The 72,089-nt window shown below is 34.7% G+C and overlaps 3 protein-coding genes and 1 pseudogene across 5 annotated transcripts; 2 read left to right on the top strand and 2 right to left on the bottom strand.

The window, feature by feature from the left end:
* Window positions 1-514: 514 nt before the first annotated feature.
* On the top strand, window positions 515-3,754 carry LOC104905842 (uncharacterized; annotated as a pseudogene).
* Window positions 3,755-19,484: 15,730 nt separating this feature from the next.
* Window positions 19,485-28,674, top strand: LOC104886722 (U-box domain-containing protein 52). Its single transcript, XM_057392610.1, is given in 12 exon segments — window positions 19,485-19,683; window positions 19,785-19,852; window positions 20,440-20,564; window positions 22,354-22,550; window positions 22,679-22,739; window positions 24,195-24,522; window positions 24,795-24,896; window positions 25,461-25,892; window positions 26,620-26,932; window positions 26,935-27,021; window positions 27,267-27,643; window positions 28,242-28,674. Coding segments are annotated over 12 exon segments (2,352 nt in total). The 3' UTR covers window positions 28,305-28,674.
* Window positions 28,675-29,403: 729 nt separating this feature from the next.
* LOC104886724 (uncharacterized) lies at window positions 29,404-41,484 on the bottom strand. Of its 2 annotated transcripts, XM_010671206.4 has the most exons (9): window positions 41,192-41,484; window positions 38,882-39,691; window positions 38,319-38,800; window positions 36,283-38,019; window positions 34,864-34,975; window positions 34,659-34,748; window positions 32,304-32,369; window positions 32,096-32,191; window positions 29,404-29,955 (listed from the first exon to the last, which is right to left on the bottom strand). In XM_010671206.4, exons 1-9 carry the CDS (start codon window positions 41,285-41,287, stop codon window positions 29,833-29,835), a joined length of 3,612 nt encoding a protein of 1,203 aa, XP_010669508.2. In that variant the 5' UTR covers window positions 41,288-41,484; the 3' UTR covers window positions 29,404-29,832. The 2 variants fall into 2 exon arrangements, with proteins under 2 accessions (XP_010669508.2, XP_010669509.3); XM_010671207.4 differs by lacking the exon at window positions 41,192-41,484 and having other exon boundaries at window positions 38,319-38,795; window positions 38,882-39,243.
* An 8,878-nt stretch (window positions 41,485-50,362) lies between these two features.
* Window positions 50,363-52,006, bottom strand: LOC104886725 (protein RADIALIS-like 4). Of its 2 annotated transcripts, none has more exons than XR_007271291.2 (2): window positions 51,329-52,006; window positions 50,363-50,626 (listed from the first exon to the last, which is right to left on the bottom strand). XR_007271291.2 is itself a non-coding variant. In XM_048639028.2 (2 exons), the coding sequence occupies exon 1, from the start codon at window positions 51,661-51,663 to the stop codon at window positions 51,427-51,429; it is 237 nt and encodes a 78-aa protein (XP_048494985.1). In that variant the 5' UTR covers window positions 51,664-52,004; the 3' UTR covers window positions 50,363-50,626; window positions 51,398-51,426. The 2 variants fall into 2 exon arrangements, 1 of the variants encoding a protein (XP_048494985.1); XM_048639028.2 differs by having other exon boundaries at window positions 51,398-52,004.
* Window positions 52,007-72,089: the final 20,083 nt, after the last annotated feature.

The raw sequence follows: 72,089 nt of genomic DNA, 5'->3' as shown, positions 1-72,089 counted from the left end.
GAAGATGGATATCGAGTAGATGTTATGCATAGAGACAAGACCGCATCAAGTAGTTCTACGAATAAAAGAGAACGACTTACTATGCGGAGATGGTTTGCATACAGAATGCAAGATCGTGAACATGAAGCCGATACTTTGTTATTATGTCGTCGGTTGTATCAACAATTTTTGGTTGACGGTTACACTATGATTGAGGCGAGAGGCTTCCTTTCTAAAGAATAACCAACAAAGTTTAAGATCAGATAATGTGAAGAATTTAAGAGGGGCTGTGGAAAGAGGTGATACAGAGGGATCTTCCAATGGAGTCGCGTTGTTATACCACCGTCATTCACAGGTGGCATAGCTACATGAGAGAGAACTATCAGGATGCAATGGCCATTTGTAGATGGTATGGTTATCCAGATTTGTTCATAACCTTTACTGTAATGCTAAATGGCCAGAAATAAGCAGATTCGTTCAAAAAAGGGGACTTAGACCCGAGGACAGACCGGATATCATCTGTCGAGTCTTTAAAATGAAGCTCGACCAATTGGTTAAAGACCTAAAGGAGAATGAGATATTTGGCCGAGTTAAAGCTGGTACGTATAAATAAATCCGGTATAATATGTTGATTTCTACAGCTTTTTATTCTTTAATATATATATAGATTGAATTAATTGAATTTCATACTATTTACAAAACATTTACACAGTCAAGATTAGTTGGTCTACTTATAAAGTTGTTCAAATAATGATGCATACATATCTTCTTTTTTCTCCAGTTGTTTATACAGTTGAGTTTCAAAAGCGTGGCCTTCCCATGCTCATATACTTCTTTTCCTGCACCCTGCTGACAAATATCCACAGGCAAGCGATATTGACAAGATTATATGCGCTGAGTTACCAGATCCAATTGAGGATCCGGATTTGTATGAGAGTTACAGAAATGATGCTACATGGTCCATGTGGTCCCTCAAACACTAATGCACCTTGCATGGATCAAAATAAGTGACAAAGCATTTTCCTAAAAGATTTATTGACGAAACAAAGGTTGATGAGGAAGGATATCCAGTTTATAGAAGAAGAGATAACGGAATCTCGGTTGAGAAGAACGGAGTGCATCTTGATAATAGGTTTGTTGTTCCTTATAATCCACAACTGCTTCGTAAGTATCGTGCTCATATAAACGTTGAATGGTGCAATCAATCCAGATCGATAAAGTATTTGTTCAAGTACATAAATAAGGGTTACGATAGAGTAACTGCTGCTGCTTATCAGAACAAAAATAGCTGCGATGATCCACAAAAGATTGATGAGATTAAAATGTATTATGACTGCCGTTACATATCTGCTTGTGAGGCAGTGTGGAGGATATATGGATTTCCTATTCACTATCGAACCCCTCTGTTGAGAGATTGAGTTTCCATCTACCTGGGGAGCAAACGGTCGTCTACACTGACCAGATGGACGTGGGAGATGTACTTGATAGACCTAATGTTGATACACAAAGTTTTTATCGTGGATGGAATGCAACCAAAAGTATGAAGAAGCAAGACAGTTGAGTTATGTAGATTCCCCACGAAATTTGTTTGGAAACAACCTACGCGAGAATGGACACCTAGGTCGAAAGGGTTCGCACTTGGCAGGGTATACCATGTCGCTCCAGGTTCTGGTGAGAAATACTATCTAAGAACGCTCCTTAATTTTGTAAAAGGCCGACGTGCTACGAGGATATAAGAACGGTTGATGGTTAGTGTATCCAACTTTCAAAGAAGCTTGCTACGCAAGGGGGCTGCTTGATGACGACAAGGAATACATAGACGCCATAACAGAGGCAAGCTTTAGAGAAACGGGGCATTATCTGCGAAATCTATTTTGCATGTTACTTATGTCTGGTAGCTTATCTAAACCAGAAGACATATGGGAAAAAGACATGGCACCTACTATCTGATGACATTCTATATAAACAACGTCGTATTCATAAAAACAAAGGTAAAGTCGCAGTATTTGCATACTTACTTTTTTTTCGCTTCACTTGATGTTTAATAATTGTGCAACGAAAAAAGGATCGTATGACATAAATGAAGGCATCTAATATTAAATCTTCCTATGCATTGCAGATTTAACTCTAACGGATGAACAAATTCAAGCTTTTGCACTGGCAGATATTGAAGCTAAACTGCAAAGTAATGGAAGTAGCCTTCGAAAATTCAGTGAGATGCCTTTTCCAGATGAATTGTCGTGTTTGAAGGTCAAAAAAGCTAATAGCGGATGAGCTTTCATATGACATACCCTCATTAATTCAGAATATAACAATCTGTTTCCATGTCTAACCGAAGAACAACTAATGGTTTTCAACGAAATAATGCACTCTGTTAATGGCCAATCAGGAGGTGTGTTTTTTGTATACGGATATGGAGGCACGGGTAAAACATACATTTGGAGGACATTGTGTGCTGCAATTAGGAAGATGGGTGAAATTGTTTTGCCAGTAGCATCAAGTGGAATTGCGTCCCTACTTCTTCCAAAAGGTCGAACCGCCCATTCAAGGTTCGGGCTTCCACTCAATGTTTGTGAAAACTCACGTGTGTAGCTATTAGGCCTGGTTCTGACTTAGCTGCATTGCTCATGAGAACAAAGCTAATTATCTGGGATGAAGCACCAATGATGCACAAATATTGCTTTGAAGCACTTGATAGGAGTTTAAAGGATATTATGCAAGCTGTTGATCGAGATAATTTGCATCGACCATTTGGAGGTAAAGTTGTTGTCTTGGTGGTGATTTACGACAGATTCTGCCTGTTATACCCAAGGGTACAAGGCAAGATATAGTATTTGCGACTTAAACTCTTCGTTTCTATGGGATTCATGTAAGGTTTTGAAGCTTACACGCAATATGAGACTTCAATCATGTTCTTCTTCGTCTACCGCTAATGAAATAGGGACTTCTCAGAATGGATACTGAGCGTTGGTGATGGCAGAGCTGGAGGGCCCAATGATGGAGAAGTCGATATTGAAATCACTGAAGATATTCTTATAGACGGTGGAGATGACCCCATATCATCAATTGTCGACAGCACATACCCTTCACTCACTGATCACCTTTGGGAAGCCAAATACTTCCAAGAAAGAGCAATTCTAGCTCCAACTAATGAAATAGTTGAGAAGGTAAATGATCATGTGTTGTCCACAATTCCAGGTGAAGAGAAAATTTACTTGAGTTGTGATGCAATTAGTAAAGATGAAGGGAACTTAGGGGCTCATGATATATATTCACTGAATTCTTAAACACAATAAAGTGCTCGGGCCTGCCAAATCATAGTATTAAGTTAAAAGTTGGTGCGCCTATCATGTTGCTTCGTAATATTGATCAGACATCTGGATTGTGTAATGGCACGAGGCTGGTAGTGAAGCATTTAGGCAATCGAGTGATTGAAGCTACTGTCATTTCAGGGAGCAATGTTGGTGACAAGGTATTCATCCCACGAATGACACTAACACCGTCTGACTCAACAAAAAATTTTATCAGATTTCAAAGACGGCAATTTCCTTTGACTGTGTGTTTTGCCATGACAATAAATAAAAGTCAAGGACAATCATTGTCGCACGTCGGGCTGTATTTACCGAGGCCTGTTTTCAGTCATGGTCAGCTATATGTCGCTATTTCCCGAGTCACGAGCAAAAAAGGACTTAAAATTCTGATTTGTGATAAAGAGAATAATGTGTGCAAAACAACCACAAATGTTGTTTACAAGGAAGTGTTCCAAAATGTATAACTTCATACACATTTTTGTAATGTTTGTTAATATAACTTTTACTTATTCTTTCATTACAAAATTCGTTGTTTGCTATTGGTTTCATTGAAAAGTCTGTCTTATTAAGCAAATCACTTCCCGTGCATTTTTGCACGGGTCCCAAAACTAGTTATAATAATGTACAAAGACGCATGATTTGCCAAATTTGCCAAACGTTTTTTTTGTATTAAGAGTACGTTTTCTTTGTATTGTAATTATGTAATGTTTAACGGCTATTATCAATAATAAAAATATATTTCATTTAGTCTAAAACCTTGCTATTGTTTTTCTATTATTTTGTCCCTTGCTTACTCAACTTTGTTCTCAGCTTACGTTTTCCTAATTTTCAATTCTTATTGGCAACTAAAAAATGCAATATACTCCAAAAAAACTGGAATGTTAAATTGCAATTTAATTCCAAATTACCGTTCTATGATTAATTACAATTATATGATAGCGCATAAAAAAGGAAAAAAATTGAAGACTTTTTAAATTTCATAATTGATACAATAATTTTAGGGATCATGTGATATCATGGTTAACAGAAAGCATTAAGTAAACTAAATCTTTCTAAAATAATATGTAATACCTAATGACAATTATATTTTAATCTATTATTTTAAGAATTAAATAATTGTTTACAGAATCATCATTGGTATGTCCGATTTTTTTAAAGAATCATATTTGTTCTTCAATAACATAATAATGTACATGCATTTTTTTTCTCTTTATACGCATTTAAAAACATACGATGGAAATAGAATGATCATTGGTATGTCCGAATTTAACATGTAAATCAGAGCAAGTACTTATAATTTGTTACTGATTTTCGACATTATGTGAGTTTTTTTTCACGACCTAAGCTTCATTCCTAATATAATTGGGTACTTAATGAAATTTTTTGTTGAAATTTAGACATCAATTGGTTCTATATCTAAGTTTACCTAATATACCTGATATACCTTACTTAATCTCTATTATATAAGGGAAGAGGAAGCTATAGTGTTCCTCAATAAATTTACTTATTTACCCCTTAGTAAATCAATTAATCTACCAAAACAATATGAAAGAAAATCAAACTCAAATATAATTTTAAAGATATTAACAAAGAAAATGATATCAATCAAATATTTGATCAATCAATACACAATCAAGTAGTAAATCAAAAAGGAAAATACAATCAATTAACAAAGTGAAATGATTTAATTAAAACAAAATACTTTGTTGAAAAAAATATAAGAAATCCTTAATAATAAGGAAAAATTGTCAAGAATAAGTCAACCTTTGCGTTGACCGCTTTTAACAAGTCAAGCTTCATTTATTCCAGTAGCAAGTAAACCTTGTACATGAATTAGCTTTTAACAAGTTTTTTTAAATGGTAACCTGCAATAGTAGGTTCCAACAGGTAATTAAAGATCCGTTAGGTTTATTGCAATTAATCTTTAAATTTTTTCCCATCTGTTATAAAACTCACCCAACTGCTTCTTTTTCCCTCTTTGATACTCTGCTTCTTCTTCCCTTCTTTCTCCTTTTCTTTTTCATTGGTCGGTTCATTGTCAAAATAAGAAATTAAACTAAAGTAGAAGGAGATCTAAAAGTTTATGTTATGTGATTCATTTTAGTCACTTTAATTTAAAGCTATGGAAATTTGAAATTTATAGCTGAAAATATTTCTGAAATTAGGGTTTCGATTTTCGATTTTCGATTCTTTTGGAGAGAGAAAATATGTCGGAAAGAAGATGTTGGCTGACGATGGATCTCATGAGATCAGAAGAAATGAAGTTGGTGCAATTGATTATTCCGATTGAATCTGGTCATCGTACCATTTCTAAATTAGGCGATCTCTCCCTTTTTCAATTTAGAGATGTATGTTTTTTCTCTTTTTTTATATAATTCTGTTTATTTATGAGATTGCTAAGAGTTCGAATAATGTTGTGCTTTTGATTCGGTTTTTAGAGTTGTAAGGAGTTGGTAGATTGCGGATCATGTGGTGCATTTTCATTGTTGATGAATGATTTTAAATCAAGTATAATGTGGCATATTTCGTGGAGTTTCTGATTAGGTTTATATTGATTTTGGTTTACGACATTTGGTTTATCATATTGTATTGTGGAATGTTTGCTCGGATTTTACAAGGTTAATTATGACTGATCAGGGGGTGCATTTGTTGTTTTAGTTTTTCTGGACGGATTGTTAGATTAGAGGATCCTATGAATTGAATTGGCTTAAACTTTGTCGGAAGGAGAATATGAAAGTTTACATTGGATGAAAAGGTTACATTTACTTCAGTTTTTTTTGGCCTGGACAAACAGAGTTTATTGAATTAGAGCGTAAAATAGTTTTCGTTGATCATAGCTGACTTTATATGTTGGGTGAGCCGTTATGTTTTCCTCCTTATTTGAGAAGTTGTTCGCGTACTGAAGAGAAGGCTGTGGGAATGACATGGGTCAATGAACAAGCAATTACTTGTTTCAGCCAAGAGCCCAAGAGTTTCGAATAATAAAATGGAAAAATTCCAGAAAATTCTGGTGTGAAAAACAAAATAAAAGAAAATACGAACTTACCTCTGCTGCAAAGATTCGAACTTTGATTTGCTTGAGCTTTAATGCCTGACTTGGAGATGAAGAACAGGAGAGAGAGAGTGTGTGTTATACGAACAGTTAGGGGAAACGAAATGTGGAGGGAATTTTTTTTGCCAGAGTCAATAAGTCAAAGGGAATGGTAAATTTAAAATGAAAGTTTACAGGTTGTTCAGGTCATAAGTAAAAAAAAACTTGTTAAAAGCTAATTCATGTACAAGGTTTACTTGCTACTGGAATAAATGAAGCTTGACTTGTTAAAAGCTTATTCTTGACAATTTTTCCTAATAAATTTGCGTAACATTCTTTTATCGCTCATCAGTTTTAATTTTAAAAATCTTAAAGACAACATAAATAAAAAAATAGTAAAAGATGGCTTTGGTAAAATGATATAGGCTTAATCGACAAAATTAGCTAGCCCAAAATACATGTCTAATGTTCAAATTTTAACTTTGTTTATGCTTAAAAAAGTTATAAATTATGTTCTAAAAAAGTGAGGCATGCATCGCGTGCATAAATTGCTAGTATATGTATATTACATTTTAACTTTACATGTTTAAATTAGGTTAGTTTTTAATTATATGCATTTTTCATCCAACTAATTATGGCGGGTTTTTCTAAAATTTTGCAAATAAAACGATTTAACCTAAACTATAAAACCCAAATTGTACCTTATGAAATCACACACATATACATTTTGTCACACAATTGCTTTGGAAAAATACATCAATCATGGAAAAAGTTCAAGATAATCAAACCATGAATAAATAAGGTGTATACGAAGAAAAAATTCATTTGATTAACTCCCTAATGAGATACTCCCTCGGTTTCCTAAAAATCTTCCCTCTTTCCGTTTAAGTGCGTTTTTAAAAGATCTTTCCTCTTTTACTTTATTCCTTATTTGGAAATTTTTTTCCCCCTTTTACCCTCTCATGTCCCTGTCATATGTCCACCATTACATTATTAATTCAATTTTACTCTCTTTCTCTCTCCTACTTTAACCCTTTTTTATTTGTTTATTTATCTTAACCCTTTCTCTCTCCTACTTTACCTACCCCGCACAAATGGATCATCCTTAGTATCTATAGGAACTGTGACAAGGAAGATTTTTATGAAATGGAGGGAGTAATAATGAATATACTCGACAATGTAGCTTCTCAATGTCCATTTAATTTATTCAACCACAAACTAAGGTATTGTTTTATATATTTAGTCATTGAGTTTCATATTAATTTTGTACAATTTTCATTATATTTTTCTTTTGTTTTAATTCTTAATTAGTTGCAAGCTTCTCAAAGAAATTTCAAATGAAGACTATGTTATGCATAGGGTGGTCATTGAGAACTTGATTGTATGTAATGCGAAAATCTTCTTTGGACATTGTCTTCAATGCAGGAATCCGGTCGCACTCCTTTGTTTTGGAATGGTAAGTATCATATCTATATGAATTAATTAATTATATATTGCGAATTAAATTTGTTGAATACAATATTTAATACTTAATGAACTACTCAATTTATTTATTGTAACTTTCGTCCTAATATACAAAATACTCATTAATTATTTTGTTTCATATATATGTTTTTTATAGACGAGAGATTTTAATGCATAACATGTTATTTTATTTGTGATTATTTATCATGAATATGTAAAATATATATTATGTTAAGTTGGATTGGTTGTTTGTTAACGATTATTCAATTTTGTTAGATTATTAATTTTTAAGTATTTTATCCACATCACATATAACGACTTGTTCACTTGAAATTAGTTTATATATTTTTTTCAAAATCTAATTTTTGCCCATGACAACTATTATTCTAGAATGAAGCCACAACTATTTGACATACAATGTCAACTATTTGTTGAAGCCAATACGTGTCACTCTCAAGCTACGGAACAGAATAAGAGGATTTAGTTTATTTTCATTATAAACCGTTACAGAGATTGTACTCAATACATTTATTGATATAATTTCTTTGTTACTTTGTTTATTGTCTAATATATTTTGACTCAAAATTTGTATATACAAATTTTGGCACGCTCGTATGGAAAAAGGTTTGAAAGAAAATGGACTCAAAATTGTCAAAGGTCTAATTAGTTTAGTTGCTTTAGAATGTATAATTCGATGTAGGTGGAGGCATAAATAGCTATTAAATAACATATGGGTAAAAAACTAAAATGAGAATAGTAACAAACCCACCAACTTTTTGTTCTTTTTAGCAAAAGCATAACATAAATTTGAGAAGGTGAGATGTTGATGATTACTATTCATTTTCGAACCATTCTGACAAAGTAGAATGTGATTTGCATGTGTGATCGTGAAGTTCTCTTCTTTTTGTCTCTTATGAATTAGAATTCCAATGCATATTTTGTTATTTGTTCTAAAATAATTTTAGGTTTTTTTGTTACATGAATAATATAATTTCCCATGTAATAGATAAAATTATGTTGCTTCTATGCGAATAAGCTTATGGTTTTTTTCATCAATTTCATATGTACATTTGTCTTTTTATATCAACAAACATGCATTTTTTTGATTTGTTACTTTAGACTTGATAATTAAATGCAAAGCTATTATGTAAAAAAACACATTTAATCATTTATATATCGCCTATTTTTGTTCTAAAAAAATCACCATTACTTAACCTAATGATTTGAGTTATGCAAAAAAATAATAAAAAAAATTACGTGTTATTTCTATTGATATTAAATACGCTATCAGAACAATCTAATAAATAAGAATCATAAATTTTTAGCATACACTTTGTACCTCACACTTTTAATTTTCATGTACTGACCAATTTATCAAACATTATGGACCTTCATGTTTTTCCCATCAAAAAATTGTTTCACATGCATGTTTTATCTTTTAGTCAAATGTCTGTTCAATCAGCCCAAATTCTATAGTCCAACCTTCCAATTCATTACAATACACCAATTGCAACTATCCTAAATGTAACACGCTAATAATTAATGTTTAATGACTCTACCTACAAAACTCATTTTTAATAATTTTGTTAAAGGTGCAACATGTTATGAAAAAATACGTGATGTGGACGGTATAATTCATCCCACCTTTAAAGAAGCATATTATTCTAGAGGTCTTTTATATGATGACAAAGAGTATGTTGATGTGATTATAGAAGCGAGCTTCAGAGAACCAGAGTATATCTGCGCAATCTTTTTTGCATGTTACTCTTATCTTGCAGACTTCAAAACCCGAGACATTCTGCAAAAGGACTTGGCATCTTCTGTCTGATGATATACTTCACAAACAACGCATACTTATACGTGATGAAGGTAAGCACTATTATTTTGTAAAATTCGTTTCTCATAATACCTTTATCTTTCAATTCATTTGATGTTTGAACATGTGAACAAACAATTACTTTTAACAGCGTTGGTATTAAGTGATGAACAACTGCAAAATTATGCGTTGGCTAAAATTGAGGCAAAACTACAAAGTATTGGCAGCACACTACGCAGATTTAGTGACATGCCTTTTCCAGATAATTCGATGATCATGGAAGGTCAAACCAAGTTAATAATGGACGAACAGTCTTTTGATAGAGAACAACTACAACAAGAGTTCACTTAACTGTATTCAGGCTTGAATGTTGATCAGAAGAAAGTTTTTCATGACATAATGGATGTTGTCTCAAGAAGTAAAGGATGTGTCTTCTCCGTACATGGTCATGGAGGAATTAGGGAAACATACCTTTGAAGAACTTTGTGCGATGCAATACAGTGTGTGGGTGAGATCGTCTTACTTGTTGCGATTGCCTCTTTACTTCTCCCACACAGAAAAGTGCTCATTTCAGATTTGGAATTCTATTAAATATTAACGAGAACTCGACATGCATAGGTATTTAAGCCAGGATTAGATGTGGTAACAATACTTATCAAGACAAAGTTGATTATATGAGATGAAGCCCCCATCATGCATAAATATTGCTTTGAAGCCCTTGACAAAAGTATGATGGACATCATACATACAACATATTAATCCTGCCAACTTGCATTACCTTTTTGGTGAGAAGGTTATGGTATTCACTAGCGATTTAAGATAAATATTGTCGGTTATCCGAAAGAAAGCATACAAGATATTGTATCCCTGCGATCAATAGTTCTTACATGTGGGAAATCTATCATGTGCTTTGACTTATGCAAGATATACGACTTACCACAGGATCTTTTACTTCACATTTGGATGAGGTTAGAAAATTTTCTAAATGGATATTGAATATTGGAGATGGCAAAGAGAGAGAACCAAATGATATGGAGGTCGTTGTAGAAATTCCAAATGAAACTTTACTTGAAGGAGGTGATGATCCCATTGTTGCTATTGTTGATAGCACATATCCTGACCTAATATTTCATCTATGGGAAGCAGCGCATTTCCAAGATAGAGCTATTCTTTTGCACCGACAAATGATATTGTGGATACAATTAATGACCATGTCTTGTTGCAATTGCTAGGTAAAGAAAGAACATACTTGAGTTCGGATGCAATTTCAAATGATGAAGCCAACTTTGGCATCCGTGAGCTTTATTCTACTGAATTCTTAAATACCATTACATGCTTCAGATTACCGAACCATAGAATAAGATTAAAGGTCGGTGCACTGGTTATGCTTCTAAGGAACATTGACCAAACACGCGGTTTGTGCAATGGTACAAGGTTGGTTGTTAAGCACCTAGGCAATCGCATTGTTGAAGCTAAGGTCGTATTTGTAAATAATGTGGGCCAAAAAGTTTTTATTTCGCGGATGGCACTCACCCCCATCAGATTCAACAAGGTCTCCAATTCAAATTCCAAAGAAGGCAATTCCGTCTGATGTTCTAAGTCTTGACAATAAACAAAAGTCAAGTACACTCTTTGTCTCTCTCATATAGGGTTGTATTTGCCTCGGCCAATTTTTATCCATGTATAATTTATGTGGCCATATCAAGAGTTAAAAGTAAAAAGGAACTGTAAATATTAGTTTGTGATAAAGATACAAGAACGTCAAATACAACAACTAATGTAGTGTTTCAGAATGTGTAATCATTTCCCATGTTGTGATCTATGTTTTCAGTTTTATAATTATTTAATTACGTATAAGAATGTTAATGTTGAATAGACTTATAATTAGGGTGTATTGGCATTTTAATTTTATGTTTTTACGTATTTTAAACCTTCATAATTTATGTAACTTGATGTGTTTAATAAAAGTTCCAAAAATTGGATCATTAAAACTTCACGTGCATTATGCATGGGTGGAAGAACTAGTAATAATATAAAATCTAAAATAATTCCAACTTTACGCACTATTGAAATTTATTGTCGAGCATATCATTAATTTCACATTAGCTTTATTTTTGGTTTTGACCAATATTACTAATTGGTTTCTATAGATGAAAATCATTAATTTAATTAGCGGCTTCGATAGGTTGTGTAAATCTCAAAAAAAAAATTGAAACAACTAAGGCCTAGTTTGGTTCAAGTAGTGGAATGGAAACGGAATGAAAACAAATAAAGGAGTGGAATGAAAACAAGAATCACTGATTATTTAACTTGTTTGGTTTAGCCAATAAATGGAATAGAATCATAAAAATAAAAATGTCAAAGAAAAACAAACCCCACCTCTCTTTCACCAGAACCTCTCACTTTCCTTCGCAATCTTCTGATTCTTTTGATAATTTTCAGTATTTATATCAACTTGGCCCAAGAGGGGCTAATTAGTATAATAAAGGCTTTCAGACTATTTGACTCTAAGTCTCAAATAAGAGAAGAGCCTCAAAGTCTCATAAAGCAGGAAAATAAAAGGAGTATTACATCCATGAGTATGTTTTTCTCAGCTAACATTGAGACCTTGAGAGATCAGCTTATGCTGTTATGAGATATGACTACTTGCAATTTTCTTGTTGAAGCTGATCTTATAAAATTCAGGATGAAGGTTAGATTATGAGGACCCCCATATTGCTGAGAGCACCATTTAACTGCAGCGCTTGAGTTTATTTCAATTTTTGGAAGGTGAGAGTTGAAAGTAGGATTATTGATTGAGATCTGAATAACTCTGTGAATAGCTAAAACTCTGGCTTCATTACTATCCATGAGAGGAATGGGGCAAGAGAAACAACAACGACATTCTCCTTGATCTGACTTGAGAATTCCACCTGTATGAGGGTTGTCTAAGTTCCATACCGATCCTCATCGACCGATAAGAATCGTCATGGTCAATGCATTTACCGAATAACCGTTAACTTTGCCATATCGATTTTATCAGGATACCTTAACGGTACTCCTCCGTGGACCATTCTCACATGGGCCTGGGTTTTTTATCTAGTTACTAACTAAATGCGCCTACGGGCCTAAAGATAAGTATCAAAAGAGATAAAATTGTATCTAAAGAGGATAGAATTATGCCCAACCAATAGGAGTAGAGTCATACCCTAGCAAGGACTCTTGTCGGCTCCTATAAATATCCTGTTGATCTGAGTCATAAGGGACGTTCACAATCATTAATATACTCCACTTGAGAGCTATCGGTTTACCCTTTAGTGACTTACGCATCGGAGGGGCATTCCTCGAATCAACCCCCGAGGTTAGTTTACGTATTCTATTTTGCAGGACATCAAACCGGCTTATATACGAAGGAGATACCGGTTCATACCCACCATTTATTCCATACCGGAACAATTGGCGCTGTGAACTATACCTTTGAGTCTAAAGCCACAATTTTGCCAGCCTAACCACTCTCATGGATCCTAATAAAAACTTTGGTATGCCCGAAACTGATGAGAACAATATCCCACTAGGGAAAGCACCACCAAGATTCGCAACTCCCCTACCGGTGCTAAGATCGTCCAAACCACCAACTAATAAGGGAAATAAGGCTGCTGAGACTAGGCCTGTCAATCAGGTCGGGTTGGGTCGGGTTCGTGTTCGGGTCAAGTAAAATCGGGTTAAGAACCCCTAACCTGAACCTGATCTGTTTTATATTTTCGGGTCAACTTTACCAACCCTAACTTGATCTGAAAATTATCGGGTCAACCTGACTTGATCTGTTTGACCTGAATTGTTTAAAACGGGTTGTAAGTGGTTCAACCTGAACCTGTTTGACCCGATTTTTTTCAGGTTGACCCAACCCATATAACCTGAATTTTTTTTACCTTCAAAACAATTGCATAGTTCAATGAAATTTCAACAAACTTAGCTAACCAAGTTCATACTTGGCAATAACACATATATAATACTAACTACTAAGTACCAAGTTCATACTTAAAAATATTACAAATCAAATCCTTAATGTTTTAGAGTTAGACAACCAAGAGTTCACAAGTTCACAAGATCACAACTCAAACAAACATAGTTGAGGTCGATTGACGAGGACTCTCAATTTGCTCCTTGAAGTCTTCATCAACCATATTAAGCTGTAAGCCAAAGTAAACAAATAAATAAAGAGTAAGAAAAGATAGGAAAACAGAAGAATAAAAAAAACAGAACATTTAACAAATAAGAAAACAGAAGAATAAAAAAAACAGAACATTTAACATAGCGGAAAAAACGAAATAAAATGGCAGGAAAATAGCATAAAAAACGAAATGAAATAGAAGAAAAAAAACGAAAAAAATTGCATAAAAAAACGAAATGAAATACCAGAAAAAACAAAACGAAATAAAATAAAATGGCAGAAAAAAATAAAATAAAATAGCATATAAAAAAATAAAATGAAATAGCAGGAAAAAAAAGGAAAAAAATAGCATGAAAAACGAAATGAAAAGGCAGACAGAAAAATGAAATAAAATAGCAGAAAAAAATAAAATAAAATAGTATAAAAAAACGAAATGAAATAGCCGAAAAAAAACGAAAAAAATAGCATAAAAAATAGCAGAAAAATAGCATAAAAAACAGCAGAAAAAAATTGACAAAAAAATTACCTGAATGTTGAAGAAATAAAGAAGACCCACGAAGAAGACGAAGAAGATCAACGAAGACCAACGAAGAAGACGGATCACAACTCCAGCGAGCTGTTGCGGCGGAAGAAACTGTGATAAAATGACTGATATGTGAGAGACGAGCGCCGGCGCCAACAACAAAGAAGAAAGTGAGACAGTGAGAGAGAGAGTGAGAGAGTGAGAGAGTGAGAGAGAAATTTAGGGTTAGGTTTGAGACCCTGTGTGAGAGAGAGAGTGACTGGATGAGGACTGAGGAGGTAGAATTTTAGGGTTAGCGACTTAGCGTTCTTTTCCTTTCCTTTTGGGCTGATATCACTTTTAGGTCTTCTTTTCTTCTTGGGCCCAAAATCTTTGAGTTGGACAAATTTATTTTTAGTTCAATTATTCGGGTTAGGTTATACAGGTTGACCCGACCTGATTTTGACCCATTTACAAATCAGGTCAAGCAGGTCATTTTCAGGTCAGAAAATTCGACCTGAACCTGACCCATTTAACTTTCAGGCCGGGTTCAGGTCGACCCATTTAACTAATCGGGTTGAAAATCTCAACCCAAACCCGCTAATTTCGGGTCGGGTTCAGGTCGGGTTGTCAGGTTGGGTCGACTTTTGCCAGGCTTAGCTGAGACCCCTCAGCAAAATTTCTTCGAGACACTCCAACACATGTTTACTCCTGAACAACTCCAGAGTGCAGTGGGGGTTTTTCAAGCCATGGCTAGCCAGACACCACCGACCGGTCAAGTCGGCAAACGTCCTCTGAGTAGACCTCATAGTCCGGTGAGAAAGATGTGTTCACTGGTGACGGGGCGCCAGGGTGAACAAGGCCGGAATGACCAGGATCAGGTGGCAAACTCCAAGACCCCCACTGAGCAAGTTGGGGAGGAGGATGAAGAAGAGGAACAAGAGACAGAGATCCAGTAGTCAACCCAGCCCATAAGAGGAAACGAATACCGGCGTAGGGCACCAATATTTTTGAAAAACTCTCCTTTTTCCACTACCATCCTCCAAGAGCCAATGGAGAAGATAAAAATGCCGACATGCAAATATCACAACAAGACAGATCTGGAGGATCACATCTCGACGTACGAGGGCCACATGCTGCTGTACACTGATACCGACTCGTTATGGTGTAAAGTGTTCCCCTCTACGCTAATTGGGATTGGTCAAACGTGGTTTAAAAGCATATCACCGACAACTGTCTTCGATTTTCGCCAGCTCACTTCCATGTTTGTTACCCACTTCGTTAGTAACAAACGCAGGGAGAAGACTACCGGCGAGCTGATGTACATCAAGCAAGGAGACTTAGAAAGCTTGAGGAACTACGTAGGCGCTTCAATGCAGAAGTCGTTACCATCCCCAGTCTGCAGCAGGAGGTAGCGGTCTTAGCCCTGATGAGAGGTCTGAAAGAAGGGACTGCCTTCAGAAGCTACCGGAGTCTTACAAGACCAGAATTGCTTGGGTTGATTGAGGATCCCACCCACCAACCCAATCTTCTGATTCTATCTCTCTATTCTATTCAACAACTATTATTCAACAGCTCTGGGACATCATATTGGGGTGAGGTTGGAGAGAGAAGGGAGGCATTTGTTTACGGAGGGAAACAAGTTGTTACCAGTGGTCTATGAGCAGAAACAATTGGGTCGATTGAGTATCCCCTGAGTAACGATAATTGTTATCCTCTCTCCTTAGACAAACAATCAATAATGAAAAGGATTTACCAATTCCGTTTCCAGCCCCTCAAATTTCCATACCAAATATGCTCTAAGTGTAAAAATGGAGTAAAGGTTTCGAGGAAAATAGATAGTGGCACACTTGTGATAGAACTTATCCGTTATTTGCATTTTCTTATATCTAAGCTCTTTAAATTGTTAGCCAAATTAATTAACTTCATTGCCCATCTCTTCTTTATATTGTCGAGTAAAAACCGTATAAGACAAGTGGCCACCTTAATGATCCTATAAAATTATTAATAAAAAATTAAAAAAGTGATTGAGATGATTTGTCAGTCAAGTCATACCATTTTGGCATTTTTCATTTTTCCCTACTATGCTCATCAGGCCGGCTCAACATGTACTTATGTGTACTTCTATACTCCCTATGTTTTTTTTATCGTTATCACTTAGAATCTTGACACTATTCATTTTTAGAGAGAATCTTCTCATTTTTTTTCCAATTTATAAGAAAAAATATATTCATGTGGGATCTTGTTTGATTTGTCTCAATTAGTACATTATTAATATTCAATCATTATAATTTTTACTAATATATAATGAAAGATATTTAAGTTCAAAGATGTGCATTGAGAGATGTGCACAGGAAAGTGAGAAAGATAAAAAAAAAACAGAGGGAGTACTTCATTACATTAAATTTTAGTTCTTAGATCTTATACCATGCTAATTCTTCCTTTTATTCATACTAGTAAAGATATTTTTGAATTTTTTCCTTGAATAACGCAAAAGTGGGTTTTAATTCCCAAAATATGCCCAAAAAAAATAAAATTCCCTGCGTATCGTCCACGTAGGACAACACGCGAGAATTTTTTTTTTTCAACTTAAGTAAAACCGCTACTTGAAGTAGTGGTTTACAAAAAAAAAAAAAAAAAATTTTTGTGTGTGTGTGTTGTGTAAACCACTACTTCAAGTAGCGGTTTACTGAAGAAATCCCCAACTCCAGAGTTTGATAGTCCCTCCGTTTCCTAAAAATCTTCCCTCTTTCCGTTTAAGATGCGTTTCCAAAAGATCTTTCCTCTTTTACTTTATTCCTTATTTGGAATTTGTTTTTCCCTTTTTACCCTCTCATGTCCTAATCATATGGTCCACCATTACATTATTAATTCAATTTTACTCCCTTTCTCTCTCCTACTTTAACCCCTTTTTATTATTTTATTTATCTTAACCCATTTCTCTCTCATACTTTACCCACCCCACACCACACACAAGTGTACCCTCCTTGGTATATGTAGGAACAGTAACAAGGAAGATCTTTAAGAAATGGAGGGAGTATGTGCTTGCAATATTTTGCCAGGTAAACCGCTACTCAGAGTAGCGGTTTTCGTGGGCAAAAACAAAAAAAAAAATCAGTTTCTCGCTTGTCGTCGTGGACGGCATGCAGGGAATTTTTTTTTTTGGGGCATATTTTGGGAATTAAAACCCATTTTTGCATTATTCAAGGAAAAAATTCAGATATTTTTATAACAAGAAAAACTCTCCATTAATTATAATATATATATATATATTATATATATATATATATATATTATATATTATATATATATATATATATATATATATATATATATATATATATATATATATATATATATATGGGCAAGATCACATGAAAATGTATTTACCTGCGAACTGAGAATGAATCTCAACCAAACGATTAAATTAGAGTTATAACACTTGTTAATTAAAGTTATACCCCCCATAAAAAATTTTGAGCCCAAAAAATATTTTTTTTTTTTGGAATTTTTATCTAATATTCTTTTTTTTCGAAATTACATCACTTTTTCATTGACATCACTAATTCATAAGAGTTATAGCGCGTAAAATTCATTCTCATTTCTCATGCATGTAAGTATGCATTCTCATACGAACTCAATTTTATATATACAGAAAAATCATAATATAACCCATAATATGTTTCCTAAATAATTACTTTTTGTCACTCAGGACTAGAGATGGAAATGGATCGGGTTCGGGGCGGGTGGACCATCACCCGCATCCATCCACCCCACCCGATCCATCCATCACCCGGTAAAACATACACCCGAATCCATCCATCCATCACCCACGGGTGAAACGGATGGATCGGGTGATAATCGGATGAACTAAATTAGATTAAACTAGGTGGTTTAGCTAGATTAACAGAACCAAAAACCAGTTTATAAAATCAGTCCAATTAGCTAGATAACTAAGTGATTCATATCAAAGCCCAACAACTATGGTTAATAATCAAATAGAACTAAGATGGCTTAATAGAATAATTAATCAGATCTAGGCTCAAATTTATAAATAAGTATTAAAGGATAAACTTGGGCTTGGGTCAAAAATTAAGAAGTCAGAGAACAAAGAGGTAGGTTTGCACCTCTGCTCACTTGGAGCAGGAAAGACACGACAAAGGTGTTTGAAGCTTCAATGGCGTAAGCTACGACATTGCTGAGCAACATGTATGGTGGTGCGGCAGCACTCCGGTGTCGTTCGTTGGCCTCGGATTCTGGTGCTGCAGCACTAAGGAGAGAGTAGAGCTAGCGAAAGAGAAAGGCTCAGCTACAGCAGCACGTGGCAAGGCCGTGCAGCGACAGCGCAGTAGCAATGTAGCATCAGGCGAGAGGAGAGAGAAACAAGGGGTTGGGGACTTGGGGTTTGGGTCTTTGGGTGAGAGAATGACGAGAGATAGAGAGATGGGATTTTGGGGGTTTTTTTTTAGGAGTGAGAAAGTAAGATGGGGTTGGGTTAACTACTTAATTTGCTTAATTTTGGGCGTGTGGACCATTGGGTTTTTGTAAAAATGTAAAAGCCAAAAATAAAAATATTATATCCTTTTTACTTTAAACGGGTGACGGGTCGGGTGGTAAATGGGTGACGGATCGGGTGATGGATGGAAAAATATCACCCGAACCCGACCCGCATCCGTCACCCGGTTATCCGTCACCCGGCTATCATCCGTTTAAACCGGGTTTTTCACCCACTTAATAAACCGGGTGGAGCGGGTGGTCGGGTGATCCACTGGATATTTCCATCTCTACTCAGGACCTCGAAGGACATTAAGATATTAGTCAAAATGTGAATGAGGTGGATTAACTGTAATATGAAGAAGAGAGAGAGAGGAGGTAATTATATGATATAGATTATGTATTTTATATGTGGGAATGAAAAAAAGAAGCCTAGTTTTAAGGGAAGATTTAAGGCATACGAGATTGATAGATTTTTGATAGAGAAAAAAAAAGAAAACTGTAAAACCAAAAGAATAGTAATTTGTTATCCATGAAAGTTTGAGAAGAAAAAGCATCAAGAACAATAAATAACAAAATAAGCAGCAGGTCAAAGAAGAAGAAGAAAGGATATATGATTCATATATGGTTTAAAGTAGTAAATGAAATGGGTGATTCAACTAAAACATAAGATTCGTAAAAAGGTTGCATTTATATGGAGTAAAAGACAAATGATAAATTGGGTTTGTTAGAGAAGGATGTGGCTTTCAAAAGAGAATTCAGATAAAAAGGATACATCAAATCAATTGGTAGCAGTTGCGATAGATAGAGATAAAGGTAGCCAACATGCTCTTAAATGGGCTATTGATAATCTTCTTCAAAGAGGCCAAACAGTTGTGCTTGTTCATGTTAAAGTTAAACCTTCTTATGGTTCTAATCCCCATGTTGTTATCAATGGTACCTCTCCATCACTTTCTTTATATCTCCCTCATCTTCATAATAATTGGTTGCTTCAATAATGTCAGATTATTTATCACAACATTACCCCCTTTGTGTAGGTAGACAATGGGATCAACAAACAAAGGATTTGTTCCTCCCCTTTCGCTGTTTTTGCACGAGGAAAGATGTAGGTACTTGTGCTCCATTCTTGTAGTTCAACAATGATTAAATACAAGAGATAAAGTACTACCTTCGTTTTTTATTATGTGCAACGATTTGACGTAAAGTAGAGAAGAAAAATGTCTAATCGTTATAAATAATAGAAAACGGAGGTAGTAATTAAGATTTTAAAACTTAGGTCTCAAAGTGCATAAAAAGGTGTCATCTTACAAATTTTGGTGTTCGTATTAAAGACTATACTCCTAAGTTTTAAGAAAAATTCTTCACTAGTTATCCTTGAATGATCTATGAATTGGCACTTATGTTTTGAAATTTTTTTGACACTTGACGATTGTCTTTTTAGATTTCTAATATCATTTCATATTATGAGGGCAGATATGTGTTGACACGCTAATAATTCGTTTCGTCTATGAATTGTTAAGGGTAATTGATGAAGTCTTTTCTAACCTCAAGAGTATATGGTACAATTCTGAAAAATTATGTGTATATGATGAATTATCTTAAACTTTGGAGATATTAAGGTGATTTTTTTATTATTATTTATCATCAAATTTTGTTTGATGTTATTTTTTTGAGTTAATTTTTTTTTGATAGATTCAATGTCGAGATATTGTGCTTGAAGATTCAGAAGTTCAGAAGGCATTGACAGAGTTTGTTACTCAATCAGCTGTTGAGGTGTTAATTATAGGTGCTGCCTCTAAAGGAAATTTGTTTACGAGGTTTGTATTCACATTTTGTAATTAGAGTTCAAAATTAACAAGCTTAAAGTAATACTCCATCCGACAATATATACTTCCTCCGTTTCAAAATAGATGGTACATTGTGATCAAAACGGACTCGTAGGCAAAATTTCATAAGTATGTTTAAGTAGTATAAAAGGAGGTAGATTAATTCTAGTGGTCCCATGTGAAAAGAAAGGAGAAAGAAAAAGTTGGGGACCACATGTATTAATTAAGTAAAATGGTAAAAGTGTAAGGCAAAAGTTACTAAAGAAGGAAAAAAAAAAACAATGTATCATCTATTTTGAAACACCCATAAATAGACAATGTATCATCTATTTTGAAACGGAGGAAGTAAGTCTTTTCGTTTGTTCCAAAATATATAGTCTTTTCGTTTTTTTTCCCTCAAAATAAAAATGCAACCTTGGACATTAAAAGTAAGAATTAGATAAAGTTTCTAAATGTGTTATTACTTTAGAAGTTTATGACAAGATTATGCGCAAATTAGTATTATTTATGTTTAGTTATTGCATAATATTGTCACTTTTAACTTTTTATATGCAATCTCTTTTTTTTTTTTTTTGGAATAGTAAAATTAATTCATTAATAAAAAGTCATACGACATCTACATAAGCAATCGAATCAAACAAATACATAAGTTGAATCAAACAAAAATTTCCTTCATAAAAACTACGATCGTCAAACAAATCTTGCAATGTGGAACATCTCCCGCTTATATCGCTGGAAAATACAGCCTTGTTGGAGAGACAATCTAACAATCCCTTGTAGTCGTGAGGATGATTTCCGTCGGATTCATCTGACCGTATTCGAAAAATTGATAACCTTTGTGATCCCGCATAATTCTTCACCAACAAAATAATTTCACGGCAATCCATTAGATCTAGTATCCCGGATTGTAACCTGTAGAAATTCCCCTCTAAAAGAGGAGAAAAACCCTGTCTTTCGAAGGAGGTTGAAAAACCTTGTCTTTCGAAGGAGATCGAAAAACCTTTTCTTACGAAGGAGATCGAAATCCCTGTCTTTCGAGGGAGAAATCGTTATTGGAAACCTAAAAACAAATAAAAAAGCAAAGGTGGGGGCTTTCCAACGGTAAAAACCGATGGAAGCCCCTTTAAAAATCAACAATGGAGGCTAGGGTTTTTGAAAGTAAAGAGGAGAGAGGGGAGAGAGAAAAAAAAAGGGTGCTCTTTTATATGCAATCCTAAGGTCTATATTTAATAACGTTCATCTGTTTTAGTTACTTATAATCGATAGCATCATCTATTTCTTTCTCAATAAAATGCAGTTGAACATAAAACAATTTGACACCAAACAAGTCAGGAAATTAAACAAGTGACTCTTATGCAAGTGAAATTCTCAAAATACCCCTCTGTCTCTTGTTTGGTACCAAAACCGTTTATAGTATTTGGCCTTTCAACTAAAAACAACCTCTGAAGGAGAGTTGGTAGCTCAATGGAGTACCACCCCGAATTTCATGACATTGTCAGGGTTTGAATCATCATCCCAACAATATGTTGAGTATTTTCTTCTGTGCTATAAAGTCTTGTACTCAGTATTTGAACTGATGTGCCCTGCAGGCTAATAGCCTAGCAAGGGTCGATCTTCGAACCAATTATCTTTCCTAATAAATAAATATTAAAAACAACCATCATATGGAGTACAAATTATACTGTAAACAAACATCATGTTAAGTGTTAACAATGAAATCTCTTGAAAAAGTTGCATTACAAAAATTTCTGATATATAAATCCTGGATGTAAATGAATAGATTTGGCAAGACAGATATTCCTTCAGCTGTATCAAAAGGAGTACCAGAATTTTGCACCGTTTATATAATTTCAAAAGGAGGGAAAATTGCAAACACTCGTTCAGCTTGTCGTCCAGCTCCACTCAATTCTCAACTTCGAAGCCAAATTATGCAACAGCCAACAACTACCTCACTTTCTCCTCCTCACAGTAGAATAGGTTTCTCTTTTTCTTCTCTTTCTTTTTTTATATTTATTATAATTTATAAGCATTATATTTCCATTTTTTTCATGATTATTTCCTTTATATATGTAACAACATTCATTTTCTATGTTATTATTTATCAGGATCAGAAAAAACAACACCATCTGGGTCACCGTTTAGTGGAAGTGATGACTTGGATTTTAAGTATGTTCAATTTTTAGCCCTATACTTTTATGGTTTTCTATACTTTTATGGTTTTCTTTATAAACTTTTCATACATTCTTCTTTCTAACTTTAACCGTTATGTTTAACTAAGATGGTTTGACTGAATCAGATTGTATAGTAATATAAGAATTTGCGAATACACTGATCTATATAGATATGTACTTGATTGCTAAATTATGTTACATTCTTCCTCCTTTCATATTTCGCCGTTTTCATAATACTTGTTACTAGGGCTTGCAATGAGTTGAGACAGCTCGTGAGCTACTCGAACTCGGCTCGGTCAAAGCTCGGTCAAAGCTCGGTCAAAGCTCGGTCAAAGCTCGACTCGAGCTCGGACTCGACTCGACAGGTTAACGAGTCGAGTCGAGCCACTCAATACTCGACTCGAGAAACTCGTGAGATACTTGATAAAATTTTATATATATATACTTTTAATATTTTAAGAAATTTTAACTTTATATTTTTTCTATAAAAATACTTGTACTTTTCTTTTCAAAAAAATGAAAAAAAAGTGTATAGAATAACCAAAAAGCAAAGTAAAGAATTTCTTAATTCTATAAAAAAAAGAACTATATCAAATGACCAAAAAGCTTGAAACGAGTTCGAGTTCGAGTTCGAATTTAGGTTTCGAGTTCGAATTCAAGCTTGACAATTTAAAACTCGCGAGTTTTCGAGTCGAGTTTGAGTATGAGTTTTCGAGTTCGAGTCGAGTTTAGTCAAACTCGAGCTCGACTCGCATCATTGCCAACCCTACTTGTTACATATTTCCTCCATTTCTTTTTACTTGCAACGGTTTGACTTTTACACTATTCACCAACTCTACTTAATTTATCTTTGGTGATTTGTAGTTAAGGAAAAACATATTCATGTTGGATCTTGTTTGATTCGCCTGAATGTACATTTTTCGAATATATATTTTTTAAAATTTTTATTTATCGGTAATTAAATTTATTGATGGTTGAAATTATGCATTGGCAAGCGTGAAAGTCAAACTGTTGCAAGTAAAAAGAAACAGAGGAAGTATAAAAAGTGGGGAGTTTTTAGAAAAGGGAGAGAAAAAAAGTGAAGGACATCTACTTTTTGAATAAAAAAACATCTGTTGAAGAAAAAGTACAAGTATTTTAAAGGAGAAAGTATAGACTATAGACCTTTAACTTTTTAAGGACATTTTAGATTGTTTAGCGGTTATAAATAGTCTATTTATAGAACGTAGCAAGTATTGTGATATTTTTCTTTTTAGGGAAATTCAACAATTATTTTGAAATAGAATAAGTATAGAACTTTTTATAATTTTTACTACTTCCGACATTGATTAATCATTTTATTTGTTTACCTTGTCTAACGTGTCCTTAAAATTGCGTGCCAAACAAAGTGTTACAAAAATGGAGGAAGTAAAGTGATATACAATTAAAAGTTTTTGTTTGTTGATAATAGGTCACCATTTACTCGAGGGGGGAGACATCCACATATGAGATCATATGGTGATATCTTAGGAGACACTGATATTTCATTTGTAAGCTCAGGAAGACCAAGTGTTGATCGAATGCCACTTCCTTTAGCTAGTGATGCTGTTCCTGAAGAAAGGAGGAGTACTAATAACAGACTATCAACAAGCTCAGATAATGATTTTCTTTATGATACATCACATAGAAGGTCATCTGTCGACACTCCTCTATCAAGTCCTCCTCCTCCTAGTTCCTCTAATATTTCTTTTGATGACATGACTAATGTCAATTGGTCAAACACGCAATCACAATCAATGGTGAGAGGAACTTTCCTTTATCTGTCGTCGTTTGCGTCATGTTTAGATCTAATAAGTTTAGATAAGTATGATTTCAGTAACGGACGTCATGTTCACTTTACAAGTACAATAAATTTTGACAAGTTATTTTAACAAGTGTGATGTATTAAAGTGAACAGAGCGCATTCTGAATTAAGTATATTGAAAACTTCTCGAAATTATTTTTCTTTAATAGAAAAGAGCGAAGGTTAAATTGATTACATGGATGATGATTATTTTGTCTTAAACTATAGGATGATGTAGAAGCTCACATGAAAAGACTGCAGATGGAGTTAAAGCAAACAATGAATATGTATAGTAATGCTTGCAAAGAAGCACTTACAGCAAAACAAAAGGTATTACTCTATTCCCAATGAATTTCCAATACGAAGAGTAATGTATACTTCTTCCGTTCTTGTTTAGTTGTAATAGTTCAATTTCACGCATATTTGATGACTTCTAAGCATAAACTATAATGAAAAACTCGGTCACGTGGGACCAAGTGCGAAAGTCAAACTGTAGCAACTAATTGAGAACACACTAAAAGTTACTACCTCCGTTTTCTAAAGATCTTCCTTGTTACTGTTCCTACAAATACCAAAGAGGATCCATTTGTGTGGGGTATGGGGTGGGTAAAGTAGGAGAGAGAAAGGAGTTAACATAAATGAACAACTAAAAGGGGTTAAAGTAGGAGAGAGAAGGGAAGTAAAATTGAATTAATAGTGTAATGGTGGACCATATGATAGGGACACGAGAGGGTAAAAAAGGAAAAAAGAATTCCAAATAAGGAATAAAGTAAAAAAGGGAAGATCTTTTGGAAACGCACCTAAACGAAAAGAGGGAAGATCTTTAGGAAACGGAGTGAAGAAATTAGTCACATTTTAGAGCTAGCAATTTGTGAAGCTAATTATTGGTTTCAGGCTCTTGAGCTTCAAAGGTGGAAAGTAGAAGAGGAGCGTAAAGTGGATGATAATGTTCGATATTCCGAGGAACCAACTCGATCGTTCATGGAAAAAGAGAAAGCTAAATCGATGGCGGCCATGGAAGCATCGGATCAAGCTCATAGAAGACTAGCTGAACTTGAGGCACAGAAAAGGGTTAGTGTAGAGATGAAAGCATTGAAAGAAGCAGAGGAAAATAACAAGGATATGGACTCTATATCTTCAGCTGTAAGATATAGAAGGTATACTATTGAAGAGATTGAAAATGCAACAGAATTTTTTGCTGAAGCACGTAAGATTGGAGAAGGTGGATATGGTCCTGTGTTTAGATGTCAATTAGATCACACATTAGTAGCTGTTAAGGTCTTGCGTCCTGATGCTGCTCAAGGAAGATCTCAGTTTCAGCAAGAGGTAATTTCCTCTAAAGCTAGCCTATGTTATTATTTTTCGGGTGTACGTACCATATAACGCCATGTTTTAATTGTTATTTTCAGATAACGCCCGTGTTGCACCCTATTTTTAAGTGGTGCCCCAACTTCTAAAATATCTAAACTAAACGATTTTTGATGATAGCGTTACTAGTATATGTTATAATGAAGAACAAACTTTGATAAGTAGATGAAAATTTTGAAAGAACAGTGTGGGGTATGCTGGTGTGCGGATGTTTGAGCTTTGAACAGGATACTTTAGTAACGTCACCTTAAAAGTTGGTTAAATTCAATGAGGTTTTACAAGTTTGGGCTTGGGGGCTACCTCATGAAGGGGTGCAAAAGTGAGCGTTATCTAAGGATAACACCTAAAACACAGGGTTATGTGGTATAAAATTCCTTCTCTTTTAAATCTTCATGATGCATTTTCGATCTTACCATACACATTCTTTATACCAATTCAGTTGGTAACTAGTCATTATATACTATCTAATTTACATTTGAAACTTGATGCTTCTGCTTATAATATTCACAAACTCAACTATTGCTAAAGACCTGCACTATTCATCTAACAGTTAGATGTCTAACACTAGGGAGAAGCTTTCAGTAATTTTACATTATAAGTTCTTTATTACAAATAAGTATCCTATAGTTTACAATGATCATAACGTTACATCAATAATTTGTTACATATGGATAATATTTTACAGGTTGAAGTGCTAAGTTGCATTAGACACCCAAACATGGTTCTACTATTAGGAGCTTGCCCAGAGTATGGATGTCTAGTTTATGAGTACATGCATAATGGTAGTCTTGAGGATCGCTTATTCTGTCGAGGAGGAAGTCCACCACTCTCTTGGCAACATAGGTTCCGCATTGCTGCAGAAATCGCGACAGGCCTCTTATTCCTCCACCAGACAAAGCCAGAGCCTTTGGTGCATCGAGACTTAAAACCGGGTAACATCCTTCTAGATCGCAACTTAGTTGCCAAGATTAGTGATGTGGGCTTAGCTAGATTAGTCCCCCATCAGTCGCTGATGAGGTTACGCAATATAGGATGACCTCTACAGCTGGTACTTTCTGCTACATAGACCCTGAGTATCAACAAACAGGTATACTTCCTTTCAATCCTTAAGTCTTAACTTACCATTACTTTCTATGTTAAAATCTATCCACAAGACCACAACCAGCATGGGCTGACCGAGTTTTGCACATTAACAAAATGACCTACTTTTGGCCGGACCAACGCCTTAAAACCATAACCATGCTTAAATGCATACATTAGATCTCCATCTACCTTGTCTAGCAGAATATTATTGTTTGGTAACCATTCTTACTATGATGGTTATTATTATAGGTATGCTAGGCGTAAAATCGGACGTGTACTCCCTTGGTATAATGCTTTTGCAACTACTAACAGCAAGATCACCAATGGGTTTGGCTCATCATGTTGAAAGAGCAATTGAAAAGGGAAGTTTTGCAGAATTTTTGGACCCAACAGTTTCTGATTGGCCAGTTGAAGAGGCTATAAAGTTTGCAAAATTGTCATTACAATGTGCTGAGTTGAGGAGGAGAGATAGACCAGACCTTGGGACAATTTTGCTGCCTGAACTTTGCAGATTGAGAAATATTGCAGAGGACAGCTTGGATGCTATGATGTTTGGTGGTGGTCATAGTGGTGGATTTGATGCATATAACTCTAAATCATCCAACACCCAAGTATCAGTTGGTCATGTGAGTGCAAATCCTTAGAAACTACTATCTCTCATTTTTACTATATGTCCAATAGTTTGTGTACCACTTAGTTCCATTCACCAAAATTTACTAAATATATTTATTCATTAAAATTATTTTTACTTAAAACTACTTTTACCAAATTAAAACTTATTGTTACTGAACTAAACTTATTTTTACTAAATATTATTATTTTAAGGTGAACTGAACAAGGCCTTATACATTACCTTATAAAAGTCGTATATCTTGTCAAACCACCAATGTTATAAAAAAGTTATGAGGAGCAAAACATACTAGAAATTGATATAAAGTCATCTTTGCTACTCCTATTTGTTGAATCTAAGAAAAAAAAATTTAGCAATTAAGCATTCAAATAATTAACATATTAAAAGCTTTTTCTTTCAATTAAAACCCTCTCATACTTAAAGAAATTAAAAAAAAAAAAAAAAAGCAGCAAGAAACTTAAGTACTTGACAATCCTCCACCAACTGTACAAGTACAACTAATTTTATGAGTTATAAACTATTTGGCTAATTTGCATATTTACTTGCACTTGCATGTAGAACTAATTTGTGAAGAAAACGATTTACTATTGCAGGAAGCATTAAGTGGTCCACCTTCTCGTGAAAGTTGTAAGAGCTCATCCTTTGGTGGAGACTAACTACAAGTTGTTAAAAGATGTGTGTTAAAAAGACATAGTGGAAACTTATTGTCATTAGTTCTTAATATATGGAATGCAATATGTGGTTTAATGCATCAAATGGATGACAAAGATGATCCACTAGAACATGTGATGTATAAATTATAATTCAGAATAGTTATATTATAGGAGATATATACTTGGAACAACTCATAATGATACAAGTCAAGTGTATAGAAGGAAAAAAAAAAATGTATGTGTACATGTTCTTTTTCCCAAGGGAGGTTAACTTGTATTCTTTCTCCCTTTATCGTTGCGAAATTTGGAAATGCAAATTTTACAAGTTGGCAACTATAGACCTTATTCATAGCCAAAACCTGCAAATTTCAAGACTCTAAAACTATACTTCAGACTCTGTCATATCAGCTTTCCACTAACTCAGACTCATTTCAGACTCTTTTACTTTTATACTTTATTCCCAGATTATTATCAAGACTCACTTTTTTTTTTTAATCAGATTTCATTTTATTTGGGCTAATATTTTTAAAAAAATTCCAATAGAATTGAGAATTGAGACATGTGGCAAGGGGAGTCTTGAGTTGAGTTTTGAAAATCAAAACTCACTTTAAGACTCTATGGAGTCTTAGAGTAATTTATTGCACAAGATCCACAAAAGTCTCAAGTCAAAACTCCTTTAAAGACTTGTGATAAACTTACCCTAATCATGCATAAAACAATGGGCGTTGAACAAATTGAAGACTTACATATTGGACATTGACAATGATGCAAGGAACACTAACTTCGATATTTCATTAGAAGGGAAATGTTATATAAATTTTGAAGTGCTAATTTTAAAATCTTTTAAGTAAACCATCAACTATCCTGAGTAACCAAACTAAACTCGCTAAACTAAAAAAAAAAACTGAAAAAATACATTCAAAAGAACAGGACCTAAGTAACCCGTAAAATATTAATCATAATCCCATTAATGTTAGTAACCCCTTGAAAGCTTCAGTACATGATAAATTTTGCAAGTAGAGTTTCAGTACATGATAGATTTTGCGAGGATTTGTACTTGTGTCATGTGTGAAGTTTTATCACAGTAATTAACAGCAAAATATAATCGAAATCCTCTTTATAAATTATAAAAGCATATAACACATTGGAATTTGAGCAATAAACTTGATAATTTTTATCAATTACTCATCAAAATCACTGATCAAATATGACCCTGAAAAGAAGGCCTACTTCTCTATAGACTATGACTATGAACAATTGAACATACAAGCGCAGGAAAAAGAAATAATGCGCGATGATGAAAAGAATTGGACCCACCTACCACTAATTACTGAAGGTAGCACATAACTATAGATCTTCATTTTGTTGCTTTGATTGTACAATCACCAGCTCAATGCACCGAATCGCTGCTGTTATGCGAGTATCGGGATTTCTTCCTGATAAACAACAATATCTGAATTGCCTGAAATCTGAATACTTGTTCATGAAGCAACAAGCTTATAAAGAGTAATATGTTGCACAAGGCAACATACTAATAGTCATCAACAGCTTCTTCCTCGCGCTTTTTACCCTTGGGTCGGCCACATCTTCTAACATTATCACTTGAGAGCAGCTCCAATGCTTTCGTCATATCAATATCATCTGGATGCAAGCTCTGCATTCATAACAAGGTGCAGATCTATCCATCAGTCACTGAGGCAAAGAGCAAAATAAAAAAGCAGGGGGATTTTATATTAATTATATTATCACTGTGATAATAAACATTCAAGTTCAGGGCGGTTCACAATCAAATCAGCCTATCACCTCCTGTTTCCTCCTCATGACTTCTTTTCCAGTACCTCTCTAAATTGAAAAAATTAATGGGAAATCTCCCATTCCCTTCAAATATAGAATGCTGATCTGGAATATCAGTCACTCCCATCCTTCCTGTCACCTCCAAACTCGCGGAAAAAATCGCCATTTTTGATCAAATCTGTACTAGATGCAGAGGGGGAAATAAATCCCATCTGTTAGGATTACCCCTCCTCTGCTACAATATGGTTAGTATTGAATTCCGACCCTCCTCCTAAAACTCTTTCTCTAGTTAGCTTTTTTACATTCGAAGCCTCAATCTTCAACAGGAAAATTCCTGGCAGATAATTTACAGGGCAGCTATATACATATCTGAAGGGCAAGAAACAAGGCTGTTTTCAAACAGAACATGCAACATATGTCGCTTACATAGCAGCTTGTAATCGTGATGTGCAGGGAAAAAGAAAGGAAAACATGATTCGCAAACTTGGATACTTCCGCCAGCAGGCTTTGCAAGAGCTCAACACTGATGGTTTTTAGATTGGACCAGATAAGGCAAGTGGAGGTGGGGTTATTAGAAGGGAAGATTGAAGTTGGTTCATAGGTTTCTCAACCAAGATAAAGGCGAAATCTTCAGCGGAAGCAGAGGCTAAAGTGATTAGGGATGGTTTGGAGCTGGCTGAAGAATTCAATGTCCAAAACTTGGTGTTGGAAACAGACACAGAGGCAATCAATAAGCTTAAAAAAGTTGAGGAAAACACGTAGAGCTTGGCACAATAATCGAGGAGGTGGCTGATGAATTCACCACCAATTCAGAGAAGAAAATCTCACACGTAGAGGGAAGCGAACATTGTGGCCCATAACCTTGCAAAGCTGAGCCTCAACATGAAGGAAAACAAAGAGCTTCAACCCACTACTCTGGACTGTGCCCAAGATGCAATGGAGGTAGATCTCAGAGGTATTACCCTCTATGAAAAGCCTTAGACATTACGCACCCCTTGTTCTGGGTTGGTTTGTCTTATTTGCCGATATAGCGGCATTTTGTGGTACTTTGGACTTTGGAGCCCAATTGAATCTCAATCACTTGTGGGCTTTATGGCTTTAGGATGTATGGATATTTTTAATTAATATATAGTGTCTCGCTTTCACCCCCTCAAAAAAAACTATAAGCCACAACAAATACCACAACCATGGATATTTAGCATAAGTATATTTAAATGAAAAAAAAATCAAAAGTTAAAAAGAACTTTATCCTCTAGTTTATGTGGCAGTCGAAGTTGCAAGTAATTAAAGCATTGAAACTAATTATAAGGAACATAAGTTACCTCGTAGAAGTCACTTGCAAATAGAGGGGGGAGAGAACAGTCAAAGAGTGGTTGAGTACTTAAAGCAAACAATAAATAGCAAAAACAAACGAGCCTAAGAAGCTACAACGAAGTGTAAGTTAACCGAGACTCATCTAAACTTTAATAGGATTGCCTGCTAAAATGGAAAAAAAGAAAAGAAAAATCAAGTCAAATGTTGGAAAATAACGAAAAAGAAAAACCCTTAACTATAAGAAGGTTCTTCCCTTATCACAACACCCTACAAATTTATATTTATTAAACTTATAAATAAATAAAAGAAGTCATTTGACAAAAGAGAGCATTATCCAACAAATTTACATGCTGAGAATTGACATAAAACTAATGCAATATACTAGCCCTATTTCAAATATTCAATGCTATTATACAGGCTCCTAGCTATATGCTACATTCTATGGCATATCTAAGCGGCAACCTTTCCAAAATTTCAGCAGGCGTCTCAGGCTAGATGATCATACAAATATTAACCACTTCAAAAAAATTGGACATGTATCATGAGAGTGACTAACATAAGGAAGCATACAAATGTCTTTTCTATGATTTCTGAGTTTAATAATAACCAAAAAACATTTCAGAAGATTCAACATAAGCAGGATAACAACAGTAATCCATAGTAGAAGACCAAGATCAAAGCCATACCTTTGGCACGGGAGCAATGTTACGTCGATGCCTAACAGTGAATCCTGTTTTTGAAATCTTTATTATTATTGGCTGGCTATCGACAGGATGATTTCCCTGGGAGATATTTCCACAGATAAATAAGTTCAAGGAGCTTTGAAACAACAAAGAAGTCTTAAGTGGATGTAAAAACAAAATGCAAAACAGAAGCAAAAGAATAGAGAGATACCAGTGTGATAGGGTAGCGAAGCAAATTAATAGCATCTTCCAGCGTAATTGACTTCACATCCTTGCCCTGAAAAGGATACCAAATTAGACTCAGTTTAAGAATTATTTCTTTGTTTCCCCAGGAATACAAATCCACAAACTATAGCATTCAAAAGGCTCTACATGCAATTATTATGCATAGTAAGAAATCAAGGAATTGCAAACACACAATAGATGATTTAAAAAAAAATTACAGCGAAGGCCGAAGAGCACCAATTCTCCTCCATTCCAAAAGCAAAAAATAGAGCAACCCTAGCACTCAGTATGTGAATAACGCACTAAAATAGCATATATTCAAACTGATTTAGAATGTACAATTCTCAAAAGCTTCTTAAGTCTGAATTTAGTTTATGATGCTCTAAGAGACTATAATAGGACACAGGTGAAAAATTCTATAAAATGTACAAAGACCCAGACACGTCAAAAAGTTAACAAGTCATCTCACGAGGAAAGATGTAAGCACTGCAAATTCAAAATAACATAATAAACCCAATGGAGCATACAGTTGCCTAAGACTGGATTTGTCTGTCCACTCATCAAGCACAGTTGGAGATTGGAAATGATTAGAAGATTCCTCAAGGACATAGACTCTTCTTGAACAGCATGGTTCTACCTCCCACAGTCAAACAGGTAAAGGATGGATAATGACTTTTATTCTGCTTCATCATTTAGGTACTTTGTTGCATTTGTTAATTATTATAACATTTAAGCACTAGAGTTATAGGGTTTTGGAGCAAAAAATTGAAGTAATGGTCACAAGATCCTAAACTTCGCAGTAAAAGAAAGTCATCCTAATTCTATGCGCCGAAATTTCTTATGGAGCGGTCATGATCTAAAACCCTTATCTGTATAGCTGAGTATATGGGGGGAATAATGAACGGAACTTGAATAGCAAAGAAAGGGCTGATAGTATCAGTCTTAAAGTGTTGGCCGATGAACAATGTACCAACCAATACGCATCAGTTTTTCAGCTTGCGGAGCTGATATTCCCGTGATTGCATATAAGCTGGTACTACCAAATCTGAGCTGCCTGCTACAGCCAATACAAATATAATGCCATGTCAACAGACACACACGACATGCAGAACGTATGCTTCTGTGATCTGTGACCGCAACCCCCCCTTTAATACCCTACTGTAAATAAACATTTCAGTGCCAGGAAGACTTTGAACTACAATGAAACAAGTGAGCCTCTGAAGTTCCATCGTGAGCAGTTATACTGCAAAAGAAAAACCTGTGACAGGGCCAGACAGGATTCCCCCCCCCCCAAAAAAAAAGTATATCGCACTTTGATAAAGCTTGGGATCTGTAGGATGACACAAGTACGGCATCAAGCTTCGCAGTGGTAAGTTATGAACAAGAGAATGATCTGTACATAATTCTCTCCATTTATCAAACCTAAAGCAGAGGCCAAACTCAGAAATTGTTGTCGAAGATGAAATGAAACATCCAAGCTAACTGCCAGAGGTATATCTTGGGCTCACAAAAGCCACTACTGTACATCAAGGTAGAGTATATAGATTGCCATGAAATGAATATAATAGATCATTTTGAGACAGGAAAAGTAACATTCAACTGATCAAGGAAGAGCTCAAAAAACTAATTGGGTCAAAATTCATAAGTATCACATTTATTATCTTTCCAAAATTGACTCTATTTATTCACTTCTTTCAGCATTTTCGAACGTCTTCTCTCCTTTCACCTAAAACGGACCTCTATATAATGAAAATATATTAGCATAGTAAGGGAACTCAGTGAACACAGAAGACAAAAAATTCTCACTTGAAACCCTATGAGGGGTAAAATGGATTGTCAATGATAAAGTCTCTTTTAGTAACATGGAAATCCCGACTCTTTTGAGTTTATTTGCATGTTTAGTTCAAGTAATATAACGGAAAGGGAATCGAATTAAAAGAGGGGAGGAAAGATAACAAATATAGTTACCTTTATTCACCTTGGGGGGGATAAAAATGTTACCTTCATTGGATGTTTGGGTTTGCTACGGAAATGGAGCACTTAAAAGTGTGATTGAGGAGGAAAGCGTAATGTGTTGCCATAGGATTGAGGAGGGTAATAACTAGTACCAAATAGTTAACGCTTTGGAAACAAAACCATTACCTCATCCCTAATACAAAACATGTTTGGAAATGATTTCAAGTTTTTGTTTCCAACACTTAAGTCTTGTAACAAACATGCTCTCAGTGTAAATATACATGTTTTATATATGTGCCACCCCGTTTCAGAGACCTCATCTCACAAGAGATAATATGAGTAACACAAAGCTGTATACCACATACAATAGATTAAATGAGCTAACCTGAGAAATAGATGCTCGTTTGGGCAAATATCCTTTCCTATCTTCACCAAGCTGCACATAAGACCCATAAGGACCACCCTTCAAAAGGACCTGTAAGGCAATACCATAGTCAAAACAAAATTGAGATTCATCAACACTTCAAAACAACAAAAGCAGTCCCATGTACACTAATGATAAATTGACTATGACCAAAAGTTCTCATTACCTTCTCGCCAGACACGGGATGAATACCCAGCAACTTTGGCTCTTCCACCGAAGTGTTGTTCTGAGGAGCATCATCTTCTTCCTCTTCCCCATATAATGTCTTAGCAATAAACCTATCACCAAGACAAATGGCAGTATTCTTCAGGAAACCAATACATGCAACTGTTTCAGCAAGGTTTTCCTCGGATATAGCTATTAACTTTATCATCAAAGACTAAAAGAAATAACAGCTTATAGCACTTCAACGTTCTTATCAAGACCAAATATGAGTTGATAGTGTCATTTTCATATTAGCAAAACATGTCATCAACTGCACCAGTGTTCAGTTTACAACACAAAAGTTGTGAGCACTTAACTTGGTGATACAAGTAAAGGTATCATAAGCACCATCCTACTAATCTTAAGCTAACTGACTACTTCTGAAACACAAAAATTTCCCCTCTTATCTATATAAATATATTAAAAGGCGTTCCAAAACAAGGAACGGGTGCCACGTGGCGCTCTCCCTAAGAAAGTTTTAGTTCATGTAATCCATGTACAATAAAAAAATATAGAAATTGCATAGTATAGGTTTTGATGCCGTGGACCTCAAATTCATATACTAAAGTTTTAACCACTAGACCAAATTGTATTTGGTGTTATCATTTTAAAGTACAATATTAATAAATGAGATTTTTTCTTATCCGGGGCATAGCCCAGGCCTAATAAGTAGTTATGATATAAAAGCTGGAAAGGGGGGGGGGGGGGGGGGGATTTTGATTCAGGGCTGGACGTAGTGACTGATCTACTAACAGGTTTTGTAGGTCACACCACGAACAAATTCGTTAAAGTGGTATCACTTTGCTATTATTGTTCACGAAGAGCAATTATCATTAAAATAACATGACCACTTAAATCAGGTATGAACAAATCGATAAAAATAGTTTTAGCAACTAGTCGCCCATGCAATTTTTTCAGTTCTTATGAAATCCTGAAGGAGACGAACAACCTTTCCTAATAGACTCTAATCATTTTACTTGAAGCAGGCCATATAGATCCTCCATTCAGGGATATGGCAAACTTCATAAGAAAAGAAAAGGTTCAGATGATTGAACACTAAATTAACCCCTTCAGATTTCTATGAGCCTTGATACCATAGGCACATGCGTAAGTCTTCACAACAGCGAAAGTAAGACTTTCCACACTATGTCCCTTAAGGTTTTCGACAAGTTACAATAACCTCGAGCAAAGTGTGGCTCTGAAGGGAACAATTTCTGGCAGATGTGTCATTACAGAGACAACATCAGAAAAACCTATGCAAAGGACTACTGAAAGAAGTCAAAAAATATAGCTGAACAAAAGACCAAATCGACCTAATGAAGTTACAACCACAATTAAGGCTGTGTAGACCTAAGAACTGATTAGATGTGTGAAGGCTTACTTGCACTTGGGGTGTTGATCACAACCTATAAAATACCCTGCACCATATCTGCTCACTTTGAAGATTAAAGTACCCTCCAAACAACTGGGGCATGTTCGGTTCTCTTCAGGAAGCGAGGAAAAAAGGAAGTTTCCATAAGTTCTCTCCAGCATCTTCTCCACTTGATGAATGTGAACTTTACCAGCACGCTCACAGTAAGTACTGAACCTACCCCAGTAGTCCTTAAGGAGCCCTTTCCATTCAGTCGACCCAGCAGAAACATTGTCAAGCTCAGTTTCCATGTCAGCGGTAAAACTATAATCTGTCACCTCGTTGAAATAGTGAGAGAGAAAGGCTGAGACCATACGGCCACGGAATTCAGGGTTCAACACTCGACTTTTGGCTGTAACATATTTCCTGTCTTGTAGAACTCTAAGTATGCTTGCGTATGTTGAAGGTCTTCCAATTCCAAGCTCCTCCATCTTCTTCACCAATGACGCCTCAGAGTACCGTGGTGGAGGCTGAGTATAGTGTTGATTTGATTCCACATTTCCTAGACACAAACGATCTCCTTGTCTTAAATTACTAAGGATCTTGTAAAGCTCGTCACGATCAGTGGATTCACTGTCACTGTCACTGTCTCTAATGACCTGAGTTTCCACATCTTCATAGACTGACCTGTACCCGGGAAACTCAACTGCATTGCCAGCAGCTCGAAAGGAAATGGATGCACCATCATTTCCTATATCAAGTTGTACCAGATCAACTCTAGCAGCTTCCATCTGACAGGCCATTGTACGAGCCCAAATCAAAGTGTACAGCTTTAAGCAATCTTCATCAAGAACTCCAACCAGCATCGATGGTAGTCTTTGTATATCTGTGGGTCTAATGGCTTCATGTGCCTCTTGAGCATTCTTCACCTTTTTAAAAAATTTACGTGGACTACTTGCAGCAAAATCTAAACCATAGCGCTCTCCAACCAAGGAACATATTTGCTTTACAGCTTCATCAGATATGTGTAAACCATCAGTTCTCATGTATGTTATCAATCCAGCCGCTCTGCCATCCGCAAACTCAATCCCCTCATACAACTTTTGCGCCAGCCTCATTGTATAGGAAGCAGAATAATTTAACTTGTTAGCAGCATCTTGTTGAAGGGTCGATGTTATATAGGGAGTGGGAGGGTTTCTGTTTAATTTGGTTCTCTTAGCAGTAATGACCTTGAAATTTGATGAATTCACAATACGTTCAATACTCTTTGCCTCTGTCTCTGAGCCAATGGAAAACTGATTCAACTTTTTAGAGTCAAAATGAGTCAAACACGACCGAAGAGAAGATTTGCTTGCTGATGATGCCACATTTGAGGCATTGAATGTGGCTTCCACACTCCAATACTCCTGTGATTTGAATTCCTCGATTTCTAATTCTCTGTCGCATATAAGAGAAAGAGCAGCTGATTGTACTCGTCCAGCAGATTGACAGCCAGGTAGCTTTCTCCAAAGCAGAGGAGAAATGTTGAATCCAATCAAATAATCAAGTGCACGACGAGCAAGATAAGCATGAACCAAGTTAACGTCAATATCTCTTGGAGTCTGCAAAGCATTTTTTATGGCTGATTCTGTTATTTCTTGAAAAACAACCCTGGAAATAGTTATATCTTCACGCAAAGCATTCTGTTGCTGCAACATCTCAAAGATATGCCATGCAATAGCCTCTCCTTCTCGATCAGGATCTGATGCAAGAATGAGATTATCTGCTCTGAAACAGAGTAAAACAAAATGAGGACAACAGCTAGCAATTGACGTAACAAATGCTTATTCATATAAGAAACTCGGAATTTAGTTATAAACTCAAATGTAACTATTTGATGATAGAACTAGAAGAGAAAGAGCACTTAGGAATTTTACGGCTTTGCAATGAAAGACAAAATGCTATAATATAGAAGCCTATAACAAACAGATTTGTCAAAGAAGAAAACAAATTAAATAACTTAATTATCCATTGCAGAATTATTAACACCTCATAAGACACAAATGTCAAAAAGGACAAGAGCATACCCACTAATTGCAACTTTCATACTCTTGAGATGAGTCCAAGCAGCAGAGGGAACTTCCCATACCATACTAAAGTCATCATCAGGACGTACAGAACCTGACCTAGCAGCCAAGTCCCTAACATGACCATAACTAGGTAGAACTTCATACATGTCACCAAGATAATGCTGAATAACCTTTGCCTTAGTAACAGACTCCACCACCAAAACAGATTTCCCTGTAGGAGGATACAATGGCTTTAATTTGATGGACTTGATCCCATTAACAGTTGTGGGTTTTGCTTTCTGAGGAACTTTTTTAGTAGAAGATGCCTCCTTCACCACCGTCTCAGGTTCGTGTAGGACACTGTTGATTTTCTCCTCTGAGTCACCTTCTGCCGGAGGTTTCCCCTTCTTTCTAGACTTTAAAGATTTTTTCTTAGGCACAGCTGGAGGTGAGACAGATAGGTCAGCTTCTTCCTTAGTGATATCCACAGTTGAGCTATTCTGATAAACTACAGTGTCAGTCAAAAAGATTGGCCTGGGCAACAACTATATGTCTCAGTGAAGAAAACAAAGAATGCTTACCTCAGCAGCCTGTGGGGACAAGCCATTTGGTTTTTTAACTCTTCTAGAAACTTTTGAGGGAACAATATCAAGAGAAGACAGTGTATCAGAGGGCTCGTCCTTCTTTTTCTTGCTTCTTGATCTCTGCTTCTGTTTTGTTTCAGTCTTTGGTGCTTCTTTATCAACAGAACTTGGAGCGGAGAGAGACTGTGCGGAGGTCGCTTCTTTTTGCCCATCTATTGCCAGCACTTCGATAGAATTTACATTATTGACATTTTTACTGGCAGATACTCGACGATCAGGAATACTCCTTCTGACCATCTGACTAGGAAAAATATTGTTACCTTCATTCCCTTGAGTGGCAAATGCCTTTACTCGCTTTCGATGAATATTGACAACCGTAGATTTTGGTAAACTCCTACCACCTTTTCCATCTTTTATGAACATAGATTCACAATTGCTTGTACTACTAAGACCTAATTCTGGCATTGCTTTTGTGGAAAGCATCCGTTTAGCAAAAACCATATAAGTAGGTCTGACACTCTTACATGAGATCCTAAGACTTGGAGTAGAGGTCATGGGATGACTTGCAAACCCAATTATTGGCAGAAAGCAAATGCTGCTTCCTTTCCTTGACTCATCAACAAGTTCTCCGAAATTGTTAGACCCCAAGCCACACCTAATAGACTTTGACTGCTGAGCCATCATCTTATAGGCTCCTCTAACCTTTCTAAACTGTATCAGTGATCGTTTAGTATATCTATGACAACCACTCATGGACTTGCATGGAAAATAGGCAGCTGCACAACTCCGTAACGTGCTATATCGTGTCTGCAAGAAAAGTCCATGGAAACCACAAGATCAACCAACATAATTATGAAGGAGTCGACAAATTATGAATGATGTAATAAAGAAGTATTATAAGTTGCAGCACTGTATGCATGCCTGAAAAGAGTTGTCACATTATAGAGGGACATGCATATACTCCTCAAGTCCTCACCATAACCCATGTGGATGAATGAGGAAAAGAACTTGCGAGGGACATAACTATCACAAACTAAGGTTATTTAAGTAAGATAATATTAAATGCTTATATGATAGATTGGGACTTGACAAGAAGTAACAGCATTTTTCTGACATGAGTAATAAGCAAGAGATAGAAAGGGCCAAATCCTATGTAACTCCAGATTCTTTAATGCACACCACAACCCCACTGCTTTTCAGAAAAAATAGCATAATTTATACATATAATTGTATGAATGATAAATATTCATTCTGATGTTTCACATTAAGGTGGGAAAACTTGCATCAACATAAGAGGAGCAAAGAGACAAAGAAGCCTATTGACTCCACACAAGTACCCAGTCATCTTAAAGGTCCACTTCGCACTTCCCATAAACTCATCCAATAGTAGTATAAGAAACAAACGACAGTAAGAGAAGCATGAAGCTAATTCTGGATGATGGAAATGGCATCATGCTTTCCGTCAATTACTAAGGCTCCGTTTGGTTGGACGGAAAACATTTTCCAAGGAGAACACAATTGTCGATAACTTTTCCATAGTTTGGTTCCTTGCATCAAAAGTCATAGAGAAAGGGAAGTATGGAAATGAAAAGGAGAGTATGGATAGGAGGAAGATGAATAATATGGATGAAAATGTGACATTCCTTCCTTCAAACTAAAGGAAATGTATTCCACTCTTGCCAGTTCTATTTTCCACCATCTACAAACCAAAAATAAGAAAATCGGAACACCATTTAATCGGGAAAATGTTTTCCACCCAACCAAACACTCTCTAAATAGTAAATCAATACAAGAACAAACCACGATATTAATATGTTTTACTGATACAATCTGCTCCCTAATAGTATATTCTACACTTCAAACATCTTATCCATATGACACGAGTAATTTCCTCTTCCATGAAAGTAAAAAGTAAAACAAAACATATCATCCAACTAAGTAATTCCCCAATTAAGAATGACTCTCCACCCAACAAAAAAAGACACATATCATCCAAACGAAAGCAAAACCCTTTAACTGTCTCCAATCATAAAATTCAATTCCCATTAAACTTCATCAACAAATATTTAACAAAATTAACACACTTTATCAATCTCAACCGCGAAATCCAAAAACCTTGCATTACACTAACACATAAAATAAGAGTATAAGACTTAATACTCCAATCAAAAACAATCTAAAGCACTACATTCATACCCCAAAATCTAGAATCACTGCAATTTGATTAATAAATCAATTGAACATAATAACATTAATCTAGATAATCAATTAAGATAACCCCAGTAAAAAAAAAAAGAGAAGATTTACCTTAGCGAGGAAAGAGGGGTTAGAAGACCCAAAAATGGAGGCAGCAGGATTAGTAGAAGTGGCCATTAAACTCAAATGAAAGCGGTTTAACACCATTACAATCGATTAAAGTAAGTAGAAAGATGGTAACTTTATTTAGAGGGTGAAAGATTCAGCATTGTAGAAATGTTGATTTTTGGAGAAAAAATGGTGGTTGATGGGTAGAAAGAGGCTACCGCATACACAGGACTGGAGTAGGAGAGAGAGAGAGTAAAGATGTTTGAAGGGTTCAGGGTTTTAGGATCAACGAAAATAAAAATCTACTACCAAGTACAAGCCTTTCATTTCTTGGTTAGTTTAGTGCCTGAAATAAAAAATTATTTTTCATAATTTTGTAAATGTGAAAAACAATCTAAAGTTAATTTTTTATAATTATTGAATGAAAATAGTATGAGGAAAAAGAACTTATAAAGCAACTTTTTTTGTTAAAAATGAATTATTTAATTAGTACTACATATTTCTTTTTTAAATATAAAAGTATAGGAGCTATCCTTTATAAGAGCACTCACATTATAAAGCAAGCGCGTATTTTCTCTCACATTTCCTCCGTCCTTCAATTCATTTTTGACACTTCTGTAAGCTTCACTTTCGGTTGTCATTATTTCGGTTTTATTGTTTTTAATGGTAGGTTTAGCCTAAAAATTTATCTCTCCTACCATTTTTTCTACCCTACCAGTTTTTTCTCCCTCTTATCCAAATATGAAATAATTCTTTGTTGCTAGCCGCCTTCCCACACCCATGTGGAATCCCATAGTTGTTTTTACACACATTATTATAATCGACGATCTAATTTTATTATAAAATTAGGCAAACTCAAGCCTACATTATCCTAAAAAGTCCATTTCATCTTTTACTCTAACCCAATAGTCATCTTAGACATCTTGTACCAACCTAGTCGTTCCTTCTATTCTCCATTCTTGGTTTATCTTTGAATCTCAAACTAAAATATATAATTTTTTAAAAATAACCCAACAGTCTTACCAAATGGATTAAACTAGTCACTAAATGGATTAAAAAATTTGATTATTAAATTAACTAAACCGATCACAAAATAGATTAAACTAGTTAGTTTATTCAGATTGGTGGTACGTTCTCTTCACAATATTAGGTTTGCATTGTTGCTTAATTTAAAATTAAAAGTAGGCGATCTCTTACAAGACTTTTCTTAAAAGGTGTCTGGCTTTCTATGTACCCCTATATTAGGTACCTCTATGCATTTCAAAGCAAGTGAAACTGGAAAGTGAAATGGACAAGCAACTTCCCCTGTATGAAGGCTGAAAATAATTAGTTGTATAATAGCTCTAATAACATATATGATCCCGCCGCTCTTCATCCTTCCTCCAAAAAAACACAAACCCTAAAGACCCACCCCACGCAGGTTCGCTGGTGGCTGGTCGCTCTACCAATCGCCAGCGAGCCTATTTCCCTTCTTTTAGACAGTAGTGTAGGATAGGTGTTTCGTCGTTTTTCTTCCCCTTCTCGTGCTACACCCTTTCCCTTCCTTGTTCGTGCGTTGCCCCTCCCCTTCCCCTGCTCACACGTCTTTGCTTCCCACTCCCTTGGTGTTCTCGTCGGTCTCGGGTGGATCTCCTTCCTCTTGTCGTCATGTTTCTTATTCCCAGGCGCGGTCCCTAGTCTTCGTGTGTCATGGTCTCCCGTTCCCCTAGTGCTGTTTTAGTGTGTTACCTCTTTAGTCTTTCCCTCCCCTTAGTATCCCGTCGCCCCTGTCTAGTGTCTGTACTCCCCTTCCCCCTTCCCTTTTTAAGTGGATAGGTTAGTTTCTCCTTCCTCGTTCCCCCGTTCTAGGCAGGTTCGGCTAAGGTCTTGTGCAAGGTGAGCAACTGCACAGGGGCCCCAAAAAAATAAGGGCTCAATTATATACATTAGTTGCCCAAAGTAGAAAAAAAAAAGCACATTAATGCTTCAGTCTTCACGCGTATAAAACAGGGACAACTGAAAGTGCGCTCTTCCAAGTTCAAGGTATCTAATTCCCCTTTTTACTCATTTAAGATCTATAAACTTATGAAGTTTTTTTCTCTTTTCCAACTTCCAATACCCATTAATGAATTTTCTGTTGTTTTCTTTTCTTTAAATATTTTCAAACTTTCTCCACTATAGTTGTAGAGTAAGGTTTACATAAATTTTCAATCCCATAAGCTTGATAATTATACAATACAAGTTCTAGAGAGAAGGGCATCCTCGCTCAATCCTTCTTTTGATAACTATCCAACCCAACTTTCTAATGATTGTATATTAAGTTATTAGGTATTAGGTAGCATTATTCATCTCAAAATGCTAATCTGCTAAAAGGAAAGGTTCTTTCATAACTCTATCTTTTCTTAATCATAAATTTAATAATCTACTTCCTGGTTGTTCTAGAAATTATTTTTGATTTTGAATATGTAATATGTGTTGAATTTTGTTTGGAAATAAAACAACTTTTATTAGTTGTATGATATTTTACTTTATGTATTTATGTAACGACAGCTTTTTCTTACTCGTTGGGGCCTACTAATTTAATTTTGCACATGGCCCCTAAATTACACGAGACGGCCCTGGTTCTAGGTGTTGAAGTGTTTAGGTTTGTTTCCCTTCCCCGTTCCCCTTTGATTTTAATTTTGTTGTTGTGGCTTAGGTGTTGCCGGTTCATCGGAGAAGCACCAGCGTAGTAAAGACTCGTAAATCCAAGAACTTTTTTTGGTTATGGTGATCTTTTATTTGACTTGTTTATGTTAGGTTCTCTATTTCAGTGTTAGTATAGTGATATCTAGATCCAATTATCCTTATCATTATGTTTATTGTTGTACTAAGGTGATATTTAATTAGTAGTACTAGGTGGGTAACATAAATATTTTGGTTTCTTAAGACTAGGGATGATCTAGGAAATCCGATCTATAGTGGAGTTACTTCTAGATTTAGGCATCGTTTGGTTCAAGCCGCTTTAGTAGTCCGAGTATTGGGTAAGACGAGGTCTCTCATTCTAGGACAAGAAGTATGTCTATTGTGGCTCGATTTCCAGATTCGGGATTGAAGGGTCGGATCTTCATATCCGACGAATGTGTGAATTTCATCAAGCTAATTCACCCGCGGTTCATGTGATGACTTTAAAAGTCATCACACATCAAAAATACATCTTGTGGGAGGCCCTCCAGTTTGATATGGGGTACGTTTCGAGCTCCACGCATTTTGAGTTTCATCCTTACGCGACAAAACTTTGGGTACCCTCAAAGTAGGATCAGAAGTCACCAAAGGATGTGGCTTCCTTCATAGTTCAATCACTAGAATCCCAAGAAGAATTTTTTGCTCAAGGACCTTGGATTTCTCATCTTGTGAACAAATGATTCAACAAGATGAAGTGCATCAGTCTCTCTCTGAAGATCGTCTGGTTTCAGCATCTCGACAAATTATCTCTCATCATATTCAGTCTTTTTTTTTACAAGACGTTTAACCCAAACCCACCAAAAGTCGCCCAAGATAAGGATCATTTGGATTGGATCAGCAACAAGTTGTTTTATGTTAGTAGGATTTTTAAGAGCAAGTGAAGCTCATTTTAATGATTTTGTGTTCTATGTTTTATGTTTAGTTGTAATAGCATTAGGTTGTACTTTTGCTTTTTAATTAATGTAAATTTTCGCGATGTAAAAAAAAAAGGATGGTGCAACAATTTGGTGGCCAAAAGAAGGAGGAAGTATGTTTGCATAACCGTTAAGGGCAACAGTTGTCCTGAATCAGGACATCTTAGTAATAAAATGCAAAAGTAACATATCCCGTCTTGTTGGGTCCCTTCTCTCTCTCCTAGGTCCCTTCACTCTCTCTCTTGTTGATATACGCCATTTTTTGAAAAAAAGAAAAAACTGGCTAATTTTGTTGAGCCTATTTTACTGAATCTATTGTTAATAAAACTTAGAGTAATATAATATATCATTCACTTGATATGATAAGATGCAACCAAGATATGATATAATAGTCAATTGATATAATAAGATGGTGTCAAGATATGATATACTATAAAAAACCTCAATAATTTACATCATTATCAAAATAACTTTAGATAAAAAAAGCATGTCCATTTATATATAACTGCATAAGATTATCGACGCACGCATCGCGTGCACATACAACTAGTATAAATTAAATGAGGAACAACCGAACAACTTTTTTTTGACAACCGAAACTAAAAGGCCTTTCAAAAGTACTTCCCTTCGAGCCATAATCTACTAGAATTTTGTGCACGCGATGCGTGCTTGAATTTTTTTCGAAACAGAAACTCAATTTTCTTCGGCATAAGAGTCAAAATTTGAACATAAGACATACGAAGTATAATTGTTTTACGTTGCAAAATTTGATTGGTTTAGTTTCTGTCACTTAAGTCTCTCACCATTCTTTTTGTTTTTTTTTTTTTTACTTTTCAAAGTTAAATTATATGAACAAAATAGATATTTTATTGAATTTATTTATGATTTCTAATATTATAATTTTTTAGTTGATTTTTGAATTAAATATAGTACTTCATAAAATTGTAACGAAAGTGGACACTTTGATTTCAAGTTAATTTTTTTATAGGTTATAGTTTGTAAGTGAATTTTTTTATGTTTTTGTAAAGCTTCCTCATTTTAGTGATTTGCATAACGCAAATTATGCAATTTTATGATTTTAGTTGACTTGTGAGTGATTGTTATAATTATCTTTTTGGTATTTTAAGCCCTTTTGATTTGTAAGTAATTTTGTAATTTATAATGGGAAGGACGTAAAATAGTCTCTTTATTTGGGGACACCATAGCTCCCCCAATCCCTTATATAATAGAGATATGTTGTACTTTAATTTTGAATGATATTTTATACAAACCCTTTTACCTTGATAATTAATCGCTATTATATAATAGAAAAAGATAGGTCCAAATATATGTAAAAGTTTCATTATATATAGGAAACACTATAAAAAAGTAAATAATATTTATTTTTTTCTTGTCTAACTTCTAAATTCTGATTTCACTACAAATAAACCTCTAATTTTTATCATGACCCATCATTACTTGTGAATGGTTCTTGAGAATAGTGATTTGTAAGTAAAGTTTTGTAAATGTTTTTTTATGTATTGACGTTCTAGGTTATTAGTTTTAGTTTGTATGTAAATTTTAAGTTTTAATAAAGTTTCCTGATTAATTGAGTGATTTGCGTGATTTTTGTAATGTGATTTTCTCAACTGTATGGGTGATTTGTAAAGTTTCTTCTTTTAAGTGATTTGTGAGTGCCCCTCAAAAAAAAAAAAAGTGATTTGTGAGTGAGTGTTGTAAATTAATTTTCGGTAGTTTTCTTTGAGTGTCAATTTTGATTTTGACATTCCTTTTGTAATTTAGAAAGGGAAGTGGGGCGAAATAGGCATTTCAAAAGAGGACACCATTGCTCCCCCCTTCCCTTATATAATAGAGATAGTAGTTTTAAGTAACAGAGCAACTGTAACTGTTATGATATCCGAAGAGAAACGAATTAAATAATATTTCTCAAGTAAACCTTCTTTTTAAAAAAAAAATCTGGCATGCCGAGGTGTGTTATGAGCAAGTGCACTAGAGCTACATTCATTTTAGTTCTCAAAATTAGCATAAAAGAGCTTTGTATGTACTAAAACTCTATGGGGGAATTTATTGGAGGGATAAGGAGTGGATGGGATAAAGGCTATGTTCAGTTCACCTTATTTATGCTTATTTCAGATCTAATCAGATCAGATCAGAAAAAATAAGATCAGATCAGATCAGAAAAAATAAGTTCAGATCAGATCAGAAAAAATAAGTTCAAATCAGATCAGACCAGATCAGATCAGTTCAGATCATGCTTATGTTTAAAAACTCATTATTATTATTAAATATCTATCATTACATATTTGTAAAAATTATAATAATTGAATATTAATAAAGTACTCATTGAGACGAATCAAACAAGACCCCACATGACTATATTTTTTCTTATATATTGAGAAAAATCTAAAAGATTCTATCTAATTGTGAATAGTGTCAAGATTCTAAGTGAGGGTGTGTTTATCCCTCAGATTTAAATTCAAATTGCAGACTGTGCCACATCAGCTTTCCACTAATTTTTACCTACTTTTTACTTTTCAGACTCACTCCAGTTTTATACATTATCCCTCAGACTCCATCCATACTATCTACCAAAAATTTAACATATGACAATTTTTTACAAAGAAAAAAATAAAAGACACATGGCAGATTTTTGGTGGCCTAGAAAGTATGGGTCCCATATCAATAGTCTTGGGTGGAGTCTTGATTATCCAAACCCATCTCAAGACTATCCCCATTATATTTGATGAATATCCCTGAGTCTTTGCCAAGACTATCAAAAATTTCTTGTAAGACTTTGCTCCAGACTAGCGTTAAACATACCCTGAGAAAGATAAAAAATACAAAGGGAGTATTATTATTTACTAGTACATTTGTTCAAAAGAATTATTATTGTTGTTGTTGTACTTATTAATATTGGTAATTATAATTAATCTTGTTGTTACCATTATAAATGTCATTGTTATCATTATATTAAGTTATTTTGTTGTTATTAAATAATAGAAAATTAAAACCAACTTGTTAAGAACATAAGATTAACGCAAAAATAAGAAATATATAAAATATGATATCTCAAATTCATGACAACGAAACTACTAAGTTCGGATTACATTTCAAAATAAGCTAAGTGTGAGATACAAATTATAAATTTAGATTCGGTATACCTCTTCCTACCGAATTCCAAATCTCTCTAGCTATTTGAAGTTGCACGATATTTATTTCTTTTTTGCTCAAGTCATAGTTGTTTGTATATCTTATTTTATTTTATATGGAAAAAAAGAGTTGAGTTTGCCGACTTCTCAAGTGTGAAACATTTTTTTAAAGGGAAAGTGTGAAACATTGTATAAGTGCTCTTATAAATTAATGACTTGAGTTATATAATTATTTTTAGTAATAAGCTTGTTCTTGTAATAATGATAATAGTAATTATTATTATTAATAATAAAAGTTGTGTAAAAGTTGTAATAGAAATAAAATGATAATAATAGTAATATTATAAAGAAGATCTTATAATGTATTGCATAATAATGATTTACAAAGTAATAATATAATAGTAATAATATATTTTATAAAAAATAAGATCTTGTAAATCAGATCAGATTAGAAAAAATAAGTTCAGATCAGATTAGATCAGAAAAAATAAGTTCAGATCAGATCAGAAAAAATAAGTTCAGTTCAGATCAGATCAGATCAGATAAGTTCAGATCAGAAAATTTCAGGTGAACTAAACATAGCCAAAGTATGGCTTATTTTGCTAAAGGAAATAAGTTATCCCACATGATACAAATGCAGATAAAATAATCTCTTATTTCTCAAATCATATACCTAAGTGGACAATGACAAGAATTTTGGAGAAAAATACACATTTGTCCTTTACGTAAGGAAGGGGTAGAGTTAGTAAGGGACTTTAAGTAAGGAGTTCGTTTTTGGAGAGACGGTTTCACGTTAGTGTTAACGTGAGACCGCTGATGTCATGCTGACATCACGCGTGTGCATCAAACTAGCAGTAGAATTAGTTAAGCACTTGCATCTATTAGTTATGCTAGCCTTAAATTGATTCTGGCTGAATTAGTTAAGTGTTGAAGTATATTAGTTAGTTGATGGAGTATATTAGTTAATCGCTGAAGTATATTAGTTAAGCGTTGAAATATATTAGTTATATCATAAAAATCAAATTATAATGCATTTTATTGGCCATAAGTTCAATATCACGCATAAATAATGATGTCTTTCTAAAAAAAATAATGCACTAACTCTATCATAAACCCTCCAAAACAAACCCATTATGCTCTTCTTCAATAAGTTAGACAACAAACAATTGCAACAAACCAAACTAGGGCAAAAATCACCATCTTTAATACACAAAAACACATTAGCAGCTTCAATCAAGAAACCCTTTTTCTTACAAACATTGATCTCTATATCAAAGACGAACAACCTAGAAGTGATGAATACCCAATTGAGAATGTGACCAGTTGAAGAAACCCAAAAGTTTAGTTGGATCAAAAAACTGATTATGATGAAGAACAAATAGAAATAATATACGAGTTTAGCTATTTATGATGTTTGAAGAACCCATTAAAATTTCCCAATTGTTGTGTTTGAGAAGTGTTGAAATTTCTTCAACATTTTCACCATTGGAGAGATTCAAGGTGATGAAATTGCATGAGATAATATGAGTTTTGTGCTTTTTTTGTGTAAAAAACAATAATAACTAAATACCCAAATATTATAACTATTTATCAGAAAATAGTAACTAATAACCATAATCACAATTATCAACCATAATACCATAAATGAAGGCCGAGGCTACGGATTGGAGGAAAAACATCGTCTCACGTTAGTGTTAACGTGAGACGGTCTTTTATAAGACTTTGCGTTAAGTAATAGTACTATTTATTTATAATATATTCCAAACAATAGACAAATATTATCATATTCTTATCCCACTTTCCAATTTCTCATCCTTATTCTACTCCGTTATTTTCATAATTCCTATCACACATACCAAACACCCTGTATAAGTCGGATATATATCCGAATGTACTAGGGATATTTTACAATAGTAATATACTCTAGAATATACCAAGTGCTTGATCTAGTGGTAAAGGTTTGGCGTCGTGATTTCAAGATCATGAGATCAAATTTCACTATGAACACTTTGAGATGAGGTTTTCCTTACCATCCCTCTCCGTCCAAAAAGTTTGACTTACAAATCTGATTGGTACCTGTACAAGGTGCCAATTCAATAAGGTCATTAATCTTACCAACTTAAATAGTGTGAGTTCCACTTCCACCTTCACCTAGTCCAAAGTCCAAACCTAGGTTTAAAGTTGAAACTTGCCAAGCGAGCCATGAAAACAAAGTGCAACTGAGTTTGAAATTCCCGCCCATTTTCAAATCAAACTCACCCAAATTTCCCGTCAATTCTCAAGCAAATGTCAATCACAAGGTGAGATTTTCGCAAACCCTAGCTTCAAACTATATATCAGGATTCGATTTATATTTTATCATTCCTGCTTTTGATGATTTTAATACTTTTTGCAAATTTCACCAGATATTTCAAATAAAGACATTCTATTATTATGTAATTACAATTTTGCAGTAAAATAACTTACAATAATTAGCCCCATTTATACATGCTTGCGCATTTAGAGCATCAAACATTGCATAATTGGTACATAGCTATATGTTACACAAGAAATATAATAGTACGGAAGTCGCCTATGTAGAGAAAATGAGAAACTCTAATTTGGTAGCACCATTATGATAGATGTTTTATTCATCTGGTACATGTTTTCGATCGGGTTCGTCATCCTGGTCCCTGCACATTTGTTACTTGACATGATTAGCAACACGTTGAGCACTTTATAATGCAAAAAAGAAAAGGGTATGATTTGCTTCTATGAAAAATGTTGTGGTATTGTTATCCTTTTATGTTTGGTTAGTTTAGTATAAAACGGGCATAAATGTTCGCAATGAAGGCGTATGGATATTCTTCAAACAATAATTCTTGTCATTGCAATATAGTAGTAGTAATTGATGTGGTTTGCTAGTTTTATACTCCTTGATAGCCTGTTTGGTGGCCGGTTATAGTTGATAGTTATGGTAATAAGTTCGTATACAAATTTATGAAGAAGGTCTCATGCCATTATATATAGTAATGAAAATTCATCTTCAAACGTGTGTTTTTCTTCTTTAAGTTCTATTACCACTCAATATGACCTCTTAGTAATAAATTTTTTTGATGAAAAAGAGGTATTGACATTGATGTACAACTTTCATGACTACGTTACCTATAAATCGATTATCAATACGATTACTAATTATCGCCCACCAAACAGGTTGTAAGGGTTGATAAGTTTTGTTTTGATTTCTTATTGTGGGTATGAGTGTGCATGGGTGATAGTTTTAGCCATCGAATGAATAATTAGTACGCAGAAATAGCTATGTAAGTTCTGTATACAGTCTTGTGTTGACACTCAAAGCAACAAAGAAGCAATAGCTTCCTATACCCAAAGCTTACATTGTCTAGAATCATAGAAGGCATTTAAGGTAGATACCATGGACAACTTCCAAGGTCGGATTGCTATACCTTTGTTTATACTCTCTCAATTTTGTTGCTCAATTCGCCCAATTATAAGGGAAGGGAACTCGGCCTAACTCAATATTGTTAACATCATCTAGGAGATCTTGATAATGTCTCTTAACCTCTTCAACAGATTTTCCACGAACCTCTTTGGCAATATTGTGCCAACGATCAGGTGTGTCCTTTTCGTACTTGTTAAGAGCACTTTCAAAGGCCTTGTCTTGTTCTTGTGTCCAAGATGATCTTGAGCCATTAGCAGAGTTATGTTCCATGACTTTGTCTTAGAATTTTATCACAAAGAAGGCAACAGAGGAGGATAGTTTGCAATATGCCTGAGATTCTTAGTGAATGAAGGATTAAAGGAGAATAGACGAAAATTAGAAGCAATGTGGATTGATTGGAAGGGAAAAGAAATTTTTGGGAAGAAAGGCAGTAGTTGAGAGAGGATATGTTATGAACTGAGAGTTGGGAATGCCTGCTATTTATAAGATGGTGGGCTGAACCCAGCCACACAAAGTTTTCACATGAGGCAAAAAAGTTGTGGAATTTCCAGTGATTTTGGTTCCTTTGAGCCACAAAAAATATGCAGGAGAGAAAAGGTACATCAGCATAGAGGGTGGAACAAATATCTCTGATTATTACTTTCATTTTTAACTACATGAAGCATCACGGTCTTATAGGTGACAATGTGCAGGATTATCACCTTAAGATTCTACTCAAGACATCATGGCCTTACAAAATTTTAATAAGATTCTAAAGCAGTAACATATCAAGCATACAACCATATTTCACTTGTTTTCTACTTTTAGGTTATTTCGCTGCATGTTTTTTCTTTCGTATTTAATAAAAACCACTAAATTCTATGAATATTGACTTAAAGTCTAATGATCTAGCTAGTAGCTACCTAGCTACACAAGAGATATCACTAAATAAGGAGAATATCGTCTTCATAAATCATACCCATGTTGTCACAAATGTAACCAGAAGAGTGTGCATGTTTTGGTATGAAGCTACTTACCACATAACCCATGGCCGAAAATTTATACAGGGTACCTAAAGGGATAAAACTCGCATATATCAATCTGTTTGCTTTCCCTGACTGCACCAAGTGAACAATCCAAAGATACACATTCATTCCATTAACTTAGTTAAGCTTTCATAAGTGAGCTGTGAGCCACAATCCAATTATGCATTTATTAGCAAAGTTTTTGTATATAAATCTTCTTATGCTTCATCTCACTAGTAAAATTTTGCTGTATTACTGTGTCCTCAACATCCTAAGTTCTCTATCTGTACTTTGATATCTTGTGAAACCTCAAAAATGAAGTCAACAATACTATCTTCTCCTTTATTGATCGAGATTCGATCCTCTGTGAGCAAAAAGAGCACTAGTTGGCTCCCTACCAAATTTCTAAGTCTATTTAGTTGAATTTAGATTTCATGGGAATAGTCCATGCCGTATTACTCATCTTTGCTGGGATCTTTTTAGTTGTTCCAAGGTTAAGAAAAGGGCAACGGACATGTGTCATGGCTGCTTGACTGTAGTGCTTTAGTGTGATTAATTTTATAGTACTTTTTATGATGGTAACAAATATTGTGCAAAAGAATATTTGGTAGCAGCTATAATACATGTAAGCATGTTTGTTATGATGTCTTCTTTTTAACTAAATTAATCAGTTATTGTATCTCTCAAAGTCCTGTGATATGTTAACTTCAAAGTCTAAGCTAATCCAAATTGACTCATAGCAGGATTTGAGGGGACATATTCAGTGGCTCTTGGAGCTCTTTTCAGTTACTGGTATCGTCAATGGCACATATCTATTGCATTTTGACGTTTAGGACCTTCTCCTATTATACAGGCAAGCATTCTTCCTGTTTAAAGAACACTCTTCTCATATTTGAACTGATTTCTAGCTTTTTTTAAAACTCAATTACTTTCTACATGCATCAGCTTTTGTGATAGCGATGAACGTCAATATTGGATTACGAGCTATAACTTTACTAGTTTTGGTCTACTGCTTTCCTGTTGACAGTTGAAAGACTAGAGTAAATCAAGAACTAGATAATTTGTAATACTATCTGCTACAAGTGTCTTTTTCTATGATTAATTTTCTCTGTTGTCGGCTGTTACCCAGAAAACAGTATCTAAAATCAGAACTACTTGTTTTGGACAGTTAATTGATAATAAGATTCTTGTTTAGCCATTTCGGCTGTTTTTCTGTATGAGGAAATATTAGTAGAATATTAACGCAAAGATAAGTACGATTCTGAACCTAAAAACATAGTTTCCCATTTAGGTAGTGATGCTCAACTCTACCAGGAGTGCCATCCTATGTGACTAATACTGGGCAAGTCTGTACTACTTGTTATTATCATTTATCACCCGTGTCCTGTTTTACCTGAAAGCATTATTGATGTTTCTTTTAGGAGATCTGTGAATATTGCTACAGATTTAATGTTTTATTCTGTGGGTGATATAACCCCTATATTCCATGTCTGGGTATGTTTCATTCTCTAAGAGCTTGTGCTACTGCTGCTCTAGGCCCAGATGCATACTATGGTACTAGAATGTAGTTTAAATGTATACAAGGAACAAAGGTAATGGAAAATGATGAATACTTATCCTAAGGTTAAGTATTTGATGAGCGATATTATGGCCTCAGTGTTTGTTCATCTCATCTTCCAATACGCCAAACACAGGAAAAGCATCTTTCTGGAGAACCTTATATCTCCACAAAAAGTGATAGTGGAAATATGTTCATACATATGAAGATTGGCTATGAATATGAAAAGAGTCTGATTCGCTTTGCAAGTTGCTTAAATAAGGCCAACCTATTAGGAATAATTTTACAAGTGGACATGATATGGATATTGGAAATTACAAGTTGGAAGTTGTGACTTGTAAATGGATTATTCCTTTGGTCTTGTAAATGCAGCATCTTCCTTTCAGTAGAAGTTTCGGACAAACAAGAGCTTGCATTGTTTTCCCTGAAGCTCTTGAATCTAATTACTGAATTGCCAAATTAGAACATTTTGTCAACAAAATTTTTCCAACTGTTGTTGCATGAGTTCTTGAGAAGCTTAGTCTCCATCATTTGGTTTTACTAAAGAAATTACTGGTGCAGAGTTATAATACCTGCTCATGTGTTCAAGTATACTTCCCAGGAATCTCAATCATAAAATGGCAATTGTTGTCTCAAGATACTCCTTTTATCACTTAAAGCTGGAATGGATCTTTGTCAACTAGTCGATCTCATATGTAAAGTGGCATAGTTGATTTTTCTCCACCAACTTTTCCATTCTCCTGGAAGTGGTCCATACTTTGGGCTAGAGGTAGTAAGCCTTACAACTATGCTTCAAAGCATTCAACCTAATTACAAACTCATTATTCTTTTGAGGCAATGGAAGCGGGAACCTTAACTTTTTAGCAACGGGAAAAATGGAATCCTTTGGTGGACATGAAAAGTACTGAATTATGTAATTTACGAAAAACTACATTGGTACGAACGTATTAATTAACACCTTAGGGTGCATTCTCTTCACGGAATTTTACTGAACAAGATCTATTTGAACTTATATGAACTTATTTTGTAGTTACTTATTGGAACTCGTCTAAACTAAATTTAATATAATACCATATTGGAACTCTTGGACTTGATCAGTGATTTCTTAAGAGGGTCACCGTTTATGGATAGCTAGTAATTAGTATACAATATTATGTTTAATGTGAAAAGTTTGATGTTCTGTTAAACAGTATCAATCATTGCAATGACATTCAATATACTGCATGATTGGTCACGTTATATTGAGGAAAAGCAATATTTGTTGACAATGCTCTGAACAGGTATAAGCTGCATGATTGGTCACATAATACAGCATAATCTCCAATTAGAGACGATGAAGGCTTGATCCTGCATCTCGTGGATACAACACATCCTTGAACCACATTTTGAATTACAAGATGCCAGTACCTTGAGTATGTTGTTAACAGAGCGAGTGAAGGTAACACATTTTGTGATATGGGATGAGGTCAATTGCGTGCAACCTCTGAACTTGTCTAAATGCCTGCAATCTTGTTTAAAATTTGAGCTCATTGTTCGTTAACTAATTAATTTGAGTGGTTCAGGCTTTTGGAACACTATACTTCTCTCAGTACTTATGATTCTTGCTACGGAGGTACGTACTTGTGACTCATATTTCGTAAATGGCATAATTATAATGATCTCCTGTCCTGTTCAATATTCATTCTCCTTGATAGCTTGAGACAAAGGCTTCTACCTTTTTTATTCCTGCTTTTACATTTTCTTCTCTGCCTTTTTCCCAATTGCAAGACAATATTCTCCTAGTGGCATAATACTATTTGATTGCTTCTTGGATCATTCTATATGGCTTTACACTTAAGCTTGTCTGCTGTAACTATGTCCACGACGATATTAAGGTTTTCTTTGGATTTAAATTTATGCGTTTGGCTACTAAATATCTGTGAGAATCTGTTACTGTTGTCCTTGATGATTCTTCGTCAATTTTTTTGATTGGTTTGACACTATGGAAGGAAGAATAGGCAATTGTCATGACTTCATATACTGAAGATCAGACGTCATTTGATAATATGCAATATGCATTCATCCATGAAAAGACTGTTGAATACCTTCTTTGTTACTGCATGTCTGCATGCCGTCTCAATATCTGACTAATTTATGTATAGACTATAGAGGCAGGCAGATTAGATGCTAACGGAACCAGTTTTGCTGCCTGTTTGTCTCAATTACATCTTATAGAAGATTTGATATGTTGATAAAATCTCGACAGAATTCCGAAGAATAGAGTTCAGAAGAATTCAAACAAGTTGGAGAGGAAACTTAATTGGAATTTTACTATTAACAGTGATATAACTAGTTTTTAAGAGGCGAAAATAGGCTCTATTACATGATGAAAGATTTATAGCTATCAAAAGATTGAGTTTGGACAATATCACAAATACAATAGTAGTAGTAATAGAAATCTGTTATAAGAGCAACAACGTCAATATTGCTTTTTTACTCTTCTATTCCCTTAGTAGTTTGTAATGTAGTAATTGATATTGATTTACATTAACCTCAATTGGTTCATCCATTGATTTAGTGGTTAAAACAACTATAATAAGTTTCTAGGTTTAAGGATTGGTTATTCAATATTTTTTCGAATGGTAAGTAATAATGCATAGAGATTGTCAAATTATGATACAAATATACAATGCCATATCAATAACATGTCATTGCCAAAGTGGAAACTGCACTTGATAAAGTTATAAAGTTTTATGAAAGAATATGCCTTTAAAATATCTTTAGGTTTGAGGATTGGTTATTCAATTTTTTTTTCAAATGGTAAGTTATTATGTATAGATATTATCAAATCATGATACGATATCGTATCAATAACATGTTATTGTCAAAGTGGAAACTGCACGTGATAGAGTCACATAGTTATGTGAAAGGCAACCTTTTAAATATTTGTGGAAAAACTTGTCTAAATTTATGCAATTTCTCGTAAAATTTTAAAAAAATTAACGAGATTTAGAAAACTCTTCCAAATTTTAGAAAAGTTATAGTGGAATTCAGCCCATTACCATATGAACATAATTCACTTGTAGTATTATTTTGAATGTTGTGAGTGCTCAATAATGAGCAAATTTACTAATATTATTGTGAACCAACAATTGTTTAGATTCCTTTTTAATGATCCAACAATGAAGAATTACATACCTTATTCTAGAGAATGAATGCCAAAGTTTCTTTATTATACTACTATCTTTTGGGAGGGCCTGGTTGGAGATAGAGAAGAAAAGAATATATTGTTCGTTTGACATCAAGTTGACAAGATTCTTGGATCTTCTCTCGTAGTAAGGCGTTCCAAGTTTTGAGTATTTAATAATCTTTGCTGTAGCCTGGTAGTACAGTAATTGTTTCATAATTTTCCTCCAAGTTCTATTTAGAAGGTCTGCCGACTTCATGTCAAGTATGAACTTGAATTTGCATGAAAAATATAATTAAGAGAGTATTTCAAAAAGTTATTAAATATTGAAGTGTGTTGTGAAAACAGTGGAATGACCAATTCCACTGTTGAGCACAATGAATTCCACTGCCATGCATTCAATGCATGGTAGGTTTTTCTCGCCGTATTTGTTGATTTATGCAAATACACAGTAAGTTTTGTGCCTATAAATACTACCATTTGTGAATACACCGAACATCAATGCAATATACAATACTCTCTGATATATTTGCATAACTTCTCTCTCTATTTCTCACAACACGTTATCAGCACGAGTGTTCTACCGGAAATTTTTTTTAAGGTATCTTTAAAATTTTTACATCCATTTTGTTTTTAAGTTTAAATTTTTTTCCAAGCCCAACCTTTTTACTACCCGAATATGGACCAACAAAGTAACGGGATTAACATTGTTTTACACAATGTCTCTGTCTCGGGTATTTATTTTTGGATAGAGCGAAACAATGTGCCATTCACTACCAACCCAGCGAGGGGAACTGTAATACAGCCCCGACCCAGTAACCGTAACAACGGTACAAATACTCATACCAGAGAAAACCCACAAACCCCTGTTCCCAACACCAATAATAACCCTCCTATACAACCAGCTGAAAATCAACCTCCGCCAGTAATAAAAGAGATAGAGATGAACAGGAAGAAACTAGTAGTAAACGTCACCATACTACTAACGCAGAAAACAAATAATTTTAACGCCACCTTCATGGAGGGCAAGGACATTTTATTTACGTTATTTTATTTTATCTGCTCTTAAACCGCCTATATGGACAGGTTAATTTTTTTATTGCCCCTATATGGACGGCCTAGTGAAATGATAGCATTATTATGTCTTATATGTGCAATAATGTCGTATGTATGCAGGGAACAAGCATTCAGAACATTATTATATATTATTGTCTCTAATCTTCTACTTTTTTTGCATTTATAGTTACATATATTATATTACCAATTTACTAGCATGCTCTAATATATATTTGTCAATATTAGAATTTTATTGCGTTGTATATTTTTTAACTGTATATGAACTGCACAGTTAGGGATAACCCTCTATAAAAGCGGATTACCATCCCCATTTTCACCACATATCCCTTATCTTCTTCCGATTTTTCTTTCTCTAAACCCACAAATTTTTTTTCCTTCTTCCTCAACCTTCCGGCCACCATGTTTAACGCCGACGACAACCGTCCTCCACCCTCATCTTCCTCTTTTGAAGAGGATTTTAGGAAAATAAAACTCTACTTATTTCTTATAGCCGGTTTCTTTTTCCTCCTCATGGCATTAATGATATATCTCCTAATACATAAATAGGAGACAAAAAAAAAAAATTTCCCCCGGAAGAATGGCGAAAAATGCACATGAATATCAATTTTTTTGTTTTTAGTGCATTTTAGGAAGTTTTTTTTTTATTCACTTGTTGTATTTTGTTTCTATTTTTGGTATTTTCTTGTTTTTTTTGCTTAGCTTCATTATTGTTGTCGCTATTTTAGTTTTTTTTGTTTGTATTATTTATCTATAATAATAATGATATAAATCAGGGGGAGATAATATATATATGTGATTTATCATCATTACTAATTTCAAATATTTACCTATTTGTAGTCAAAAGAATGGGAGATCTAGTGAAAAGACAATTTAACATACTAGATCTATCTGGGCAAAAGTTTTTAGAATGGACGGTGGACGCCCAAATGAATTTAAAGGCCCAAGGACTGGAACATACAATTAAAGATGTGACAACCCAACAAGGGGATGCAACTACAACAGCCGCATCAGTTAAAATTGCGACTGTACAAGAAAAGGCAAAAGCCTTAGTCCTCCTAAGACATCATTTACATGAAAGTTTAAAAAGTGAATATCTACTTGTGGATGATCCAAAAGAACTATGGGATAGCCTAAATGAAAGATATGGGCATCACAAAAATGTGCTTCTCCCAAAGGCACATTATGACTGGACCAATCTGAGGTTCCAGGATTTTAAAACGGTCAGTGATTACAATTCAACATTGTTTAGAATTGTATCATTGTTAAGATATTGTGATCATCCCATCACGAAGAGCAAATGATAAACAAAACGCTCTCCACTTTCCACGCCTCTAATATCATATTGGCAGAACAATACAGGTTCAGAGCTTTCAAAAAGTACTCTGAGCTAATCTCAGTACTACTTGTGGCTGAACAAAATAATGATCTTTTGCTGAAAAATCATAATCTTAGACCTACGGGGTCTTCAGCCACTCATGAGATAAATGCAATAGAAAGCTCTAATCCACCAGAAGCAAATGCTATACATAGTGGTGGACGCGGTAATTACAACGGTCGTGGGAGAGGACGTGGTAATTACCGTGGCCGAGGGCGTGGACGTGGAAGAGGCCGATTTTCCCCAAGAAATAATAATTTTAAACATTCTGATAAAAATTGGGGACAATCATCTGGAAATCAAGGCAGACGTCCTATAAAGGAAATGATACTTGCCATAGATGTGGCATGACCGGGCACTGGGGCCGCACATGTCGTACTGCCAAACATTTGGTAGATCTATATCAAGCTTCAATAAAAAACAAAGGAAAAAATGCTGAAGCAAACTTTGTTAATGAAGCCACTACATCCATGCCCAGCCTTGATGTTTCAGATTTTTTTATGGATGATGCTGAAGTTGAAAATAAGTTTGTTTAGATCACAATCGATTAATGTGCTTAGTTTATTTCAACTGCTTCAATATCCACTTTCATGTATTTGTTCCTTTATTATTAATAAAAATACGTATTTTTCTTATACTAATCATCGTATTTATTATTTATGAAGATATGAATTCATCAGAAGTTGGAACTAAAGAACAATGTCTCCTGGACAGTGGGACAACACACACCATATTGAAAAATAAAGAGTATTTTTCAAAACTTACAATATTCCAAGCAAATGTTAGTACAATTTCTGGGACAGCCAAGCTAATTGAAGGCTCTGGAAAAGCTTGCATTATATTTCCAAATGGGACAAAATTGATAATTAATGACGCATTATATTCGAGTAAATCTCGAAGGAACCTCATAAGTTTCAAAGATGTACGTCAGAATGGTTACCATTTGGAAACAATGACGGTGAACAAAGAGGAATTCATATGCCTAACGGCAGAGAAAAACGGCAAGAAATACATCTATGAAAAATTGCCAGCAATTTCCTCGGGACTATATCGCATAGATATACGTCCGATTGAAATTAATATGATATCTAACCAGAAGTTAGATAATAGAAATCATTTACTCTATGGCATGACCGATTAGGCCATCCTGGCACAGGAATGATGCATAGAATCATTGAAAACTCAAATGGACACTCTATAAAGAATGTCAAAATTCCTCGGTCAAATGAATTAACATGCTCTGCATGCTCACTTGGCAAATTGATAATCAGGCCATCTATAAATAAGATTGCCACTGAATCTCCAATGTTTTTAGAAAGAATTCAAGGAGATATTTGTGGGCCTATTCATCCTGCATGTGGACCATTTCGTTATTTCATGGTATTAATTGATGCCTCTACTCGATGGTCACATGTGAGCCTTCTGTCAAGCAGAAATGTTGCATTTGCAAAACTTTTGGCTCAAATAATTCGATTAAGAACTCAATTCCCAGATCATACAATAAAGAAAATAAGATTAGACAATGCTGGGGAATTTACATCCCAAACATTTAATGACTATTGCATGTCTATTGGGATTATTGTTGAGCACCCTGTACCTCATGTACATACACAAAATGGTCTTGCTGAATCATTAATCAAAAGACTACAATTAATTGCAAGACCATTAATAATGAGGTCAAAATTGCCATCTACTACTTGGGGTCATGCTATATTACATGCGGCAACATTGATAAGATTAAGGCCGACAGCCTATCACAAATTCTCACCATTACAATTAGTATCTGGTCGAGAACCGAATATCTCACATTTGAGAATTTTTGGGTGCGCTGTACATGTACCTATTGCTCCGCCCCAACGTACTAAAATGGGTCCACAAAGAAGGATGGGAATATATGTTGGATTTGAATCTCCATCAATTATCAAATATTTAGAGCCAACAACTGGTGATCTATTTACGGCTCGATTTGCCGACTGTCATTTTAATGAGTCGGTATTCCCATCCTTAGGGGGAGAGAAAGTGGACCCACAAAATATAAAATCGGAAATTACATGGAACGCATCGCAAATGTCGTTTCTGGACCCGAGAACAAATTCATGTGAACAAGAAGTCAAGAAAATTGTTCATCTGCAAAGTATTGCAAACCAATTGCCAGATGCATTCACAGATTCTAAGAAAGTGACAAAGTCACATGTACCTGCTGCGAATGCTCCGGAACGGATTGAAATTCCTAATGACAATAAGGCAATTGAAAATGAGTCAATAGCACGTCGAAAACGTGGCAGACCACCCGGTTCTAAAGATTTAAAACCGAGAAAAATGAAAAGGCAAGGGGAGACAACGAACGAAATTAATATAAATCTCCCAACAGAGCATGATGAAAACAAAAATGAAGAGAAACGTGTTCCAGAAGAAAAGGAACATGAAAGTAGACAACAATGAAACTTCAATTAATTATGTTTCTACAAAGAGACAATGGAATCGAAAAGATGTTGTCTTGAATGAAATTTTTGCTTACTCGATAGCGGTTGAAATGACATACGATGAAAATGATGTAGAGCCAAATACAGTTGATGAATGTCGCCGTAGAAAAGATTGGCCAAAATGGAAAGAGGCAATTCAAGCAGAATTGAGATCACTTGAAAAACGTGAAGTATTCGGTCAAATAACCCAAATACCAAAAGGTGTAAAACCAGTTGGGTACAAATGGGTATTCGTGAGAAAACGAAATGAGAAAAATGAGGTTACTAGATATAAGGCAAGATTAGTAGCCCAAGGCTTCTCGCAAATGCCAGGGATTGATTATGATGAGACATATTCTCCAGTAGTCGATGCAACTACACTAAGATTTCTGGTAAGTTTATCAGTTTCGAAAGGATTGCAAATGAGATTGATGGATGTAGTGACCGCATATTTGTATGGCTCACTTGACACAGATATTTATATGAAAGTTCCTGAAGGACTAAAACTACCAGAAAATTGCATGCCCAAAGAGATGTTCTCAATAAAATTGAGAAAATCACTCTATGGGTTAAAACAATCTGGAAGAATGTGGTATAATCGTCTTAGTGAATACCTATTGAAAGAAGGATTCAAAAATAATCAAATCAGTCCCTGTGTTTTCATTAAGCGATCTAAATCAGGATTCGCGATCATTGCTGTATATGTCGATGATTTGAACATTATCGGAACTCCTAGAGAACTTGAAGCACTGCAAAATACTTGATGAAAGAATTTGAGATGAAAGATCTCGGGAAGACAAAATTTTGCCTTGGCCTGCAAATGGAACATCTAAGAAATGGGATTTTTGTCCATCAATCAAACTATACAGAAAAAATCCTGAAACGTTTTTTCATGGACAAAGCCCACCCAATAAGTTCTCCAATGGTAGTGCGTTCCCTGAATGAGAAAGATGATCCATTCAGACCACGAGAAGAGAACGAGGAGATTCTTGGTCCTGAAGTACCATATCTAAGTGCAATTGGGCTTTAATGTACTTGGCTAACAATACTCGACCTGACATAGCTTTTTCAGTAAACTTGTTAGCTAGATACAGCAATGCACCAACCAAGAGACATTGGAATGGAGTCAGACACTTATTACGTTATCTTCGAGGAACACAAGATCTCGGATTATTCTATCAGTCAAGACCCAATGCGTCACTCATTGGATATGCAGATGCTGGCTACCTCTCAGACCCACAAAAGGCTAAGTCTCAATCCGGATATGTATTCACTTATGGAGGTACTGCAATATCTTGGAAATCACAAGCAGACTTTGACGGCCACATCATCAAATCATGCAGAATTAATTGCTCTTTATGAAGCTGGAAGGGAATGTGTATGGCTAAGGTCAATGATCAAGAATATCCAAGAAGAATGCGGGATGGAAACAATAACAACAATCCAACTATCATCTACGAAGACAATACTGCATGCATCACCCAAGTAAGCGAAGGGTACATCAAAGGAGACAGAACTAAACATTTATCACCAAAGCTCTTCTTCACTCATGACCTCCAAAAGGAAGGGACGATCAACATTCGACAAATCCAATCATGTGAGAATCTTGCAGATTTATTCACCAAATCCCTTCCGGCGAAGAAATTTGAAGAATTAGTCCGAAAAATTGGAATGCGTCATCTTCATGATATATGCTAGATTCAGGGGGAGTATTATATGCCTGCACTCTTTTTCCTTCGATCAGGTTTTTATCCCACTGGGTTTTTCCTGACAAGGTTTTTAATGAGGCAGTTAATTTTAAGCATATAAGGATATATTATAGTTATACTCCTTTCCCTAGTTATGGATTTTTCCCACAGGAATTTTCCTAACAGCATTCTAAATAGGACAACATCTGTTATGAGTTATCAGTGGACATTCAAGGGGAGTGTTGTGAAAACAGTGGAATGACCAATTCCACTGTTGAGCACAATGAATTCCACTGCCATGCATTCAATGCATGGTAGGTTTTTCTCGCCGTATTTGTTGATTTATGCAAATACACAGTAAGTTTTGTGCCTATAAATACTACCATTTGTGAATACACCGAACATCAATGCAATATACAATACTCTCTGATATATTTGCATAACTTCTCTCTCTATTTCTCACAACAAAGTGCACTTTTAGAAGGATTATCCTTCATTTGGTCTTGTAAGAGACGGCCTATTTTAATCTAAAATTAGGTTCGATCCAAGTCCAATCTTAAGAAAAGAACATGTCACTTTTTACAAAATATTGTGACCAATTTAATTTATTTCGTGACCAGTTTAATCTATTCAATAATTATAATTTTTAACCCATTCAGTGACTAGTTTAATCTATTTAGGGTCTGTTCTCCCCAGTTCAGTTCAGATCAGTTCAGATCAGCTCAGCTCTTGACAATACTTTTACTCTCACATATCACTATTCATTTCAATTCAGTTCGGTTCAGTTCAATTCAATTAAGTTCAGCTGTTTTATGCCGAAGAGAACAGGCCCATAGTCACTAGTTTAATTCACCGAGTTATTTTTTGAAATTGTCTATTTTAGTTCGAGAATCAAGAAAACAAAGGAAGGAGAAGAGAAGGGATGACTAGAATAGTGTTGACTTTGAGTGAAATAGAATGGGCTTGTCAGAAAAATTCAGTATTGAGTTTGTCTAATTTTATGTTAAAATTAGACCGCCTATTCTAATAATTTATGGTTTTTCTAACCCTTTTGTGTTTACTTTTACTCATAGAATTGATATACTATCTCTATTTCTTTTTAATCTGCACAGTTTGACTTATACATTCGTCGAACCATAACTTTGACCACTAATATTTTAAATTACGAACAAATAAGAATTATAAAAAGTTGATATATGAAAAATATATGCAAAGACAAATCTAATAAGATCTCACTTGACTATATTTTTCCTTATATACAAATCACAAATGATGGTCAAAGTGAAGATTGTGAACCGTGCCAAAACACAAAGTGTGTAGATTAAAAAGAAATGGATGTAGTAGATGGCATAGCTAATTAATGATATTATTCTCATAATTGATATCTAATTTCATCTTCCTCTCTATCTCCTTTACTATCAATCATGAGAATAGTGTCGTTAATTACCTATGTCATACTACCTTTGTTCCTTTTTAATCTACACACTTTCCTTTTCGAGCAGTTTCCTTTTTAATGGTTACATTGTTACTTTGTGTATTGGTTGCCAGAGAGAAACTTAACATGGTATCAGAGCTAGTTGAGATCTTGGGTCAAAACTCTAAATATTATTCTATCTTGTCGGTGGGTTCGAGTTTCAAACCCACCGCCTGCATATATATTCACATAATTGAATTTTTCTCCTCTAAGAGTGTTATTGTTGGTTGCTTTTAGCTATACAAGAATAAACATGTATGAAGTTCTTAATTGTTGCTTCGTGATTACTTGGTGATGTGTGCATGACGTCAACCAGAGTTTCGAGTATACTCAATCATAATTCTTGACTTTTGTCCTTCATGTGGTCTCTCACCAGATAAATTAACCCATTTAAACCCCTTATCCTATCTTTTTCTCTCCTCTATTTTGTATTTACCTTTTATACTTCTTACTTCCCAAATTTCATAATTCCTCTCCTCTCTCTCCCACTTTTTCACTTTTTCCTTGTTGTAGTGAAAAATAAACCGTGTAGATTAAATAGGAACGAAGGTAGTATGTATCAGTCTTGTAAACTAAAGGTAAAAACATATAGCTAAACCTATGCACTTAGTATATAGGTTAGAAAAACCCTTGAATAATTTGCTTTTTGCCAAATTTCTCTTTTCGTCTTTAACTTTTGTTCTTACATATTTGGCAATTGGCTCAAAGGGTAGATTTTGAGCCAAATTGAAAAACATAGTATTATTTACCTAGAATAATACAAAGTTTGCCGTTTCGCCAGTAATAATACATATTTTCGATGATTATATAATAATACAAAATTTATACCAACTTTTCCTAAAATAACACAAAACTATGAATGTAACCTGATAAACAGGTAAACCGAGATATTACGTGTCACTAGTTTATTGCTTGCTTTTTAATATTAGTTTAAATAAAATAGGATTATTCAACCTGTATAATACAAACTTTGGCAGTTTCACCCGCAGTAATACAAACTTTTAATTATTATCTACTATAGCAAAATTTATACCAAAATTCCTAGAATAGGTCAAATTAACCTATAACTTGTAAAAACAAGGAAAAAAACTAAAAAAATAGAATAAAATAAAATATCTCCTTCTCCCTCCTCCCCACCCTTGCCAATTCTCACAAGATCCATATTTGTCCTCCACCACTACCACAATCAATAATGTCACCACCCTTATCTCTCTTATACAAATCACCTCCGACACCCACCTCATGATCCTCTTCAAGAAATTTGGGCGGGTGTCGAGGTGATTTTTAAGGTTTTGATCTCGACGGAGGAGAGTGGCAAGAGGTGAAAGAAAAAAGGGTGGTGACATTGTTGATTGTGGTAGTGTGGTCTGGTGGAAGAGGAGAGATGTGGATCTTGTAAGAATAGGCAGGGGTGGGGAGAGAGAGATTTTATTCTATTTTATTTTTGGAAAATTTGCGAAAAAAACCTTTTAAAAGTTTAATTTTGCTAAAAGAACCTTTTAAAGCATTCTTTCAAAAACAAACCACAAACTTAATTTTTTTTGCAAGATGAAACCTATTCCCACTTTCCGCTGTGTATTTTGAGATGCATAGGGTGGTGGTGCAGTTAATAAATATAGGGAGTTAAAGGAATATATAAAGTTCGCCCCTATGAATCTCAAAAACCACGCCGAAAAATTGGAATAGGTTTCATCTTGCAAAGAAAATTAAGTTTGTGGGTTTTTTCCGCAAAGAATGCTTTAAAATGCTCTTTTTCCGCAAAATTGAACTTTTAAAAGGTTTTTTTTTTTACGAATTTTCCTTTATTTTTTCAAATTATTCACATGTTTTACAAGTTAACTTGACCTACTCTAAGAATTTTGGAGTAATAATTGCTATATTATATAATAGAGTTTTTTGTGGGGAAGGACTAATTAGAATAGGATTTAAATGGGGGGAAACACTACTTAAATTTGTTTTGAAGGGAAGGACCAATTAAAATACTTCAGTTGGCAACTTAACACCACATTACGATTTTCAACGCAAATTGTCAACTTTCTGGTGCTGACTTATTTTTTCGTCTTAAACATCGATTTTTTTTGTTTCTCCTCCTCCCTCACCCTGCCCTACCCACCGAAATCCTCCTCCTCCACCCCTACGCCATACCCGCCGAAAACCCTACCGGAATCCTCTTCCCCCACCACCCTATCCATCGGAATCCTCCTCCCCTATGCCTTACGACAGGTGAACCACAAGAGCAGGGACCCACGAGGAGAGAGAGAAGGGGGCAACCAACGCAAAAGGGGTTGGAGGATTTGGGATTGGGAGGTGAAGAAGAATGATGAAGCTAGGAAAAGGAGAGAGAAGGAGAGTGAGGATTTCGGGGTAAGGGACTAGGGGGCGGGGGGTTCCCAGTGGATAGGCGTAGGGGTGGAGGAGGAGGAGAAACAAAAAAATCGAGGTTTTGGAGGGAAAGAAATTGTCAACGCCGGAAAGTTGACAATTTGGCCGGAGATCGTAATGTGATGTTAAGTTACCAACGGAAGTATTTTAATTGGTCCTTCGCTCCAAAAAAAAATTTAAGTGGTGTTTCCTCACGAAAACCCTATTTTAATTGGTCCTTCCCCACAAAAAATCCTACTCCCTCCGTCCCATAATATAGTGCTCACTTCTCATTTTTCACAAGAATTAAGGAAAATGGAAGGAGTTTTAGGATTTCACAAAAATATATATTTAACTAAATGTTTATTGGTATTTTTGTCTTGGAACTAGTTTTTTTCTTCTTTTTCCTTTAAAATTAAATGAAAGAGCAATAAATATTCCTTGGAATGGTGTAAAACAATAAATAGGGGCACATGTTTTAAAAGAAAGTAGGGGTATTTTGGAAAGTTTTATGTAGGAATGAAGGATAATTTAGTCCAAACAAATTGATAAAAAAGAAATAAGCACAACATTTTGGGACACCCAAAAAGGAATGCAAGCACTATATTATGGGACGGAGGGAGTATATAATAATCAAAAGTTTGAATTAATGCACGCGAAATGATGAAGTTTGTACTTAATACAACATTGGAACTATTTATAATCCAAAAATATAACATTGGAACTATTTCTCGTTAGCTTTTGATAATTCTGCTAAAGGTTAGTTGAATTGCACGTAATACATCCAGTAGTTGATTTTACCAGTTTATAACTAATCAATCTAAACAATTGGTTCAAATTGTTATTACAAACAGCTTGTCATTACAAAAAGTTAATGATGCTAACTAATTAAAGGAGACAAGTACTAAAAAGGTTCTAGTCTTAAAGCATCTCCAATGGTTTTATATAAGGGCATGCTTGTAATTTTTGCTAAATATGTAGCTGTAGCTTAATCACTAGAGAAAAGAAAAATAAGCCTGCTTGCAAGCAAGTGTAGGCCAAACAAGCAGAGTAACTTGAAAAAATAAGAGGGAACACATCTAATTATGATATGTCATGTGGAAACTTTTATTTATTTCTATATTTTAAAAAAAATGACAAGCTAAAAAGTGATGTAGCTTACCATTGGAAGACATTGTAGCTAGCAAGCAATGTTGCTTAAAAGGCTGATGTGGCAAGTCAAGCTACAAGGTGGAGATGTTCACTATTGGATATGCTCTTACAGTGACAAAATAGATGGAAACGAAAAAGCTTGAATTAGTATTATTAATGCAAAAAGGATATTAGTAATACATCAAATAAAACCTATCTTGGGTAAAATTAAGAAAACGTATCATAAACCAAATAGAATACAAAAAAAAAAATATTATCTCTAAATAAACAATTCTAGATAGATTTAAAAAATAATCCTAAATCTATTCTAATATAGAGGCTTACACAGAGCCAATTTTTTAGGGTTTGGACATTTGAGATTACAGTAAGTCTCATCCGAACCTATTAGTATGGACCAAAATACACGTCATAATAATACTTTTTCTTTTCATATAATATCAATTTCTTTCATTTATTGACCACCTTAATACTTACTTTCTAATAACATAATAACTTTTTTTTTCTCATATAATATCCTTTAAACCTTTACAAGAATTACTGATTTTTCTTAACATAGTGACCCTTTTTCTTTTATCTAAATCAGGCCCGGCCCAATACCGGTACAACCGGTTCTGTGGAACAGGGCCTCACAAAATTTGGGGCCCAATTTCAGTTGACAGATGGAGGGGAAAAAAAAAAAAAGAAAGTATAACTGCTGCATCACACTATTACCCGCAAGTTTCAAGAATCTCCCCATCTTCTTCTCCATATTTCTCTCTCCTCTTCAATCTTCATAAATCAAAATCCCCAAAATCTCGTGAAATCATTCAACTTCCCTCAAAAAATTATCTCATTTCCATAATTTTAGCCAAAAATATCTGAATTTCATTACTCTTTCCCTCAAGAACACCACCAAAAATGGAATTTTTAACGGGAAGAATTCTTTTGTGCTATTTATTTGCGAATTGCGATTCATATTCAAATCCACTCAACTCATATCCAAGAATTCAATTTCTTTTATCCTCCAATTCTCCAAAAAAAAAAAAAATTCGAACTTTGATTTACAAAATTTGTGGGCTAATTTATTGTGGAAGTCGAAGAACAAAGTTGGGAACTTTGGGAACTTTGGGAACTTGATTGTGGGAGTCCGAAGGTGAAACATCAGGAATCTGTATCAAAGTCTTCGGTTTTAAGGTAAATTCACTTTTTTTATGCCATTTTTTTATTCTTTTAGTAGAGATTTATAGCAATTCTGACACTTTATAATTTACTTCTTATAATTTTAATTTTTTGCAATTCTGCCTATTTGATGGAATGACAGTACCTATTTGCGATTTTCGATTTCATGTTTGCTTTTGTTTGCAATTCTGGGTATTCGAGTTTTCTGTAATTTTTTTGTAATTTTTGCAACTGTTCTTATCTTATATAGATTAGAGAATGAACAAAGGCAACTAATTGTGTAGACTAAATATCTAAGCATTTCGCCAATTATTCAATTAAAGCACCACATATATACGATATACGATCAAATTATAGAGGGAGAACTAATTTCAACCACAATAATTATATTTACTTAGTAATTAGTATTATCAATTTGACAATTTACAGTAATGCTGTCACATTATACCACTGTCTCTACTAATTAATTGATTATTGTTGTTTTTATCATCAAAAGTAGAAGTTCTCAAGTTCATCATTGTTGTTTAAAGCAATATAATCACAAAACAGATTAATGAACTAATTTAGTTATTGCATATAGAATTATGTTGACTATTCCTGTTACTGTTGCATCTGCAGAAAGAAGTATTTCAAAGTTGAAATTGTTGAAGTCCTATATGCGCTCTACAATGTCACAAGAAAGACTTAATGGACTAGCCTTGATAGCAATAGAGAACGATATTTTGGAAAAAGTTGATTATGAAGATTTGGTGGACGATTTCGCTTCAAAGAATTCTAGAATGATGGCTTTGTTTAAATAAAAGATTCTAATAGATTTTTTTTTTTAGTTTTGGTTTATTTACCAAACTGTAAGGAACGATTTATGATAAATAATAATAATAAAAAATTTATAATTTCTTTTTTATAATTTTTTTGAAGGGCCTCATTTTAATGAATAACACAGGGCCTCCATATTCCATGAGACGGCCCTGATCTAAATCACATGTGCTAGCATTAAATCCACATCCATATAATTTTTTTTTTTTTGTAGAGACTATGATATGCTACTATCAACATATGACAAAATTAGAAACTTTGGACTTCAGACAAATCTCTGATAATACAACAATAACTCATCGCCTAGTTTCCAAGCCCAGCTCTGAAAGCAGAAGCTACCGCTAGGCGCTATCCTCATATGTCTTACAGAAGCAGCGAAATAGAGCAGAAGTGTTCATATTCGATCCAAATGAAACAGACTCGAGATCATACTATCATAGACGCTCTAGTGAACCCTACCACAACTGACGAGCATTCGCAATACCCTCATCCAGTTCAAGAACATCAGCTCATTCTTTAGATATATTTCTTGTACCAGAGTTTGTACAGCAGTTGTTCACAGCTATGTTACTCCAACAAGTTCGAGACAAGTTCAAGACCCGGGCACCCCAACCCGAGTAGGAGTAACATAGGTTCACAGAGCCTACACACAGACGCGACACACTTGCTAACGTAGCAGGAACGGACTCCTAGTCTAACTGCTATTTGATGAACTGCGATAAAGATATAAACTGGAGTTTCCTGTACAAGTACAACTAATGTAGCTATTAGTAAGCAGTAGATAGAAATAAAGTGTTGGGTATATGGTAGTATATGAAGTTCATGGAGGTGTATGGGTGTGGAGATGAGGTTGCGTAGAAAGAAAACGTTATTTGGGACATAAGGCTAACTTTGAATGGACATATCTTTCAATCTAGATATGATTTTGAGGTGATTCAAAGTGGAGGTGATAGCTTGTTCCGAGAGCTTTCCAATGATAGGTCATATGTCTAATTCCGGTGAGAAACGAGAAAGTTATGACAGTTTTACGAAGAAATGACGAAACTGACGAGTTTCAGCGATGCGTTCTGTCCGCCCGCGGGTTGTCGAGCGCGGCCGCGGGGTGTCGAGCCGCAAATCCTATTTTTTCCGGGTTTTTGTTATTAATGAGGGTATAAATAGAACCCTAATTATGTTTATTCATTATTCTTCATCTTTAAACACATATTTGAGAGAGAGAAAGCTTTAGAGAGAGCTCTTGAGTGCTTTTGTAATCTCTATCAAACATTCATCGATTCCTAGTGCAGATTCGTGGTTTTTCTCCCAGTTCTTGGGTTTCCACGTAAAAGTTCTGGTGTGTTCTTTCCTGCTTTCTTATTTGATATTCTATTATTGTTTGCTATTATTCTTAGATTGATAGTCAATA

The sequence above is a fragment of the Beta vulgaris genome, chromosome 2 (assembly GCF_026745355.1).
Source record: "Beta vulgaris subsp. vulgaris cultivar EL10 chromosome 2, EL10.2, whole genome shotgun sequence".
Classification (NCBI taxonomy): domain Eukaryota; kingdom Viridiplantae; phylum Streptophyta; class Magnoliopsida; order Caryophyllales; family Amaranthaceae; genus Beta; species Beta vulgaris.
The sequence above is the reverse complement of the archived record's forward strand: the minus strand, read 5'-3'. Positions and strand labels throughout refer to the sequence as shown.

Excerpts from the sequence above, each read along its gene's own strand:
- LOC104886724 (XM_010671206.4), bottom strand. The coding sequence starts at position 41,287 with ATGGTGTTAAACCGCTTTCATTTGAGTTTAATGGCCACTTCTACTAAT. Across the intron at positions 39,692-41,191 it reads ACCCCTCTTTCCTCGCTAAG|ACACGATATAGCACGTTACG; the intron begins GTAAATCTTCTC and ends CTTTTCTTGCAG. Across the intron at positions 34,749-34,863 it reads ATCCCGTGTCTGGCGAGAAG|GTCCTTTTGAAGGGTGGTCC; the intron begins GTAATGAGAACT and ends ATTGCCTTACAG.
- LOC104886725 (XM_048639028.2), bottom strand. The coding sequence starts at position 51,663 with ATGGAACATAACTCTGCTAATGGCTCAAGATCATCTTGGACACAAGAA.